This window comes from Microcebus murinus, chromosome 13 (assembly GCF_040939455.1).
Source record: "Microcebus murinus isolate Inina chromosome 13, M.murinus_Inina_mat1.0, whole genome shotgun sequence".
NCBI classification, from domain to species: Eukaryota; Metazoa; Chordata; class Mammalia; order Primates; family Cheirogaleidae; genus Microcebus; species Microcebus murinus.
The window spans coordinates 5256171-5328259 of record NC_134116.1 but is presented as its reverse complement, the minus strand read 5'-3'; the positions used below and the strand labels follow the sequence as shown (position 1 = coordinate 5328259).

The 72089-nt window shown below is 41.6% G+C and overlaps 2 pseudogenes; one reads left to right on the top strand and one right to left on the bottom strand.

The window, feature by feature from the left end:
- Positions 1 to 21792: 21792 nt before the first annotated feature.
- On the top strand, positions 21793 to 22439 carry LOC105864164 (ras-related protein Rab-18-like; annotated as a pseudogene).
- A 23831-nt stretch (positions 22440 to 46270) lies between these two features.
- Positions 46271 to 48112, bottom strand: LOC142874792 (homeodomain-interacting protein kinase 3 pseudogene; annotated as a pseudogene).
- Between the last annotated feature and the right edge of the window lie 23977 nt (positions 48113 to 72089).

Sequence of the window (72089 nt, the reverse complement as noted above, 5' to 3'; positions counted from 1 at the left end):
GGATACTCTTAATGCTTATGGGCATTCATCAATGTCTGGGCATTGAAGAGTTTGATATTTATTCCAATCTTTGCAGTCTGGGCTTGCTTATGCTCATCTTTCTAGAGAAGGCTTTCCATGTATTCAAAGAGGATTGAGGGCTGTGAACTCAGCTTTTGGCCACTGCATCTGAATCAACACTAGAGGACACCATAAGCCCAGCAGTGCTGTGCTCTTGACAACTCCAAGGCACAGTGCTTTAGTTGGCTTGGGTAAGGTAAGGGGGAATTTCCTGGGTTACCAGGCAAAGTCTGTGTCTCTTTGCCCCCATCAGAAGGAGTCTCTCTCCTCACTGGGTAGCCTAGAATTAAAGGAGGGGTGACACAAGGGTTTCTATAGCCACCACAGTTGGCACCGCGTGGGTTGCACCTGAAGCCATCACAGCACTGGGTCTCACCAAAGGCCTGTGACGAGAACTGCCTGGAGACTGCTGAACTTCAGGCAGCCAGCAGTGAATCCTGCTGGGACTAGGTCTGTCCCACCAGGGCAGAGATTCCCTCCTGGCTTAGGGCGGATGTGGAAACACTGTCCAGTAGAGCAAAGACCTGGAAGTGATACCTTCAGGATTCTGCCTGTTGTTTCCTTTTCCCGTGGCTGAGTGCGGGTGAGTTACGGCCATGGTTTTCTGTACTACTCCCTCTGCTTTTCCCAGGCAGGAAAGTCTCTCCTGGGGTTGGGGAAGGGGTGGTGCGTGCAGGCGCTTCCATGGCCGGTGTTGCACGTGCCCCACTTCCACTGCCTCAGGATCAGTGAGGCACCAGGGAGTGAAACAGGACTGCAGTCCTTGTCACCTAACTGCCTCTCGGATTTATTACAGGACCCGGGCAATGTGGTCAGACAGAGGTACAGCCATCTGGGACTCGGTTTCCTCCCACTGTGGCTCTGGCCTAGGGCTGGTCTAAATGCTTCCTCCATGGATGCTGGCAGAATTCCACTCTGTGTGGTGCTTCACTGTGACAGACAGCACTGAGTTTCAGTGCGAAGTCCCACACCGTCTTCACTCTTCCTCTTCCAGGACACAGATTGTCTCCTGTGCTGTTCTGCTGAAGGCTGTGGAAGGGGTGTAGTCAATGCAAGCCTGTCTTCCCTCCCTCTTCAGTGCCTCTTTCCTTGGTGTTACAGGTACTGTGATCACCACCTGATTTTTTGTTCCTATAAAGGTGCTTTTATGTGAGGATAGTTGTTCAATTTGATGGTCCTATGCGGTGACAATAACTGGAGGGTTCTCTTTGGCCATCTTGCTCTACCCTTGCTTAAGTATATCATTGCCCTACTTAGTCATAATACATTTGCCAAACTCAGAGAATTTACCATCTATACCGCCAAAGCAGAAACTTCACCAGACAGGATAAACACATAAGAAAAATTTTATACATGGCCGGGCGCAGTGGCTCACGCCTGTAATCCTAGCTCTCTGGGAGGCCGAGGCGGGAGGATTGCTCGAGGTCAGGAGTTCAAAACCAGCCTGAGCAAGAGCAAGAACCTGTCTCTACTATAAATAGAAAGAAATTAATTGGCCAACTGATATATATATATATAAATTAGCCGGGCATGGTGGCACATGCCTGTAGTCCCAGCTACTCAGGAGGCTGAGGCAGTAGGATCGCTTGAGCCCAGGAGTTTGAGGTTGCTGCGAGCTAGGCTGACACCATGGCACTCGCTCTAGCTTGGACGACAAAGTGAGACTCTGTCTCAAAAAAAAAATTTTTTTTTACTCAAGCTTCTCTTGCAATCCTGGAGCAAGATCAGAACACACTTTGAATTCAACTCAACCAAAACAAGTAACAGGAGGGCTTTTAAATACTGGGGTATGTTTGCAGTGTTTGCTAATTGGCCTTCCCAAAGTAAATGTCAACTTCTATATTCATGACAGGAGGTAGTTTTACAACTTGGAGTAAGACATGCCCTCAGGGTTAGGTTCCTACTTTCTTACAAAGGCTGGGAGATAGAAACAAAACACGACAAAACCCAAAGACTGGGAGACAGAGACACTATCTGCCTTGATGATTACATTTCAAAAAGTTAGTTCCAAGGTCCTTAAAAAAGACAGTCTTGGTTTGTAAAACTATCTAGATTTTTAAAAAATATTTCCATCTCGGCCAGGTGTGGTGGCTCACGCCTGTAATCCTAGCACTCTGGAAGGCCAGGGCGGGCAGATTGCTCGAGGTCAGGAGTTCGAAACCAGCCTGAGCAAGAGCGATACCCCGTCTCTGCTATAAATAGAAAGAAATTAATTGGTCAACTAAAATATATATATAGAAAAATTAGCCAGGCATGGTGGTGCATACCTGTAGTCCCAGCTACTCGGGAGGCTGAGGCAGGAGGATTGCTTGAGCCCAGGGGTTTGAGGTTGCTGTGAGCTAGGCTGACGCCACGGCACTCACTCTAGCCTGGGCAACAAAGCGAGACTCTGTATCAAAAAAATATATTTCCATCTCAAAGAGGCAAAGAAATAATTTTCAATTATCAGTTTCCTAAAGTAAATGCTCTATGAAAAGGGACAGGGGACTTATTCGTGTAGCCATCTGGGTTCTTTAAGAGCTGGGAGCAATGGGAGGTCAGAGCACCACAGGTAGAAAGAAACCTATCTAAACTTTACTTAAACTGAGGGGAATGTTAAGGCAGCAGTCTGCCAATACAATATTCATTGTATTGAATATTACTCATTAGGTAATATATTACCAATATTATAATTTTTTAAATTGTCTTTAAATTGTCCTTTATAATTGTCAAAACTCTGGATCTAAGGAATTAACATGAATTACATTTTGTTTTCATGTGTCTTTAGTCTCTTTAAATTTAGAAAAATGCTTCAGCTTTCTTTTTATGTGGCATTGACATTTGTGAAGATTACAGGTTGGTGTTTTTGGAAAAGTCCATCTATAATGAGGTGTTTTTATAAGTTAGCACATATTTAACAAGTAGGTATCATCCTTATAACCTTCTTATCAATTAAGAAACTAGAAGAGAGATTAATTCTATGGATGCTAAACAAATAATTTTTAAATAATTGACAGGGACAGGAACTGATACAAGTCATAAGATCAGTCACTCCTCTTCATCACAATAATACATTGTAATAATTTCTAAAATACCCAAATATATACCATTCCTGTTCTATGCTTATTTCCCTGCAAGTCTCTGGTCATGATTTAAGTTAACCATTTATTACACACATGCAAACAAATGCAGTGTGATTCTGCATGCCTGGCTTTGTTCTCAGCCCGTGGTGTACAGAGTTACATAAAGTTTAAGCACTGCCCTAAAGGAATATTGAGATTGAAAGATTAAAAAGTAGGCAATACAAATCCAAGGTTTTAGACATATAATTGGGTTAAATATTACATTCTAATGGAATAGCTTAATTCAGAATTGAAAATCAGGGATACTTTCTTGAAGGAGAAGCAAATTATCATTAATTACTTTTTTCCTGATATTTAAACCTTAATCAATTTGATAACTTAAAATTGAATGATATAATAAACTAAATCCATTTTGTGATGAATTTTAACTTTCACAAATTTTAAATCTTTATATAAATAAAAATGATAAGTTAAAAGTTCAAACTCAGAGTCTTTCTGTTCTTAATAAAACAGGGAATTCATATCAACTCTTGGCTGCTTCCTTCAATAGCAGCCCTAGATCAGAAGTGGGAATATAATTTTTAAGTTCCATTCTCATATCTCCCTTATAGGCCCAAGCCATCCAATATCAGTGTCGGCATGAGAACGTCAGAGCTGACTAGAAGTGCCCTGCACGAGAGCCTGATGAGACTCCCATGCGAGCATCTCTCCAGCTTTGACCCTGCAAACCTGCAGACTGATGGACTGCAGTCTAATACTTCCAGCTCTGACTTTTTCTACACATGTATGCTTGAGCTTTGCCCAGAGACAAAGAGTCAGCAAACAGAGGTGCTTGCTTATACTTTTCCACTGTGTGAGGCTCTTAGTCTTGAAGTTCATTGCCCCTCACCTTCAATAAAGAAAACCAACAAAATCAACAAATAAGATTATTAAAAAAGATTGACAAAAGTTCTATTTAAAAGATCAATTATATTTGTCAAAACCAGTGAAAGCCTACTAGAAAATATAAATAACACACAGCAAAACCCAAATTTGAGGAATTCACTTAAAAAGAATTGCACAAGATCTCAAGAGAGAAAGAAATGTTATAACTTTATTTAAAAAATGGTTTGGATGACTTAAAAAATAAAGATATTATTTTTTCCAAGTTCAATTTATAAATTCATTGCAATCTCAATCCAAATTTCAACTGGAATTGAACAGCTCCATAACATTATTATGATATTTATATAATAAATAATTCACAAATATCCAAGTTAAACTCATTTGAAATATAGTTTCTTAAACAAGACTTTAAGGGCATAAGACATAAAGATTAAAACTGATATATGGGCCGGGCGCTGTGGCTCACGCCTGTAATCCTAGCTCTTGGGAGGCCGAGGCGGGCGGATTGCTCAAGGTCAGGAGTTCAAAACCAGCCTGAGCAAGAGCGAGACCCCGTCTCTACTATAAAATAGAAAGAAATTAATTGGCCAACTGGTATATATATATAAAAAAAAAAAATTAGCCGGGCATGGTGGCGCATGCCTGTAGTCCCAGCTACTCGGGAGGCTGAGGCAGAAGGATCACTCGAGCCCAGGAGTTTGAGGTTGCTGTGAGCTAGGCTGACGCCACGGCACTCACTCTAGCCTGGGCAACAAAGCGAGACTCTGTCTCAAAAAAAAAAAAAAAAACTGATATATGACTTAATGAAAATTAAGAATTTCTATTCCATGACAGCAATATAGAGTTGATAGACAAATGACATATTTAGGAAAAATATGTGTAATATCTAAAATCTAATAATGACTAGATGATATAAGTGACTCCTAAATACCAATAAGGAAATGGAGGCAATAAAATAGAATAATAGGTAAAAATGCAATTCCTAAAAGAAAAAAGCCAAAAAGTAATAAACACATTAGTATGTGTGCTCAGACCCTTTAATTAATGTTATTTTAAAACAGTATTGCTCTACACTTTGCATTCATCAGACTGCAAAAATTATAGTTAGACAATGCCATCGCAGTCAGGCACAGGCAATATGGAAGCCCCATGCACTGTTGGCAGTATTTGGCAAATGGAGTATGTGAACACTGATGCAGGAATTTTATTGATTGGTGAATACCCAGAGAAATTCTCACACGTGCAAGTATGGGGGGGTGTATAATATATTATATATATATATATATATATATATATATTATAGAAAGTGGATTTGGGTAGTGAGGAATGAGAGAAAATCTGATTTTTCATTCCAAGGGAAATAGAAAAATTTAGTGAAGAGCCTTGTTGACTATTGTCAATATTCATAGACAATATAAATATATTTTTTTAAATTTGAGTATAAAAATAAGTTTGAATTATGAGATCTACTGTACAATGCAACTAAACTAAAAATACACATAAATAATAGTATATATATTTAAAGAGCACATAAAAATAAAAGGATCCTCATCAAATCCACTAGAACACCTATATACAACATGAAAATAAAAGAGAAGAATAGAGAATAAGTAGCAAATAAATGTGCCTATTGACTAGTGAAGTATCAAAGAGATGAAAGAATACTTATCTAAGTGAATTTCCTTCCCCAAAACCTTGGGTCTCATGACTCTGTGCCCAAAGTGCATTGCAGAAGACGATGGGGTGTTAGCGATCTGTGCCTGAGTTCCCCTGCCAGTCAGTGCTTTTCTTTAGGGTTATATTCTTCAATATTCAGTAATAAAGATTGATATTGTGTAAAACCTTGAATTTTCTCTCTTGCTTTGTTTCTCTCCTTCTTTTGATGATTTATAACATTTTTGGCAGTAGGATAGGTTACAGCAATGTTATTTATATTTATAAATACTAATGCACTTTTTGTCAAATAAAGGTGGGAGGAAAAGCAATACAATGTCTTGGTCCCGGAATAATTGCCTATGCAACTCCGGTTAGAGGTAGGAAATCCTCCCAGAATAATATCTGGGAGAATTTTCTTTTTTGACAGTTTTGCTCTGTTGCCAGAGCTAGAGTGCAGTTGTGTCAGCCTAGTTCACAGCAACCTCCAACTCCTGGGCTCAAGTGATCCTCCTGCCTCAGCCTCCCAAGTAGCTGGGACAACAGGCACGCACCACCACACATGGCTAATTTTTTCTATTTTTAGTAGAGATGGGGTCTCGCTCTTGCTCAGACTGGTCTCTAGCCCGCCTTGGTTTCCCAGAGTGCTAGTATTACAGGTGTGAGCCACCACGCCCTGCAAGAGAAATATATATATATATATATTTTTTGATACAGAGTCTCACTCTGTTGCCCAGGCTAGATTGCCATTGCATCACCCTAGCTCACAGCAACCTCAAACTCCTGGGCTCAAGGGGTCCTTCTGCCTCAGCCTCCCGAGTAGCTGGGACTACAGGCATGCACCACTGCGCCTGGCTAATTTTTTCTATATATTTTTAGTTGGCCAATTAATTTCTTTCTATTTTCAGTAGAGACGGGATCTCGCTCTTGCTCAGGCTGGTCTCAAACTCCTGAGTTCAAATGATCCACCCATCTCCGCCTCCCAAAGTACTAGGATTACAGGCGTTAGCCACCACGCCCGGCCGAGAGAAATCTTAATAAAATTTGTATGACATAGAACTGAGAATTGATTTTTGCATAAGCATGATGCACCAAATAGAACCAAAAAGAGGTCAGCAATCATGTACCTATTGTGATAGCACTAGTGAATAAAAAGAACTTTAAAGCTAAAATAAAGATAGAAACTAAAACAAAAGAAGGTAAATAGTACTGTTTTTTCCAGTTATTGGAAAACCTTTTGATGCCTCTTTTGTTGATGCTATTTGGGAAGAAATGGTATTTATCTATAAGGTAACTCACAACTAGTGATCATCCAAAATACTCTACAAATAGATAGAGGGCATAATCAGGTAACAACAAAATTTAGACAATATTTGTTTTCTTTTTTTTGAGACAGAGTCTCGCTCTGTTGCCCAGGCTAGAGTGCCATGGCATCAGCCTAGCTTACAGCAACCTCAAACTCCTGGGCTCAAGCAATCCTTCTGCCTCAGCCTCCCAAGTACCTGGGACTACAGGCATGTGCCACCATGCCCGCCTAATTTTTTCTATATATTTTAAGTTTCCTAGCTAATTTCTTTTTATTTTTTAGTAGAGACGGGTCTCATTCTTGCTCAGGCTGGTCTCAAACTCCTGAGCTCAAACGATCCTCCCGCCTCAGCTTCCCAGAGTGCTAAGATTATAGGCGTGAGCCATCACACCCGGCCGACAGTATTGTTGTAAAGACAATATTTTAAAAGTACTAGCAGAAGACCCATGCATCCTTGCTAATCATCAGAAGAGCACATCACTGATCATAGATACTTTCTGAATGGGAGGCGTTATTCTATTGCCAAATTTTTGTGAGTAGACACTCCCACATTCTTCTACTATAACCAACTAGTTTCAGTGGGTGAAGGTGGAAGTTTAGCAAATGTACACTGAGAGAGCAAAACTGTTTTACTTCCTCCCCAACTAACAAATAGCATACTCTTTTCAAAACAATAGGAATGTTAAGAAAATAGGCAAAGCTAGATCAGCAAGGTGAGAATAAGAGGTCACCCAGAATTTGGTATTATTTATACAAATCATGAATTCTTTGTGTAACCTAGCGGTGGGAGTGGCAAGAAATTATGCAGAAGATAGTTACCGTATGTGCGTTGGACAGTCAGTAAAATTTCGTACTATCTCCCCTTGAGCAACTTCCTTCCAAAAAAGGTGGCATTAAAGTCAAAAAAAGGAAGAGAAGGAACAAAAACTAAAGTAGGTGAAATTGTTTAGATGACTGTTGAAAAATGGAATTAAAAATAAAAGAAAATTGATAAAATTTCTACTACAGAACCGGTAGCACATTATCAATGGCTGACAGGTTGAAAAACAGTTTCAACTCCAGCCATAATGTATGTGCCATATATTTTAGCTTGGCTGAATTAAAATTTAATTATAAGAGGGACATGATCAAACTAAAAAGCTTCTGCACAGCCAAAGAAATAGTCATGAAAGTAAACAGACAACTACAGAATGGGAGAAAATGTTTGCATCCTACGCATCCGATAGGGGGCTGATAACTAGAATATACTTAGAACTCACAAAAATCAGCAAGAAAAAAATCAAATAACCCTAGTAAAAAGTGGGCAAAGGACTTGAACAGAAACCTTTCTAAAGAAGACAGAAGAATGGCCAACAAACATATGAAAAAATGCTCATCATCTCTAATCATCAAGGTAATGCAAATCAAAACCACAATGAGATATCACTTAACTCCAGTGAGAATGGCCTTTATCAAAAAGTCTCCGAACAATAAATGCTGGCGTGGATGCGGAGAGAGAGGAACACTCCTACACTGCTGGTGGGACTGCAAACTAGTTCAACCTCTGTGGAAAGCAATATGGAGATACCTTAAAGCGATACAAGTGAATCTACCATTTGATCCAGCAATCCCATTGCTGGGCATTTACCCAAAAGATCCAATGACACTACAAAAAAGACACCTGCACTCGAATGTTTATAGCAGCACAATTCATAATTGCAAGGCTCTGGAAACAGCCCAAGTGTCCATCAATTCAAGAATGGATTAATAAAATGTGGTATATGTATACCATGGAGTACTATTCAGCTCTAAGAAACAATGGTGATATAGCACATCTTATATTTTCCTGGTTAGAGCTGGAACCCATACTATTAAGTGAAGTTTCCCAAGAATGGAAAAACAAGCACCACATATACTCACCAGCAAATTGGTATTAACTGAGCAGACCTAAGTGGTCACATAGGTACTACAGTAAGCAGGGGGGAGGGGGAGGGGGGCGGGTATGTACATACATAATGAGTGAGATGTGCACCATCTGGGGGATGGTCATGCTGGAGACTCAGACTTGTGGGGGGAGGGGGGAAGGGCATTTATTGAAACCTTAAAATCTGTATCCCCATAATATGCTGAAATAAAAAAAATTTTAATTATAAGAATCACAAATGAAACATAAAGTAGTTGACGAGGGCTTAAATCCCCCTCCTCGGTTAACTGGGAAAGAATCTGAAACAGAGTAACTGAAGGGCAGACCTTCCAGCACAGCCCTGCCGAGCGGCCGAGGGCCCGGGCCGGCGGGAGAAACCAAGGCTTGCAGCACCGGCCCGCCGCGCCGCGCCCAGTGCCCTCACACCCGGAGCTGCGGGTCCGGGGGGCCGCGCCCAGTGCCCTCACACCCGGAGCTGCGGGTCCGGGGGGCCGCGCCCAGCGCCCTCACACCCGGAGCTGCGGTCCGGGCGGGCCGCGCCCAGTGCCCTCACACCCGGAGCTGCGGGTCCGGGCGGGCCGCGCCCAGTGCCCTCACACCCGGAGCTGCGGTCCGGGCGGGCCGCGCCCAGCGCCCTCACACCCGGAGCTGCGGGGCCGGGGGGCCGCGCCCAGCGCCCTCACACCCGGAGCTGCGGGGCCGGGGGGCCGCGCCCAGCGCCCTCACACCCGGAGCTGCGGGGCCGGGGGGCCGCGCCCAGCGCCCTCACACCCGGAGCTGCGGGGCCGGGGGGCCGCGCCCAGAGCCCTCACACCCGGAGCTGCGCCCAGTGCCCTCACACCCGGAGCTGCGGTCCGGGCGGGCCGCGCCCAGTGCCCTCACGCCCGGAGCTGCGCCCAGTGCCCTCACACCCGGAGCTGCGCCCAGTGCCCTCACACCCGGAGCTGCGGTCCGGGCGGGCCGCGCCCAGTGCCCTCACACCCGGAGCTGCGGTCCGGGGGGCCGCGCCCAGTGCCCTCACACCCGGAGCTGCGGGTCCGGGCGGGCCGCGCCCAGTGCCCTCACACCCGGAGCTGCGCCCAGTGCCCTCACACCCGGAGCTGCGGTCCGGGCGGGCCGCGCCCGGCGGGAGCGTGGGAGGCCGAGGGAGGCCGGGCGGTGCCCTGCGTGGAGACCCGACGGCAGCGCTGGGCTGCACTGAGGCTGCGCCCGCGCCGGCCGGCCGGAGGACAGGACGGCTCTGCCCTGCTCGGCCGCGCCTGGCAGCCCTCGGCCGCGCCAGGCCCCGAGAGCGGCCCTCCAGACCGCTCCTGTGCCGCCCTGGTCACGGCCCCAGCAGGAGCGGCCGGGCAGCGCGCCCCTGGGCCGAGCGCAGCGCACGTCCTGCTGCCTCCCGGCCGCCCCACCGCACGCCGGCTCGGGCTCCCGCAGCACCAGCGCCGCGCGAGGCCGCGTCCGCCTCCCCCTCCGTGCAGCAGCCTGGCCATCGCGGGACGCCCGCCCACGTGAGCTGCTCGGGCAAGAGCTGAACTCGCGACTTCTGGTGCAAGCCCAGCAGCCTGAGGTCTTCCTGGCCCGTGAGCCGCCAGCAGCAGCACACACAGCCCCACTCGCGCTCACCCTCCTCCTCGTGGGCTGCCCTGAAGGCGCTCTCGGGTCTGCCCAGCACCCTCCCTTGGACGAGTCTGCAGCCCCACAGCCCCTGCTGCGGACATGTCCACTCCTCCCGCCCTCCGTCCCTGGACTGCTCACTCGGCTCCAAAATGTCCACTGGAATAGCAGGACAGTCACTACTGTTCTAGTGAGAAATACTGGATATTCAGTAACATTTTTCCCCCATGTTGTGCCAAAGACAAACAGCCAAATAATTATCAGATTTCTCATTTGTCTCCCTAACTTCTTGTTTATACTTTTCTGTTAGCAAAAAATATAAGAGCATACATCTTATAGTATGCACTATTATTATTCCTATTTTACATACATCATGATACTAACCAAACTACGTACACTTTAAATATATACCCCCAAACCACTTTAATAGAATAAAAGAAACAAAGTAGAAAGGGAAATTCCAGCAGAATGTGGAATTTGAGATACTACAAATGGACCACACAACAGTTCTTCATCTGCAGGTTGGTGTAGAAGCTCCTTCTCCACTGAGTGACTTGGGAGGTCTCTGGGCCAAGAGCTACAGGTTCTTCTCCAGTCTGAGTTTCAGAATTAGCATCACCTCCAGGAGTTAACTACAGTCTCCAAGAAGAAGACTGGTGGAGATAGCAGAGAAATAGCATGATGATCCACACAGGTCATGTGTGAAGGACATGGTATAAGAGAGGGTTTAGGCATGTTAGAAGCTGGTAATAAAAGAGAACTTCCTGTAAAGCCTACAGCAACACCATACTTCATGGTGAAATACCGAAAGCTTGAATTTTAGAACAAAACAAAGATGTCCGCTATTCTATTTCTACTTAACATTATACTGAAAGAACTAGGCAATATAATAATGCAATAAAGGGAAATAAAAGGCATAAAGATTAAGAAGATTAGTAGATGATGACTGTGTACATAGAAAACCTAAATGAATCTATTAGAATTAGTATATGTATTTAGTACATATACTAAATATTGGTATTGGATGTCACCCAATACCAAGTCAGTACACTAAAATAAATTGTATTCCTATACAGAAGAAAGAATTAGAAAAATGGTGTCTACAACATTCACAAACATCAGATACATAGGAGTAAATATAACAAAAGGAGTCTTGTAACCCAAGACTCCAAACATTGCTGAGAACAATTGAAGAAGAGCTCAGCATTTATGAGTTAGAAGATTCACTATGGCTAAGATTAATAATAACAACTACCAAGTTTGTATATAGATTCAATGTAATCCCAATTAAAATCCAGCAGGATTTGTACATGTGTATAAATTAACAATTTGATTCTAAAATTTATATGACAGAGCAAAAGTCCAAGAAAGCCTAAACAATCTTGGAGAAGAAAAAGATCAGTGGACTTCTACTACCAGGTAGTAAGATTTATTATAAAAGTACTGAAACTAGAACAGGGTGATATGGAATAAGGATGGGCATAAATATGAATAAAACAGAATGGAGAACCCAAAAGCAGACCTGCTGCACCTGCCTGTCCACAAAGGGGACACTGCCAGGCAGAGGCTGAGCCAACTGGACACTCATGGGGGAAGAGGGAATGAACAGCCGCTGAGCCTACCTCACTCCATACATAGCCTCACTCCCAGCAGGTTGCGGACCTAAATGTGAAAAGTGAAATTAAAAGATTCTAAAAGAAAGCATAGATATTGTCTTCTGGACAATGGAGTAGGCAAAGATCTTTGAATATAAGACACAAAATACACTAAACATATAGGAAAAGACTGACAATTAGGCTTCACTAAAATTAAGAAGCTCTGATTATTAAAAGAAATCATTAAATGATTGACAAGGCCAGCCAGTATTTACAATACATCTATCTGACAAAAACCTGGTATCTAGAATACACAAAGAATTCCTAGAAGTTAATAAGACCCACAGCCCAATTTAACACTGGCCAATAGATCTGGAACAGGCACTCCATGAAAGAGAGCTCCAAATGGCCAATAATTACAGGAAAAAGGGCTTGACATCATCATTGGTTGTCAGGGAACTGCAAATTCAAACCAGAATGACACACACATGCACACCCCCCAGAGTACCCCAAATGACAATGACAACATCAACTGCATGGACAGGGAGTGACTAGTACTTTGGTAATATCTTCTGGAACTAAATATAAGGCTACCCTGCAACCTAGCAATTTTATTCTTGGTAGTATTTGCCAATGAAAATGAAGGCCATGTCTGACAAAAGGCAAGTTCAGAATTTACTAAGACAGAGGAAAGTGCAGAGCTGTCCATAGAGCCATGGGGCTCTTTCACGCCAACACATTTAATTTCCCGCAGTTTCCCAAGAGGGAGGTTGACCAGTGGGGATTGCAGGAGACCAGTAAGTAACCAGTGCCCCGACATGCACACATCACCCCACAGGGCCTCCAGCCCTGGTTGGTCCTGGACAAGGTGACTGCATTCTGCAGACTCAGTGATTTGGGCCACCCCTGTTCACGTATTTCATTACAGCTGCCTACAGACAGCTAGGACAGTCCACCTGAACTGCTACTTAGCTCTCAGGGATGCAGGCCATACAGAATACTATCTTCTCTGCTGTCCCCACTTGGCGAAATGAACCAGAGCGCTTTCTCTCAGACTCATGCTGGCCTCCAGCAGCTCTTCTCTCCTGCCTCTGGCCCCTGAGAGGTGAGGTGGGCGGTGGTTTTGAGCAAAGCTGGGGAAGGCATGGCAGTGGGAAAGGTAGAGTGACAGGAGCTCTGAGTCCTGGGTTGGGGGACAGATCTGAGGTTGGGAGAACAGGTCTGGGGGTGGGAAGGGCAGGCCTGGGATTGGGAACAAGTGTGGGGTTGGCAGGCAGGTGTGGGGTTAGGGAGAGCAGGTCTGGATTTCCAAGGGCAGGCGGGTGGAGGTGGGCAGGTGTGTGTGTGGGGAAGTTCTGGGGTTCTGATGGGGGCAGGTCTGGGGTTCCCGGGTGGAGTGGTGTAGAATTCCGGGGATGGGAGCAGGTGGGGTGGGAAGGTCTGAAATTCCAATGGGAACGAGGCTGGGTCAGGAGTTCGAGGGTGGACTGGTGTTCACCCAGGACACGCCCGCTGGCGCCCACCGGGACCCCGGCCCCAGCTCAGCCCCGCTTGGCGTCCTGCGGTTGCCCAGGACAACTGGCCCGCAGGGCCGCACTGTGAGGTCACAGGGCGAGGGTGACGCGGCCTGGGGCGCTCAGCACAGAGGCTGTCCAGGGCCACAGCGGGTGCCCAGGAGGTGGCCTAGAGTGCGGGGATGACTTGCGCTGTCTGGGCTGGGGTGGCGAGGACTGCCGGCGGGGGACGCTGGCCCCCACGGGCCCAGCCAGCGGCTTTCCGCTTGAGCCCCAGGTCCACGTTGCAGTCAGACGGCAGGAGCAGGTGCAGGCGCGGGCGTCTGTGTGCGGGACCACGCGGGCCAGGGTGTCAGAGAGGGAGGGTCCTCGCGAGGCCACGACTACGTCGCCGCCCCGCCAAGCGCTCTGGCCCCCCGCCGGGCTTGTCGGGGTCGCAGGGACTGTTCTGGCACTCAGACCTCCTCCAGCTAACAGAAGAGGGGCAGGGTGTGACCTGCCCCTCTCACCTCGCCCTGCAAGCCCGCGGCCTGGCCAGCTCGCCCCAACCCCAGCCCGGGGGCTGTCTCCCACTGTCGCCCCCACTGCCCACCCCGCCCCCACCTGCAAGGTGCCCCTGCTCTGGCCCGACCCCCGCCGGCGGTGGGGGGATGGGCATGTGGGGCAGGCGCGGGGCTTCCCCGCAGCCTGGGGCGGGGTGTCCTCCCGCGGGCTGGGGGAGTCTCCTTGTTGGCTGGGGCGAGGAAGTGGACGGATCAGCTCCTCTGTCCAACGGAGGAGCCTTGAGTGGCCTTGGCCGCCTGGGGCAACTCGTCAGCGACCTGCGCTGCACCGCGCAGTGTTCCGCGCCCGCAGCTATGCAGGGGCCCCATGCCACCCCGACACCCGCGTAGCAGTTTGCTTGCTTCTGTGTCCCGCCTCTGGCCTGGCATCTTGGCGGGCTTGGGGGATGGTTTTCATTGTTTTTTTATTATGTTTAAATGGCATCAGAATTTCCTGGTCCCTAAAATTTTTAACATTAACACTAACAAAACCAGCTATACCTGGTTAGTCGTCAAGGTTATGATTTGATAGTATTTTCAATTGTTATTGTCCCTTTCAGGTTCTTTTTTACCATTCTGTATATCAGTTTTGGAACTTCATGCTCATAGAAATCAGGTTGATTATCCAGTTTATTTGCATGGAGACTCGTATTAATATTGGTCATAATGACGACAACAATTAACATATGTTAGGGCTGTGTGCTAGAAATTGTACTAAATATTTGGGAGTCACTGTCTTATTTACCTGCCAAACCATATAGATATATTTTACAGATGGGAAAATTGATGATTACAAATATTAAGTAACTTTGCAGGGTCCCATAATAATATATATTAAGAAAGCTGGGATATTTATCTGCTTTGGATATGTGGTTATTTAAACTTTTTTGTTTCTATATTATTTAGATTTTTTCTCTTGATTAATCTTTTTTTCTATTTCAAAATATTAAGGAAGTGCAAATGTTTTTGTTATATGGATAGCTTATATAATGCTTAAATCAGGGCTATTAGCATGCCTATCACCCAAATAGTGTTCATTGTACCTGTTAGGCTGTGCCCGTGTGTACAAATCGAATAGTTCCAAATTATTAAAGAGTACATGTGGTGTTTATTTTTTTCATTCTTGAGATACTTCACTTAGAATAATGGTCTCCGGTTCCATCCAAATTGCTGCAAAAGACATTATTTTTTTAAGGCTGAGTAGTACTCCATAGTATGCACATATGCCACATTTTGTTAACCCACTCATGAGTTAATGGGTATTTGGGTTGATTCCACATCTTTGCGATTGTAAACTGTGCTGCAACAAACATTCCAGTGCAGGTGTCTTTTTGAAAAATGACTTCTTTTCCTTTGGGTAGATAGCCAGCAGTGGGATTGCCATATCAAGTGTTAGGTGTACTTTTCATTCTTCTGTTGCTAAAGAATTGATTTTTATATCTTATTTTCAGTACATTAATTTATGTAGCATCTTTAAGCTTTGCTTACTGTTTATCATAGATTGTTTTACTTTTTTTAATTCAGAAGAGTTAATTTATTTCTTTTTAAAATAAAAGCATTTATGGCCTGAATCTTAGTACAAATTTGGCTGAATTTCTTTAATTATATGCAGTACTCTCTTCATCATATTTTTATGTGTATTTTCATTCAACACTTTCCAACCAGTGGGCTGCAGCTTCGCATCACACTTGTGGCAGCTCTTGCTCCCTTTATCCCTTGAACCCCGGCGCGGGCTGTGGGAAGGTGGGAATCCCCTTGTCTGACAACTCAGATCAGATTGATAGCATATAGTTTGATAAAATTCTTATTATATAGGTTAAGATGTGTCTGTTAATTCTCATTTTCACTGACTTAAGAAGCTATGACTACATAACATTTGTTTTTTTCTTTTATCTTATCTCTATGCTTAACTAATACATAACTTCTTTTGAATAGATTAATATTGCTTCCTAATTTTCTTCTCTAGATATTATATAAGAACAAATGATTATATGATGGAAATTTTCTTCAAATACATCTCCAAAGGGTATATTATTATTTTACTCTTAAGTGCCAAGAAAAAGGCCAGATCATTAGGGGAGATTAAGCAAGAGCCAATTGGAAGTTTGTTTCTGGAATTCGTCAGTTAATGTAGCAAAATTGGGTAGTTGAGTCAAAAGAATTTGTATATATGATTGTTTGTGTGTGTGTATTTACTAGCATCTGACTAGAAGAGGTAGCAAAATGGGAAAGATGAAAGAGGCAGTGAAAAATTTAAATCATTAGTGGTATGAGGTGTATAGTCTCTCCCAACTCAACAACACAGACAATATAACCACCTGGTAAGAGAAAGGAAGGTTTGGGGCAGAATGAGATTCTTAAACACTGTAAATGTACAGAGAAGCCACAGTGAGCAGCTACCAAACCATCAGGTTCCACCTTGACTACATTGCATTGCAGTGAAGCTCTGGAAAGAGGGGAGATGGGGAGCTGAGTGAGTGTTGCAAACACATGGAAATACGATTGTCCTAAGTAGGGTGCCAGAGGATTAGAAGATATTTTTAGAAAGTTTGGGGCTTCCTTAGGTATACGCTTAAAAGAAATGTTACTGAGACCATCTTCTCTACAAATGTTAGGCCCTCTTGCCTTTTGGTTGGGAGGAAGGGGGAAATCTCACCGGCCATAGAACCACTTCTTGAGAACTCAGTTGATTGGCTTGTTGCAATTTCTTCATTTCTATCTGTGGTTTAGGCCCTACCAATTTAATTTCAGATATAGTAGTTAAAAGAATGAACAATTGTATTTGGAACTTATGCATAAAAATGAATAGGATGCAGATCACATTTCATTCCAAAAATATACTAGAAACATATTTGTGAGTTGAGTATTTAATTATCAGCATAATTATCATGCCAACACTGAGCAGGTCAACGAAGCCAGAGCCTAGAATTCAGCTAAATTAATAAGACAACAGCAAATCAAATGTCAGACACAGAAAGGAGGAAAGAATGGGTGGTAATGGGCCAAGCAAAATCAAATACAAGAAACTGATGGTGAGACATTTGACCTCTATTTTTAGTACATTACAGAATGGAGAAATAATTAAACTTTTGTAAGTGGTTTAATAACCCTTGAGAAAATATCCTTGATGGTTCACACAATAGTCTTCTCATTGGTAAGGTCAGACTGATTTTCTTCCAACAGACAACCAACTGATTGTCAAAAGGGCTTTAAAGAAAGTCAAGAACAGCCGGGCGCGGTGGCTCATGCCTGTAATCCTAGCACTCTGGGAGGCTGAGGTGGGCGGATTGCTCGAGGTCAGGAGTTCAAAACCAGCCTGAGCAAGAGCAAGACCCCGCCTCTACTATAAATAGAAAGAAATTAATTGGCCAACTAATATATATATAAAAAATTAGCCGGGCATGGTGGCACATGCCTGTAGTCCCAGCTACTCAGGAGGCTGAGGCAGAAGGATTGCTTGAGCCCAGGAGTTTGAGATTGCTGTGAGCTAGGCTGATGCCACGGCACTCACTCTAGCCTGGGCAACAAACAGAGACTCTGTCTCAAAAAAAAAAAAAAAAAAAAAAGAATAGGCTGGGCACAGTGGCTCATGCCTCTAATCCTAGTACTCTAGGAGGCCGAGGTGGGAGGATCGCTCTAGGTTAGGAGTTCGAAACCAGCCTGAGCAAGAGTGAGACCCCATCTCTACTAAAAATAGAAAGAAATTAATTGGCCAACTATATAGAAAAAATTAGCTGGGTATTGTAGCACATGCCTGTAGTCCCAACTACTTGGGAGGCTGAGGCAGGAGGATTGCTTGAGCCCAGGAGTTTGTGGTTGCTGTGAGCGAGGCTGATGCCACAGCACTCTAGCCCGGGCAACAAAGTGAGACTCTGTCTCAAAAAGAAAAAAAAAAGAAAGTCCAGAATACTCTCATGCCCATAAATTGACACAGTATATTTGCAGTGCAATTTGGCATTGTATATCAAGGGCCTTAAAGATATCTCTTCCTGAAAAATATTCATATACTTTGACACAAAAGAGCTATCTTTACAAATTGATTTGGAGAAATAATTTGCACTGTACACAAAGACATGGCTATAAGGATTTTCAAAATTATTTTTAGGGAAGGTGTAAATTTGTTAAATAGATTTTTTTTAGTTTCAATAAGAAAGGTATTTCTTTAAAGACAATGAGGTTAGCTTGGGGGAAAGTGATTTTTAGTAATAACAATAAATATAAATTTTCAGTAACAGTAGAAATTATGAAGACTTGATGTGTCTTTTGGTCTTTTTAGAAAAGATAAAATATATGATTAGGTGAAAAGTAATGTTGGATGGAGAAACAGATTTCTAGTATGATCTAAAGCATGACATTGATATATGTGGCAGACACATTAGATGTGAAGTAATCAAAAAATGCATCTTAAAATCTCAGCGAGATATCTTGTTATAATGTTGGAGTAGGCAGTCAGGTAGGGATAAGCAAGGGAGAAGGAAATGGAAAAGTTAGTCAGCGGGCTTGAACAAAGTGATCTGCGGAGAAGAAAGCAGCCACTGGTCTCCCAGCACTGCACAGGCGCAGAGCGACTCTCCCTCACTGCACCGTGGGTTTGGCGCCCCCTTGTGGAGAAAACAAGGGAACTATGAGTAAGAATCGAATAAACACTGACTATCCAGACTTCTTTGACTTCAACAAATATAATGAAAATAGCGACCACTCAGGGTTCGGGGTATTTCTTCTTTCCAGTCTGTCTACTCCCTTACTTGAGAGTGTATTTTCCATTCTGTGCAAGACTGCTTTCATTCAATAAAATTGCCACTATTGTTTGGTTGTGTGCTCATCCTGAAATGCTTTTCTGTGATGTTATCAATAACCTTTCCTAGTGACATAACAATCAAAATGACAAAAGTGTAAAATCTGACAATATCCTGTGTTGTAGATACGCATCAGTGGAAACATTTATAAACCGTTGATGTAAATTGATACAACCGCTTTGAAAAATACTTGACCCCAAGATGCAGCAATTCTACTTCTATGTCTTAGAGAAGCTTTAAGTATACTCCTAAACAAGGAGACATGTGTACAAGGATGTTCATAGCAGCATTTGTTATAATAGCAAAAAAAAAAAAAAAAGTAAACAACCTAAATATAGATCGACAGAAGAATGGATAAGTAAATTATGGTGCAAGATGGAGTATTATACATGAGTGAAAATAAATGACCTACATTATATTAACTTGGGCAGTCTCACAAATATAATTAATTTTAAAAAGAAGCAAGTTGCACAGCATTTAATAAAGGCTAAAAACATATAAATACTGATATTGTTTAGGAATAGCTGTATACATAATAAAAATAAATGCACAGAAAGATAAACAGCAAGCTCAGATAAGGATTTTCTTGAGAGAGGACATGACTAAGGAGGAATGCAAAAAAACTGGTAAAGTTCTGTTAAGATGAGCAAGGGATCTATATTGTCTGTTTTGTTTATCTTTTCACCTTAACTTATATATTACATATTATATATGTGTGTGTGTGTGTATATATACATACATATATATATATGGTTTTGCTTTGTTACCTAAGCCAGAGTGCAGTGTCATCATGATAGCTCACTGCAACCTCGAACTCCTGGGCTCAAGCTATCCTCCTGCCTCAGCCTCCCGAGTAGCTGGGACTACAGGCATGAGCCACCACACCTGGCTTAGTTTTCCAAAGTGTTAAGATTATAGATGTGAGCCACCACATCCAGCACATCTGATTTCTTAAGAAAAGAAACAGTGTTAATATTTTTCCCTAACATTATTGGTGTTCTCTTGTAGAATTTATCCCACAAAATTGAATGGAGAAAGTGTATGATTTGGAAATAGGATATTCTGGGTTAAAATTCCAGCTCAGCTGCTTTTTAGCTTTGTAACCTTGGACAACAATCCTCTCTGATCCTTAGTTTCTTCATTTGGAAGATGAGGATCATGGAAGGCAGCTGTGAAGATCCCGTGGAATGATACACTTTATTTTGTTTAAAAAAAATATCAAAAGGCAGATTTTTTTTTTTTTGAGACAGAGTCTCACTCTGTTGCCCAGGATAGAATGCCATGGCATCAGCCGAGCTAACAGCAACCTCAAACTCCTGGGCTCAAGCGATCCTCCTGCCTCAGCCTCCCTAGGAGCTGGGACTACAGGCATGCTCCACCATGCCCGGCTAATTTTTTCTATATATTTTTAGTTGTTCAGCTAATTTCTTTCTATTTTTTTAGTAGAGACGGGGTCTCGCTCTTGCTTAGGCTGGTCTCGAACTCCTGAGCTCAAATGATCCACCTGCCTCGGCCTCCCAGAGTGCTAGGATTACAGGCGTGAGCCACAATGCCCGGCCAAAAGGCAGAATTTTAATTAAGGAACATAATTATTACTATTGATTTTCTTGGAAATATTGTTAATTAATCGACCTCCAAAAGATACGCATATAAAGAAAATCATAAGTGAAACAATTGTGAAATATTAAAAAACTTTCCACTTTAAAAATCATGTCATTTATTTAAATGCAAATCTTTTTATCTAACTGAAAAGTACAAGTAGGCTACCAAAAACATTCTGGGGAGTGCTCTGCTGTTCTGTGGTGCTGGTCTGAAAGAGTCTCCCAGCCATGCATGGAGGAAAGAAATGAGACGCACACGCTGCTACTGAAACTCTCGGAGTTTCCCTCTCATTCCCAGTCATTCAAAGTTATAAAGTTTCACAACTTTTGGTAGTTTCCTCAAGAAAAAGTTTGAGAAAGCACAGGTGATTGAAGGAATCAGTTTTCCTGAGGACATGGGGTGAATCCTTGATGTCAACATTGCTGTCAGAGCCTCACTCCTGACTGGGGTCGAATGTGACACCAGAAGCAGGAGTTTTGGAGCAGAAGGAGAGGCTGACGCAGCAGCTGTGGCTTACAAGTGGGAGCCAGAGAGTTTTCAGCTGAGAAGCGTCTGTACAAGCTTATACAGAAAGCGAAGAAGGAAACAGACAGTAGTAACCTTCTGTTCCAGATTCTTCTGTGAGAGGTCATCTGCCTGGTTAGCAATGAGCTTTATGTGGTAAATTCAGAGTGAAGGTTCAAATTCTTTTTTTGCAAGAAGTTATTAATTATAAAAATAGATATATATTCTTCTAAAGTGATATTCTGGAAAAAATGGTGGCTCACAAATATAAAGAAGGCCACAACATTTCAGTATAATTTGTTTTCTTAAGAGCAGATATATTAATATATTACTAATAAAGTATATTATTGCAAGGAAAATTAGTTGAAGCTCCACAATTGTATTAAGAGTAGTAAGAATTGCAAGCACATAAGTTCTTCCCTGAAACAAAATATACTGTGGTCTTTTAAAAAGCACTTGACCTTTTTCCAGTTTTATACAAGGGAAGAGGAGTCAAGTTCATCTTTTACTAGGGAAGGAAGTCTTTCTCTTCTTTTTAGATGAGCCCCAAGCTTATACCTTCTTAGCACTTCACATATGCTGATTTGGGCGAGGATGACTAATTGCAAATTCCTTAAGGACCCAGTCTTCTAAATCTTCATGCTTAATTTTTTCTTGGCTGGAAGAAGCCGCGGAGCGGCGCGTGCGCGGCAGCTCTCCCAGCCGAAGGTTGCGAGGCTGGCTGCGGCAGGCCCTGCGGCGGAGCAGAGTACGGTCCGGATGGACAAGGACGAGCTGACCACCCTGAAGATGCTCATGGCGGGCGACAATCCAACCTACTCTTGAGGTTCACAGATGATACCTGCGATCCAGAACTTGCAGCAACAATAGGTGTTGACTTTAAGGTGAAAATAATTTCAGTGGATGGAAATAAGGCTAAACTTGCAATAAAGGACACTGCTGGTTAGGAGAGGCTTAGAACATTAACTCCCAGCTATGATAGAGGTGCACAGAGTGTTATATTAGTTTATAATGTCACAAGAAGAGATACCTTTGTTAAACTGAATAATTGATTAAATGAATTGGAAACATACTTACAAGAAATGACATAGTAAACATGCTAGTCAGGAATAACATTGATCAAGAAAATCGTGAAGTCAATAGAAATGAAGGCCCGAAGTTTGGCACGAAAGCATTCCATGTTATTTATAGAGGCAAGTTCAAAAACCTGTGCTAGTGCACAATGTGCCTTTCGGGAACTTGGTGAAAAGAACATTCAGATGCCAGGACTGTGGGAACGTGAGAACCAGAATAAAGGAGTCAAACGGTCACATAGAGAAGAAGGAGTGGAGGCAGAGACTGTGGTGGTTATTGTTCTGTGTTAGAAACTCTGGCAGATTCCATCTCTGGCATATTTAATCAGATAGTTCCATCTTTCTGTATATAAACTCCTTAACTTCTATTTTTGGGACCTTACAGTTTGCACATAATTGTTATGTATCATGGCAGTAAATATTTGCAAGAAATCCCATTCATCGGCTTTCCTAGGTAAAATGTTATGGTACACATCCAGTTAGCAGTCTGCAGTTTTGTTATGTAACATAAAATAGGTGCACCCTTGTAAGCATATTTGCTTTTATGATTTATATTTATCACGTAATTTAAAAAAATCCATCTAGGCTGGGCATGGTGGCTCTAATCCTAGCACTGTAATCCTAGCACTCTGGGAGGCCTCGGCGGGAGGATTGCTTGACCTCAGGAGTTCCAGACCAGCCTGAGCAAGAAAGAGTGAGACCCCGTCTCTACTAACAATAAAAAAATTAGCCAGGCGTGGTCATGTACACCTGTAGTCCCCACTACCCGGGAAGCTGAGGAAGGAGGATCACTTGAGCCTAGGAGTTTGAAGTTGCTGTGAGCTAGGCTGACGTCATGGCACTGTACTCAGGGCAATGGAGTGAAACTCTGTCTCAAAAAATAAAAATAATAATGGTACAAATCCATCCACTATCTATTATATGTTGACTCAAGGTCTGCTTTTGGTCTTCTTTTTGCTTTATGCCTATCAGTTACTGAATCACTTGGTGCATGAAACTCCCAGGAGCACAGGGAAGTAGACAAGTGTCATCAAACCTGGCAACTTTCCATTCAGGAACAACAAAGCAATTCCAGGATGTTTGGGATTCTCTTTCAGCACTAAACAAAATTCCCATTACAAAATGTAGCACAGACCAAATTTTAATTAAATCTCTATTTGTGCTGATGACACTTCTAAAACAGCATTGATATATTAAAAAAAAAAAGTTTGGTTTACTTTTTAATTTACTTCAGGGATTAGTTCTTAACTGGAGTTTTAATCCTGTGATATGTACATTGGATTCATGGCCCTTTGCATAGCTTTTTTAGTTATGTGGTGTTTGGCAGAGTGAACATAAGGTTTTCTCCTATTTTGGTTTCAGAAGGACATGAATAGAGTGTTTATTGTAAATTCTATAGTACTTACAACTTTTAAAGCCAACATCTTTTGTCATAAATGTTGGTAGTACTTGTCCATGTACCTCAACTGTAGCTTATGTAATGTTTATGAATATCTGTATCTTATGGCTTCCATAATGGCTACTTGATATTCAAAACCTATTTCTGGATTTTGAGAGATGGGAACAAACAATATTAAATGACAATTTGAGAAAGACACATTGCATCCAGATTCTGAAATGTGTGGGAAGATACTTTCACAATGAAAATCGTGGTAATTTATGTAACAAGTTACCAATAGTTTATCAAAACCAGCTTGTACAGACTAATAAATCTTTTTCATAGTAAAAAAATTTTTGTTGTTCATTAAAGATGTCTTGGGTGTTCAGTGTATATTGGCTGAGTGGCTGAATCAGTTAGTTAATAAGCTTAGGTGAGAGAGTACATGAGTAACTGGAAGCAACTTAGTGTTCCTAATTTATTTCTTCAAAATTTAAAATATTCCCATGTATATAATGAAGACAGAAAGTATAAAAGCATTTCTTTAAAAATGAACACATTTGCTTTTTTTTTTTTTTTTTTTTTTTTTTTTTGAGACAGAGTCTCGCTTTGTTGCCCAGGCTAGAGTGAGTGCCATGGCGTCAGCCTAGCTCATAGCAACCTCAAACTCCTGGCTCAAGCAATCCTCCTGCCTCAGCCTCCCGAGTAGCTGGGACTACAGGCATTCGCCACCATGCCCGGCTAATTTTTTGTATATATATTAGTTGGCCAATTAATTTCTTTCTATTTTATAGTAGAGACGGGGTCTCGCTCTTGCTCAGGCTGGTTTCGAACTCCTGACCTTGAGCAATCCGCCCGCCTCGGCCTCCCAGAGTGCTAGGATTACAGGCGTGAGCCACCGCGCCCGGCCTTTTTTTTTTTTTTTTTTTTTTGAGACAGAGTCTTGCTTTGTTGCCCAGGCTAGAGTGAGTGCGGTGGCGTCAGCCTAGCTCATAGCAACCTCAAACTCCTGAGTTCAAGCAATCCTCCTGCCTCAGCCTCCCAAGTAGCTGGGACTACAGGCATGCGCCACCATGCCCAGCTAATTTTTCCTATATATATTAGTTAGCCAATAAATTTCTTTCTATTTATAGTAGAGACGGGGTCTCGCTCTTGCTCAGGCTGGTTTTGAACTCCTGACCTCAAGGAATCCACCCGCCTCGGCCTCCCAGAGTGCTAGGATTACAGGCATGAGCCACCGCACCTGGCCTGTTTTTTATTATTAAATATACTAGAATTAGGTAGGTGAGAGCAAAATACTTTCTTGGTCTGAACATTTCTCGTTAAAAAATAACAGAGTGGTGATGTTTTTATGTAATAATATTATGCAACTCTCAGAGCCAAGGGGATGTTACCATTACAGATTCTTCGTTTAGCCCAGATAGGACGCTGAAACTAATTGGTTCTTGCTCCCCTGTGTGTGTCCCAGATGTTCTGGGACACTCATAGGTACACTACAGATTTAAAAAGTCAAGGTTGTTTGAAGTTAGACAAGCAGAGATGTTCTCCGTCTCTTTTAGCTGTATTCTCTGTGTCATGGTCCAGTCAATGGGAGAGCACTGGCCCAGGCTTTGTGAAGTCAAATTTGCTCCCAAAAGCTTTTATAAGCACCTTATGAGTCTTCTGAGCTAATACAATAGCAACAAAGAAAATAAAATACCTAGAAATATATTTAACTAAGGAAGTAAAAGACCTCTATAGAGAGAACTATGAAACACCAATCGAAGGAAATAGCAGAGGACATAAGTAAACAGGTGAAAAACCATACCATGCTCATGGCTTGGCAGAATCAACATTGTAAAAATGTCTACACTACCCAAAGTGATCTACAGATTCAATGTAATACCTATTAAAATATCATCATCATTTTTTTTGCAGATTTAGAAAAAATAATTCTATGCTTCGTATGGAACCAGAGAAGATCCTGTATGGCAAAAGCAATCTTAAGACAAAAGAATAAATTGGGAGGCATTAATTTACCAGACTTCAAGCTATAACAGAAGGGTATAGTAAGTAAAACATCATGGTACTGGTACAAGAACAGAGACACAGACCAATGGAACAGAACTAAGAACTCAGATATAAAACCATCCTCATATGGCTATCAAATGTTTGACAAAGCAGGCAAAAACATACATTGGAGAAAAGAATTCTTATTCAATAAATGGGAAGTACTGGGAAAACTGGATAGCCACATGTAGAAGCCTGAAACAGGATCCACACTGTTCACCTCTCACAAAAATCAACTCATGGTGGAAAACAGACTTAAACCTAAAGGATGAAACTATTAAGAATTCTGGAAGAAAATGTTGGAAAAACTCTTATTAACATTGGCTTAGAAAAAAACAGAATCAAGATGGCGGACAAGAAACATCGCCAGGCAGAGTGCTCTGCAGAAAACACAGATTCTAGGAGAAATAAGAAGAAAGAAGCAAGAAGACGAGCATACATCAAATGAGGGTCAGAAGGAGGGGTACCTGAGACCATGGGAGACTCCATAGGAAGAGGTTGCGGAGGAGAACTGGAAGCAGAGACCTCCTGAGTAGCCTGGAGGAGACCAGAAGCAAGGGTCGGTGGAATGATTAACTCTCCCCTCCCTTGCATCTCGGACCGCTGGTGGCTCCACAATGGGTGGAGAGACCTGTGGGCACCAGCCCAGAGACAGCCACCGCCAGCAAGTGGTAAGCCTGTAGCAGACGTGGCACCAGGCTCCCAACTCCTGTGGGTACCTCCCTGTGCACAGACGCAAGCCGGATGGCAGGTGCCATATTGCTCCATTCTCCCCTCCCCCGTCTCTATCAGTGGCTACCGAGAGAGACAATATAGCCATCAGCCAGAGGCATCTCAAGGGAATGGGACCTTCCCTTTTGGGGCCCTACAGCTCCCTGAAGGGAACTCAGATGGTGATCTTCCTACTCGCCAGCCCTTCCAGGTGCTGCTGGCCCAGTGATCCCAGGAGAACAGGGCAGACCCTGAGGGTGAGAGACATTGACCCAGCTTGGGCTCCCCGTGGGTGAATTGGGACTGGGACTCCTCTCCCTGGTGGGGATAGGGATTGAACTCTGGGGCCCAGAGGTCAGATCTGAAGACCAGATCCTATGCACCCAGGACTCCCATTGCCTGGGACACAGAAGGGATATATGTGAACAGCCTACTGATGTGTGTGTGCCTTCAGATCAGCGTCTTTGAAGGCAAACCTCCTCCCAAAGGGGGGCGCGCACCCAGCCCAGGCAGCGATTCTGTGCAGGGAACCTCCCAGTAAACATCACAGCAAGAGGAGGCCTGGTGGCATGACGTCTGGCCTGCTGGCAGAGGCTCAGGAGTAGCCTCGGAGTTGGAGAGGGTGGAGAGGGTGGAAAGAAGCGAGGCCTACTCCAGCCTGCGGGTTTCAGACAGCCCATGCCCACATGCAGACTTTCTGACTGAGTGGGGCCATTCCAGACCCTCCTGACAGCTTTTCCTGGAAACAGAGAACAGAACTTTGACCCCTGCTAACAGCATTGATGGTGCCAGAGAGCAGGCTTACCCAACCCAGCTCCACCCAGACTCACTCCAAGACCAGCCCTCACTGAGAGGGAGAAAAGGACACACCTGGAAGTCCCAGGGCCCCACCCACCACCTGAGGCACTAGAGTGCCTCTCCAGAGGAACAAGAACTGGATACAAGACCCAAAAACAACAGTGTAGCCTGCTCCGTCAAGCAAGCACCACCTACTGACAGGAAGGACATTCTGCACACCTTTTTCACAGAATCTATTGACTCATAATACAGGCTGTGGTCAAATCTCACCAACAAGCACCACCTACCGGCTCAGAGACTAAACAGGGCATGTCATTATTCAAACAAAAACCTAAAGGAAAGAGGCAACAACTGATCCAGATGGGAAGAAATAAGTGAAGGAACTCGGGAAATATGAAGAACCAAACGGAAACCACACCACCAAAGAGGAGCACCAGCCCCTTAGAAATGGACACCAACCAAAATCAGGCAATCAAAATGACAGAAGAGGAATTTCAAATGTGGATCATAAGAAAATTCAATGACCTACAAGAACAATTAGATAACAAACACAAAGAAAACACAAAAAGACTCCAGGACCTGGAAAAAATTTTCACTAAAGAAATTGATACAAGGAAGAAAAGTTTAACTGAACTCCTTGAAATGAAGAATCAATTCAGGGAACTACAAAACACAGTGGAAAGCCTCAATAACAGGGTATATCAAACAGAAGCAAGAATCTTAGAGATTGAAGATAACACCTTCCAATTAAATAAATCAGTCACAGAGTTAGAGCAGAGAAACAAGAGACAAGCACAAAGTCTACAAGAGATGTGGGATTATGTGAAGAAACCTAATGTGAGAGTCATAGGGTTTCCAGAAGGGAAAGAAGAAAACACTCAAGGGTTGGACAAGCTATTGGAAGATATAATAGAGGAAAATTTCCCAGGCCTTGCTAAAAATCTGGATATACAAGTTCAAGAATCTCAGAGGACTCCTGGGAGATTCAATGCAAACAGGAAGACATCACGACATGCAGTCATCAGACTGACCAAAATATCAACCAAAGAGGCCATTCTAAGAGCTGTAAGACGAAAGAAGCAAGTAATATACAAAGGAAAGCCAATCTGAATAACACCAGACTTCTCTACTGAGACTTTACAAGCAAGGAGAGACTGGGGCCCCATTCTCAATCTTCTGAAACAGAACAATACCCAGCCTAGAATCTTATTCCCTGCAAAATTAAGTTTTGTATATGAAGGAAAAATCAAGACCTTGTCAGATAAGCAAAGACTGAGGACATTCACCAAAACAAGACCAGCCCTTCAAGAAGTACTCAAAACAGTGTACCCAAAGATCATAATAATAAACACTCATGAATGTAAATCTACTCAAAGCTAAAGATCAAAGCCCAGATACCACAATGGCTCAAGAGAGAAAATAAAGCAACAAAGTTCAACCCAACATAATGAACAGAAATCTGCCCCACGTATCAGTTATCTCAATAAATGTGAATGGGTTGAACTCCCCACTCAAGACAATAGGCTGGCTGAATGGGTAAAAAAAACATAAACCAAGTATCTGCTGCCTTCAGGAAACACATCTAACCTGCAAGGATGCAATTAGACTAAAGGTAAAGGGGTGGAGAACAATATTTCAAGCAAACGGAAGCCAAAAGAAAGCTGGTGTGGCGGTGCTGATTACATAACTTAGTTTTTAAATCAACAAAAGTAATAAAAGACAAAGAAGGTCACTATATAATGGTGAAGGGTACAGTTAGACAAGAAGACATAACGAGGCCGGGCGCTGTGGCTCACGCCTGTAATCCTAGCTCTTGGGAGGCCGAGGCGGGCGGATTGCTCAAGGTCAGAAGTTCAAAACCAGCCTGAGCAAGAGCGAGACCCCGTCTCTACTATAAATAGAAAGAAATTAATTGGCCAACTGATATATATATATAAAAAATTAGCCGGGCATAGTGGCGCATGCCTGTAGTCCCAGCTACTCGGGAGGCTGAGGCAGAAGGATCACTCTAGCCCAGGAGTTTGAGGTTGCTGTGAGCTAGGCTGACGCCACGGCACTCACTCTAGCCTGGACAACAAAGCGAGACTCTGTCTCAAAAAAAAAAAAAAAAAAAAAAAAAAAAAAGAAGACATAACGATTCTAAATATATATGCACCCAACCTTGGTGCACTCAGATTCATAAAGCAAACCCTACTTGATCTAAACAAATGGATGAACAACAGCACCACAATAGTCAGAGATTTTAACAGCCCACTGACAGCACAGGACAGATCCCCCAAACAGAAAATCAACAAAGAAATAATGGACATAAACAGAACCCTAGAACAAATGGGCCTGACTGCCATTTACAGGACATTCTACCCCAAAGCTACTGAATATACATTCTTCTCATCAGCTCATGGGTCATTCTCTAAGATTGACCATATCCTCAGACACAAAGCACATCTCAAACAATTTAAAAAAAATAGAAATTATACCATGTATCTTTTCAGACCACAATGGAATAAATGTAGAAATCGATCATAACAGGAGTTATCATTTCTACTAAACTATGGAAACTAAAACAACCTTCTGCTGAATGATCACTTCATAAATGAGGAAATCAAGATGGAAATCAAAAGATTCTTTGAACTAAATGACAAAGGTGACACAAGTTACCAAAACCTGTGGGACATAGCTAAAGCAGTCCTGAGAAGAAAGTTTATTTCCATAAATGCCTATATCCAAAAGTTGAAAAGATCACAAATAGACAACCTAATGAATCATCTTAAAGAGCTGGAAAAGAAGAACAGACCAACCCCAAACCCAGCAGAAGTAAAATCATTAAGATCAAATCAGAACTAAACAAAATTTACAATAGGGAAACTATATGGAAGATTAATAAAACAAAAAGTTGGTTCTTTGAAAAAATAAACAAAATTGACACACCATTGGCTAGACTAATTAAAAGCAGAAAAGAAAAATCTCTAATTAGCTCCATCAGGAACAATAAAGGAGAAATTACAACTGATGCCATGGAGATACAAGATATAATTTATGAATATTACAAAAACTTCTATGAACACAAACTCGAAAATGTGGAGGAAATGAACAATTTCTTAGAAACACACAGCTTCCCCAGGCTCAACAGGGAAGAAATAGAATTCGTGAACAGACCAATATCAAGTACTGAAATTGAAACAGCAATAAAAATCCTTCCTAAAAAGAAAAGTCCTGGAGAATTTTACCACACCTACAAAGAAGAACTGGTGCCTATCCTGCAGAAATTATTCCACAACATCAAGAAGGATGGAAACCTCCCCAACACATCTTATGAAGCAAACATACCCATGACACCAAAACCAGGAAAGGATGCAACAAAAAAAGAAAACTACAGACCAATATCCCTTATGAATATAGATGCAAAAATTCTCAACAAAATCCTAGCCAATCGAATCCAGGTGCTTGTCAAGACAATAAATCATCACAACCAAGTGGGCTTCATCCCAGGGATGCAGGGATAGTTTGACATATGCAAATCTATAAATGTAATTCACCATATAAACAGAAGCAAAAACAAACACCATATGACCCTCTCAATAGTTGTAGAAAAGCATTTGACAAAATTCAATACCCTTTTATGATAAGAACACTCAACAAAATAGGCATAGATGGGGCTTATCTAAAAATAATACAAGCCATATATGATAAACCCACAGCCAATATCATACTGAATGGGGAAAAATTGAAAGCATTCCCACTCAGAACTAGAACAAGACAAGGTTGCCCACTATCTCTACTTCTGTTCAACATAGTACGGGAAGTCCTCGCTACAGCAATCAGACAAGACAGTGGAATTAAGAGCATCCAAATGGGAGGAGAAGGGATCAAACTCTCCCTCTTTGCTGATTACACGATATTATACCTAGAAAACCCCAAAAATTCAACCAAGAGACTCCTTGAATTGATAAATGAATTTGGCAAAGTCTCAGGCTACAAAATCAATACGCAGAAATCAGAGACATTCGTATACGCCAACAACAGTAAAAGTGAGAACCAAATCAAAGACTCAATTCTCTTGAAAATAGCAACAAAGAAAATAAAGTACCTTGGAATATAGTTAACCAATGAGGTAAAAGACCTCTACAGGAAGAACTATGAAACACTGAAGAAGGAAGCAGCAGAGTACGTCAACAGATGGAAGAATATACCATTCTCATCGGTCGGCAGAATCAACATTGTTAAAATGTCTATACTACCCAAAGTGACCTACAAAGTCAATGCAATCCCTAGCAAAATACCATCATCATTTTTCACAGATATAGAAAAAACAATTTTACACTTCGTATGGAACCAGAGAGGACCCTGTATAGCAAAATCAATCCTAGGCAATAAAAACAAAATAGGAGGTATCAATTTACCAGACTTCAAACTATACTACAAGGCTATAGTCATTAAAAGAGCTTGGTACTGGCACAAGAACAGGGACATTGACCAGTGGAACAGAACAGAGAACACAGATATAAAACCATCCTCATATAGCCAACTAATCTTAGACAAAGCAGAGGAAAACATACACTGGATGAAAGAATCCTTATTCAATAAATGGTGCTGGGAAAACTGGATAGCCACATGCAGAAGACTGAAACAGGACCAACACTTTTCACCTCTCACAAAAATCAACTCACCCTGGGTAACAGACTTGAAACTTAGGTGTGAAACTATTAGAATTCTAGAGGAAAATGTTGGAAATACTCTTCTGGAGATTGGCGTGGGCAAAGAATTTAAGAAGAACACCCCAAAGACAATCACAACAGCAACAAAAATAAACAAATGAGACCTGATCAAATTAAAAAGCTTCTGCACAGCCAAAGAAACTGTAAAGAGAGCAAACAGATACCCCACAGAATGGGAGAAAATTTTTGCAAGCTACACAGCCTAAAAAGGGCTGATAACTAGAATCTATTTAGAACTCACAAAAATCGGCAAGAAAATATCAAGCAACCCTATCAAAAAGTGGGCAAAGGACATGAACAGAAACTTCTCAAAAGAAGACAGAATAAAGGCCAACAAACATATGAAAAAATGTTCAACATCTCTAATCATCAGGGTAATGCAAATCAAAACCGCAATGAGATATCACTTAACTCCAGTGAGCATGGCCTTTATCAAAAAGTCCCCAAACAATAAATGCTGGCGTGGATGTGGAGAGATGAGAACACTCCTACACTGCTGGTGGGACTGCAAACTAGTTCAACCTCTGTGCAAAGCAATATGGAGATACCTCAAAGTGATACAAGTAGATCTACCATTTGATCCAGCAATTCCACTACTGAGCATCTACCCAAAAGATCAAAAGTCACTTTATGAAAAAGACACCTGCACTCGAATATTTATAGCAGCACAGTTCACAATTGCAAAGCTGTGGAAACAACCCAACTGCCTATCAATTCATGAGTGGATTAATAAAATGTGGTATATGTATACCATGGAGTACTACTCAGCTTTAAGAATCAATGGTGATATAGCACCTCTTGTATTTTCCTGGATAGAGCTGGAACCCATTCTACTAAGTGAAGTATCTCAAGAATGGAAAAACAAGCACCACATGTCCTCACCAGCAAATTGGTATTAACAATCAACGTGTAAGTGGACATATAGGAGTAACATCTATTGGGTGTCAGGAGGGTGGGAGGGGGGAGCAGGGGATGGGTATATACAACCAGAACAAGTAAGATGTGCAACATTTGGGCAATGGACATGCTTGAAGATCTTACTCAAGGGGGGAGGAGGACATGGGCAATGTATGTAACCTTAACACTTGTACCCCCACAATATACTAAAATAAAAAAAAAGAAAATCAATTTATCAAATTAAAAATAAATAAATAAATAAAACCAAATATCTTCATTTGAAAAAAAAAAAAACAACAAAAAACATTGGCCTAGCCAAAGAATTTATGAAAAAGACTCTAAAGGCAATCACAGCAACAATAACAACAAAAAATAAATGGGACCTGATCAAATTAAAGAGCTTCTACACAGCCAAGGAAACTATCACAAGAGCAAACAGACAACCCACAAAATTGGAGAAAATATTTGCATGCTACACATCCAGTAAAAAGCTTATAATTAGGATCTATATAGAACTCAGGAAAATCAGCAACAAAAAAAATAAAACAATCCCATTAAAAAGTGGGCAAAGGACATGAACAGAAACTTTTGCAAAGAAGACAGACTAATGGCCAACAAACATATGAAAAATCCTCAACATCTCTAATCATCAGAGAAATGCAAATCAAAACCATAATGAGCTGGGCATGGTGGCTCACGCCTGTAATCCTAGCACTCTGGGAGTCCGAGGTGGGTGGATTGCTTGAGGTCAGGAGTTTGAAACCAGCCTGAGCAAGAGTGAGACCCGGTCTCTACTATTAATAGAAAGAAATTAATTGGCCAACTAATATATATAGAAAAAAAATTAGCCAGGCATAGTGGCGCATGCCTGTAGTCCCAGCTACTCAGGAGGCTGAGGCAGAAGGATTGCTTGAGCCCAGGAGTTTGAGGTTGCTGTGAGCTTGGCTGACACCATGGAACTCACTCTAGCCTGGGCAAAAAAGGGAGACTCTGTCTCAAAAAAACAAAACAAAACCATAATGAACTATCACTTAACACCAGTAAGAATGTTTTTTTTATCAAAAAGTCCCAAAACAATAAATGGTGTGGATGTGGAGAGATAGGAACACTCATACAATGCTGGTGGGACTGCAAACTAGTACAACCTCTATGGAAAGTAGTAAAGAGATACATCAAAGGGCTAAAAGTAGATCTACCATTTGATCCAGGAATCCCATTACTGGGCATCTACCCAAAGGAAAAAAAAGACATACTATCAAAAAGACATCTGCACTCAGAATGTTTATAGCAGGACAATTCACAATTGCAAAGATGTGGAAACAACCCAAGTGCCCATCAATACATGAGTGGATTCATAAAATGTGGTATATGTATTCCATGGAGTTCTACTCAGCCACAAAAATAGTGGTAATATAGCACCTCTTGTATTATCCTGGATAAAGCTGGAACCCATTCTACTAAGGGAAGTGTCACAAGAATGGACAAACAAGCACCACATGCATCCACCATCAAATTGGTATTAACTGATCAACACTTAAGTGCACATATAGGCCAGGCGCGGTGGCTCACGCCTGTAATCCTAGCACTCTGGGAGGCCGAAGCAGCCGGATTGCTCGAGGTCAGGAGTTCGAAATCAGCCTGAGAAAGAGTGAGACTCCGTCTCTACTATAAATAGAAATCAATGGGCCGACTAACATATATATAAAAAATTAGCCGGGCATGGTGGCGCATGCCTGTAGTCCCAGCTACTCGGGAGGCAGAGGCAGCAGGATTGCTTGAGCCCAGGAGTTTGAGGTTGCTGTGAGCTAGGCTGATGCCACAGCACTCACTCTAGCCTGGAAAACAAAGTGAGACTCTGTCTCAAAAAAAAAGAAAAAAGTGCACATTGGGTGTGAGGCAGATGGGAGGGGGGAGCAAAGGATGGCTGCATCCACACCTAATGGGTGTGGTGCCCACCTTCTGGGGCATGGACATACTTGAAGCTCTCACTCAGGTGGGGCAAAAGTAATATGTATAACCTAAACATTTGTAACCCCATAATATGCTGAAATAAAAATAAATTAATTAATTAATTAAAATAAAATAAAAGTAGACCTACCATTTGATCCAGCAATCCCACTACTGTGTATTTACCCAAAGGAAAATAAGTCATTTTATCAAAGAGACACCTGCACTAAAATGTTTCTAACAGCAAAATTTACAATTGCAAAGATGTGGAATCAACCCAAGTACCCGTCAATTGATGAGTGGATTAAACAAATGTGGTATATGTATACTGTGAAATACTACTCCCAAATCAGGAAGGATGACTTAAGGCCTTTTGTAACGATTAGGATGGAACTGGAGGCCGTTCTTTTAAGTGAAGTGAAGTGAGCTGAAGCGAGCTTTCCCAGGGTCAGATTGGCTGAGACCCTAAGTCAGCAGAACGGGAGCCCATTGCTTGTTCCCACAATTAGCAGGATGTGGCTTGGTGACCGGCTGAAGAGACTGTTTCTCCAGGCAAATGGCCAAGACCTGTGGCCTCGCATGCGAGCCAAGGTTGCCTGGTAACCAGCACGCGGTGCTAGGCCCTACAAGACGGTCAAGGACTCATGGTCTCCAAGGACTCATGGTCTCCAAGGACTCATGGTCTCCCACTTGAGCCGAGATTGTTTGTTATCTGAAAACAGTGTGTCAAACATCAAAGAGACCTCTTGTAGAAGGCCATGCTTTTTGCTTTGACTGGAAAAGCAGGTGTTGTTGCCCGTAGGGAGTCACGTACCAAAAAGTAGCTGGGAAAGTAGCTGGCATGAGCAAATAGCTGTGGGACGCTTGCCCAATTAAACTGTATATAAATAAATGACGAGCACATTTTTGGTGCTGCAGTCTGAAACCGTCTCTTGTCTCTGTGTCCTTTTTTCTTCTGGGACTGCAGCCAATTCTGTCTGTGTCTTATGTATATGTTCTGTGTGTCATCCCCCATCCTGTAATCGGGCCACGAAGTGAAGTATCTAAATAATGGAAAAACAAACACCACATGTACTTGCTATTAAGTTGGAACTAACTATTGAGCACATATGTGCACAGCGGGAAGTAAAACTCACTGGAAATCAAACAGGGGAAGCAGGGGGAGGGGATGGGCAAATAGCTACCTAATGAACATTATCTGGCATGACAAAATTGATAAATATAACAAAAAACATTTGTACCCCATAATATTTTAAAATAAAAATGATCCTCGGGCGGTGTGGTGGCTCACGCCTGTAATCCTAGCACTCTGGGAGGCCGAAGCAGCTGGATTGCTCAAGGTCAGTAGTTCAAAACCAGCCTGAGCAAGACCCCATCTCTACTAAAAATAGAAAGAAATTAATTGACCAACTAAAAATATATATACAAAAAATTAGCCGGGCATAGTGGCACATGCCTGTAGTCCCAGCTACTCGGGAGGCTGAGGCAGAAGGATCACTTGAGCCCAGGAGATTGAGGTTGCTGTGAGCTAGGCTGATGCCACGGCACTCACTCTAGCCTGGGCAACAAAGTGAGACTCTGTCTCAAAAAAAAAGAATTGATTCTTGTTCCTATCAAAAAATACAATATCTTAAATCACTCTTAGAGAAAAGTAGAAATTGAATTTGCAATTACAGGATACCACAATTCTTTTATCTAAAACATTTGCATTTTATTTTAACCAAAAAGCATTAAGAGAAGTTACACCCATTTTACAATGTTTTTCACTATCAGAAAGAAGTGAAACTTTAACTTCAAGTATATGTCACAATGTTAGCTTCTTTGCTTATTGGTAAGTGCCTATTTTGTAGAAAACAATGCAAATAGCACTAGCATTTATCATCCCCTGCTAACTTTATTTGTAAGGTGATGTATAATAGAGAACATTTGTGCAATCATTCTTGAAAAATAGATCAAAAATAGCTTACATAAGAAGATGCAAGGGGCATGGAGATCTCTAGTCAGAGTTCAAGGAAAAGGAAAACAATATGCCTTCAGAAATTAGTCTAAAATCACTATAGGCTGAGGTTCTAGTGAGGGGATATTTAAAAAACTACCTAACAAGCACCTAAATTATTGGAATTATTTGCATGACATCATGAGCTGTCCGTTCCAGGGGGCCTGCAATTTAAAGCAGAGCAAGCCTCAGTCATCAAAGAGGATTAAGTACTGTGAAGGTTGTAGACTAGAAACAGATGCAGAAACAAGAGCAAAACCAAGTCATGTGAACTATAACCTCCAAAAAATAGGAATAGAAAGCTCAGGCCTGGAAAATCTATAATAGAACATGGAAACGGGAAACTGTCTGCTCACAAGAGCAAATTGTTGAATTTTCTGCAAATTTGCTAACCAGTTGTTAAACTTTGGAATTATGAAAGATTAAATTATATAAATGTATAATTGAGTTAATTACATTAAAATAAAGGTAATAAATGCTTAAGTGGGTAAAATAGGTGGATGGTGCTTCTGGCAATAGCAAAGCACAGTGAAACTTGAAGACCTAATACTTGTAAATGATTCGGTTCATGATAGATTGTTCAACTGCCAAAGCCTCCATTCGTTGCCACTTTACATATTAATAGTTAAAAGAGAATGTAGTTTTAGGTTGGGCTTTACTGGAGAGCCAGACAATATCGTACTTTAGGCTAAAATATTTTTGTGTTAAGTTAATGGCCTTTCCACACTATTGCCTTTTGGCCTCACACTGTGAATTTAATATCTATTAATTATCTATTAATTGAAAGAGGAATGAAAGGTGCCCATTTGGATTTTAAAATTGACAAAAGTAAAAATTCTACATGTGAAAGACTATATACATGTGGTCCTAAAACCCTGAGTATAAAAAAACTGGCCATTGCTTTTATTATTCAATAAGAAAAAACAAAACTATTTATTTCACTGAGGAGGCCTCTCAGAGAAAGAACAACCTCCCCACACAAAAAGAAGATATTAATATAGAAAAAAGCAAAAATTAAAATTTAAGCAACAAAATGCACTACAATTGATGAGTAAATAGCAGATGTGTTTAAAAAGATGAGTGCAATAAAAAAATTTCTCACTGAGAAAAGGGAAAAACAGGCATACATTAGGAAATGAGTGGAAATAAAGTAATATTACACAAAAATTTAAAATTTTAAAAGAACATGCACTTTTTTTTTTTTTTGAGACAGAGTCTCACTCTGTTGCCCAGGCTAGAGTGAGTGCTGTGGCATCAACCTGGCTCACAGCAACCTCAAACTCCTGGGCTCAAGCGATCCTTCTGCCTCAGCCTCCCAAGTAGCTGGGACTACAGGCATGCGCCACCATGCCCGGCTAATTTTTTCTATATATATATATATATATATATATCAGTTGGCCAATTAATTTCTTTCTATTTATAGTAGAGACAGGGTCTTGCTCTTGCTCAGGTTGGTTTCGAACTCCTGAGCTCAAAGGATCCGCCCACCTCAGCCTCCCAGAGAGCTAGGATTACAGGCGTGAGCCACCGCGCCTGGCCAGAACATGTACCTTTTAAGGCTAATTAATTTCTATATGTAAATATGCTCCTTGATTTTCTAGGAAAAAATGTTACAAAACTGTTTTTAAAATAGGTAGAACATCTTGAATATGTCAGTAATACTGCATTTCTTTTTCAAAATATTAAAGGGGTATAAATCTTTTTGTTACATAGATACCTTGTATAAGGCTTAAGCCAAGGTTTTTAGTATGCCTGTAAAAGGAATAATGGTAATTTACCCAATAGGTAAGTTTTTACCCCTCACTGTTGTGGCCCATTTACAGGATGGAGGATGAACACAGAACATAAAACACAAACGCAGAACACAAAGAAAAATGCGGACACACAAACAGACAGTTGACTCAAGTAATAATACACTGGGTGCCCTTTATTTTTATACTCTAAAAAATTAAAGTTAGTTCCTTGTACGTAAGTACCCAGGCATTGCAGCAATGGCCATAAATTCCAGAATACGTAGCCTTAGGGAAGCAGATATCCCCCGGCTCAAGGTTTCCAGGTGGTTGCTCCAGGCGCTAGGCATAGATCATGGACCGAGATTAGCAAGGATGGGCAAGGCAAGTCACAGGGGGCATTTCTCATCCCCAGTTTCTCTTAGGGTGACCCCCTCAGATCTTAGGCTGATCCTCAGTGGCTTTGCCTGGCTTAGGTCGCCCCTCCCTTGAGGGGTCTTACCCGTCATTGACTAACCAGCCATTGTATGGGGTATACGCAGCAATCACAGGAACAATGTGTTTATCATGTGGCCTCCAGACCCCCAATGCTGTGGGGCAGGGCTGCTCTTGCTAACTTGCAACTCAGGTCCTTTGTTATGCCTCTAGGCCTCTTGTTTTTGTTATGCCTCAAGGTAACAGGGGCCTTGTCCAGAACATATCACTTTTAAATGCTCTGGGCAGAGCATGTACATTACTAAATTTAATTCTTAAACTAGGAAAATATATGTCAGTCCCCTACACCACACCCCTTTTACTCCCCCCGCCCCCATTTGGTTTCCAGTGTTCTTTACTTTGTGCCCATGATTTAGCTCCCAGTTGTCACAGGGCATGTGTGGTATTTCCTTTCCACTCCTGAGATGCTTCATTTAGGATAATGGTGCCCAGGTATTGAGTTATAATTTAAATTTGCCTTCATTTTATTATGAATGGGGCTGAATAATACTTTATATATAAGGTGGTAGCTTGTATTTCTTTAATACTTTGTGTCTTTAGCTGTATTTTTTAATTGTGGTAGTCATTTTTTCATTTACATAAAGCTTTTTATATGTTGATGCAATTCATGTTTGTTCTGATCTATGGTTTAAGGACTTCTTTTCAATTTTTGACTTGCCTCTTAACTTTATTATGATTTTTGCCATAGAGATTAAAACATTTATAAGTAAAGATGTAATTTCTCCTTTCATTTTTTCCTTCATTTCTTTTACGTCTTTAGAATTAGAATTTTATTTTGTTTTTGTTTTTAGCTTTTTTTCTTTTTTACTTCATTTTTTTCTTTTTTTCACTCAAGAAATGCCATTTTAGGTTGGGTGTGGTGGCTCATACCTGTAATCCTAGTACACTAGGAGGCTGAGGTAGGAGGACTGCTTGAGCTCAGGAGTTCGAGACCAGCCTGAACAAGAGTGAGACCCTGTGTCTACTAAAAATAGAAAAATTAGCCAGGCATGGTAGCGCATGCCTGTAGTCCCAGCTACTGGGGAGGTTGAGGCAGGAGGATCACTTGAGCCCAGGAGTTTAAGGTTGCTGTGAGCTAGGCTTAGGCTGATGCAACAGCACTCTAGCCTGGGTGACAGAGCAAGATTCTGTCTCAAAAAAAAAAAAAAAAAGAAAGCAAATGCATTTTTTTTTTTTTTTTTGAGACAGTCTCACTTGTTGTCCAGGCTAGAGTGAGTGCCGTGGCGTCAGCCTAGCTCACAGCAACCTCAAACTCCTGGGCTCAAGTGATCCTGCTGCCTCAGCCTCCCGAGTAGCTGGGACTACAGGCATGAGCCACCATGCCCGGCTAATTTTTTATATATATATCAGTTGGCCAATTAATTTCTTTCTATTTATAGTAGAGACGGGGTCTCACTCTTGCTCAGGCTGGTTTTGAACTCCTGACCTTGAGCAATCCGCCTGCCTCGGCCTCCCAAGAGCTAGGATTACAGGCGTGAGCCACCGCGCCCGGCCAGGAAATGCATTTTAATTATATTTAATAGTTGTGTGACTTTTTAATCCATCTGGATTTTTATTTCAGTTTATGTTGTGAAGTAAGGATGCAATTTTAACGGTAACTTTTTGAAACAGCTGATGTAATCTTCTAACTATGAATTGAAGAGTGGAGAGACCACACACATACGCACATACACAGATCCACACATAAAACACGCCTAAAAATTTGCATGTCTAGGGGAGGGGGTTATACATATTGTGAGTTCATTTGTGTACTCAGAACTTAAACTTGGCTACATATCTGAGAGACAAAATCCATTGTGGTGGGGGATTTAAAAAAATATTTCTCTTCCTTCACTAAAGCACTTGCTTCCTGTTGACACAGCCTGAGGAAATAAAGTTCTCCTTATTCATTACCTGAACAATGGACTTACTCACTTCACTCCTTCAGTTATTCTTGTCGCTAAGTCCTCAGACAAAAAAACTTTATTGTTTTATTTTTATGATTACACATAATTTTTCTCTAGAGTAGATTGTTTCACACATTTTATCCAGTGATTCCTTATCTGTTCAAATTGTGAGGAACTGGGAAGTGAGAATTTTTTATGCTCTTCCTTACAATTTACTTATCTTCTAATTTTTTTTCAAATTTGGATAAAAATTCCAGAATAACTTGAACATAAAATGCTGGAGAAAGAATTCGGTGTGGCACTAGGGAGCACAACAAAGTGTGTCTATGTTGATTTTGATAGTTTTCATTTTATCCCATGTTAGGATGTGGATTTAATTTATTTTTGTGGTTGGCCCTTCTGGGAGAGTATGAGTGGGCCCTGAATTAAAGTGAAGTATGATTTATGGGGTAGGAGGAGGAACAAATAACTTCTCAAGGAAAGGGCTCACCATGGTAATTAACCCCCACTTCCATGAGGAAACTGATTATCATTCACAAGTCAACTTGATTGCAGGGTTTTGTCTTTTCCATTATTAGAATAAGTTTCTTGAAACTAATTAATAAATCGTTAAATAAATCACTCTCTAGGCCAGGTGTGGTGGCTCACGCCTATAATCCTAGGACTCTGGGAGGCCGAGGTGGGCAGATTGCTCAAGGTCAGGAGTTCGAAACCAGCCTGAGCAAAAGTGAAACCCCATCTCTACTAAAAATAGAAAGAAATCAATTGGCCAACTAAAAATATATAGAAAAAAAAATTAGCCAGGCATGGTGGTGCATGCCTGTAGTCCCAGCTACTCGGGAGGCTGAGGCAGGAGGATTGCTTTAGCCCAGGAGTTGGAGGTTGCTGTGAGCTAGGCTGACGCCACAACGCCCTAGCCGGGGCAACAGAGTGAGACTGTCCCAAATAAATAAATAAATGAATAAATCGCTCTCTGATGTCACTGTGAAATGTGTGCTACAGTCATGGTTTGAACTTGCCTTCTACTTATGCTTCTGCTACTTCCTGCAGCTACCAGGACTATTGTTTACTATTCAGGATCCTGTATATCCCAACTGAAGACCTTTTGCACAGTAATACAGCAGTTGGGCCTTTCCCATATAGACATTTATAATTATGACTTTCCTAACAGTATTCCAAGGGGATAAAATATTTTCATTAAAATAATTTTTTTTGAGACAAAGTCTTGCTCTGTTGACCCAGGTAGAGTGCAGTGGTGTCATCATAATTCACTGTAACTTCAAACTCCTGGGCTCAGCTTGCCAAGTACCTGGGACTAAAGGCATATATCATGATGCCCAGATAATTCTTTTATTTTTAGTAGAGATTAGATCTCCCTCTTGCTCAGGCTGGTCTTGAACTCCTGAGCTCAAGAGATACTTCCACCTTGGCCTCTCAGAGTGCTAGGATTACAGACATGAACCACCACCAGACCCAGCCAATTAAGAAAAATTATTAACCACTGATTATAATAATAGCCATAAGAATAGGTCACTTTTCTTAGCCACTGTTCCAGCCTTATTCACATATTTACTCATCTCTGAGGTCCCAGAGTTCTACAGCCCCACAGAAAGTAAACAAAACCATGGGGATAAGGCATGGCCAGCCACCTTTGAAAGGTGAGCCCTCCATTAACAGTATGTACTGCTCAAGTATTCTGCTCTTGGACTCGTAAGTCAACCCGACATGTTCTTTGGGGCAGACTTCCAAATGCTTTGCACTTTTTGGGAAATCCTGTGCCTGGTTTGGTTTTAATGCTGGCTTCAATAACTCCTTAATAAATGTGACTAGTTGCCAACTAACCCTATTCACAAACAGAGAACACAAGAACTTATTGTAAACCTGGTGATAATATTCAAAATGACTAAACATTCAGTGCCTCAAAACTGCAAAATACATTTGCTAGACCATTCTTAGAACTTTTATTATATGTCTTCCAGCTCCTCCATCATTCTGGGGGAGGTGGTGCAAGTTATCACCAAACCTGTTCTTCTCAGCTGGCCTCTCTGCTGTCTATGGAGCAGTAGTGTGACATACTCAGTAGAGCAGGGACAAATGGGCCAGAGATGATTAACAAGGAAAGGGGCCCTAAGTTGTGTCCTGCAAATTATGCATCTCCCCAAAATAAGAAAATTAACATCCCAAAGAAGTGAGTGAGAGAGCTCCCTGTTAAAAACAAACAACAACAAAAACAAATTTACTGCCAAGTTCATTTTAATCTCATGTGCTTGAAGATTAGGCAAATATACCCTGAAATATGCAATGCTTTGTATGAGTTACTAAAGTTACACAAAATTCACAGTAAGCACAAAATTAGTATAAAATAAGACTATCAACATTTCTTTCTCCCCACATTTGAGAAATTGATACTTTTGGCTACATAACATATAGCCAAAGGGCTTCTATAGTAAAATTCTCTGGGCAAGTGCTCAGTTTTGCCATCTCTCTCTCAATACACCTTGGTATTAAGTGGGCTGTCGACTCCAAGTTCCCTTTCCTGCTCCCTGACCCTTTTCATCTGCAGACCTTCTTGTTGTCTTTCTACCTCCTACCCTCTAAAACTGCGCGGTACCAGAGTAGCTGCAGCATGCAATAAGGCTGGATGCCCAATTTTCCCTCCTACTTGTTTGTATGCTGTTGCCTTTGCTGGCTGACTGCTCTGACCATTAAACCTGACTTTGTACCACATTTGGGCTCCGTGTCCTTCACATCTGTAAATTATGAGTTACAGGCCACTTGTCATCCTCTCCTGCCAAACTCGTCCTTCCTAACAAAATCATACTTCAGATATGGGGGATCGCTTAAGGAACCTATTGCTTTATAAACACATTGGCATCTTTACCCTGTAAGAGAGGGCAGCATAAGGAAGAAGCATTTCCACTACTTCAGAGACCACTGCAGAGTTCAGACACCTGGCTAACACCAGTGTCTCAGTATCTGCAGCAAGTGTGAGCTCATGGGCCCATGAGGAACACTCTCGGGATTCCCAGATTGGCTGATGACGCATTCCAGATAAGGCTCTGTAGAAACTGGTGAGACAGGTGGGATTTGGTGACTAGTGTTCATCTAATTCCACTAGTAGGTATAGGCTGGGAAGCTTTGAGACAATGGTTTGTATTAGTCTGTCTTCTGAAAGCTTCTTCATAGATGTTGCATCAGCATCTTTGCTTTGTGTTACAGTAGGGCTCTTCAGTTTGCAACAGGGTCCACTAGAGACAGGATTTGCTAATAAATTGGAAAAAACATTTGTTTGAGAAAGCACACTTGGGTGCCCCTGATAAAGTAAAGGAACATCTGACAATCCTTCTTATCAGTCTCCTACTTGGAGTCAATGAGAAATGATAATCTTCTCTCGCAGAATTTCGGGGATCTTTACTCAGAGACTCACATACAGAAGACCCTCATGTTCCATATTGTGGAAATTATCAACTTGAAATGACTTTCACATTATTTTGCTGACGTACTTTTGCAGCACTTTTCTCCAGTTTTATCGGAGCCAAAGAAATTGCCACCGTGCTGTGAACTGAGAGTATTTGACTCTAATGATGGTTAGATTTCAGCAGTGGTAGATGGTAGGTAGGAATGGAAGGAGACAGTTGGAAATTCTTTGAGTAGTGTGTTGGATGTTTTTAATAAATAAATAGACGCAGTAGTAGAGATGCATGTGGTGTTTGTTGGGGATTGTTTTGTTTTCCTGAAAAACGAAGCAGACCAGAGTAAAGGATCAATTTTTCCAAACTTTTTTGAGCATCTTCCAATGGGTATCTAAAAAGACTAAATTTCATACGAAGCACAGTTTCAGGAACCAGAGGGTGGACAGAAGCATGCAGCCACCAGGAATCTGGTTGTACTTACTCGAATAAGAAGTGATTTTGTTGATGACAGACATGCTCAGGAGAATCAAAATAAAGACTTTGCAATGAAAGATACATTTTATTAGTCATTGGAGGATGTGGAGGAAAAAGATACAAGGAGACAGACCATGTGCTGTCTCCTGTTTTGTTTTTTGTTTGTTTGTTTGTTTGAGACACAGTCTCGCTTTGTTGCCCAGGCTAGAGTGAGTGCCGTGGCATCAGCCTAGCTCACAGCAACCTCAAACTCCTGGGCTCAAGTGATCCTTCTGCCTCAGCCTCCCGAGTAGCTGGGACTACAGGCATGTGCCACTATGCCCGGCTAATTTTTTGTATATATATTTTTAGTTGGTCAACTAATTTCTTTCATTTTTAGTAGAGACAGGGTCTCACTCTTGCTCAGGCTGGTTTCGAACACCTGACCTTGAGCAATCCACCCGCCTCAGCATCCCAGAGTGCCGAGGATTACAGGTGTGAACCACCACACCCGGCCTATTTTTTCAATGTTCTGAAATAGTTTATCTTTATGAGTTGCAGTTAGTGACATCTTTAAAAGACTCAGAAGCACTTAAAACGCTCATGCAATTTGTGTCAAATAACATTTTAAGTAAACTTTTATTTACACATAATATGATATAGAAAAATAAGCAAATCTTGGCCAGGCGCACTGGCTCACGCCTGTAATCCTAACACTCTGGGAGGCTGAGGTGGGCAGATCACTCAAGGTCAGGGGTTCGAAACTAGCCTGAGCAAAAGCAAGACCCCACCTCTACTAAAAACAGAAAGAAGTTAATTGGCCAACTAAAAATATATTTTAAAAAATTAGCCAGGCAGAGTGGCGCATGCCTGTAGTCCCAGCTACTCGCAAGGCTGAGGCAGAAGGATCGCTTGAGCCCAGGAGTTTGAGGTTGCTGTGAGCTAGGCTGACGCCACTGCACTCTAGCCCAGGCAACAGAGCAAGACTCTGCCTCAAAAAAAAAAAGAGAGATGGAGAAAGTATAATAGATTTGAATATTAGTACCCTTCTCCATAATACAAATAAACCATCCTATTTATTATAATTTAAAATATGCCTCACCATATTCTATTTTTTACATATGGATATAATATAGTTATGAGACATATGCGGATAATGTGGAAAATTGCAAATGAAAGAATGAATTGACTGACACAATCCTGTTTCTAGTATAAACACGTGACTGTATTTGCAGAGATAGTAATATTTTAGTTATACATACAAATCATTATTATCAACTTATGATGTAACTTTCATTTCTATTAGAATGAACAAAACTAAATTGAACACTTAGTGTTTTATTTAAATCAAAGTATTGCTGGATGTCAATCACAGCTTATTTAGTGGTATGGTTGTAGAAATATTTGCCAGCTGACATAATATATTATGAAGATTACCAACATCAGAATTTCATAGATACTTTTGTATTTAGAAAAGATCACTTTATAAATTAATATATCCTAGTTATTGCTACAGAAGTGAGCTTTTACCTTTTACATAAAAGTTACTTAATACAATCTTATTACAAAGAGGCACACTTATAGGCTTATAGGTTGATGTTGATTTTTAAGACCTTTCTTCATGATGAAGTTATATCTAAAACAGTATTGAAACTACATTGTAGTAATTAAATGTTCTGCAATCTATCATTTTTTTTATTAAATACCATGTTTTATTTTTAATCAAATGTTTGTATCATTGAGCTTCCTCAATATACTGTTTTTGAGTTTTCACATATATGGATACTGGCTGAGTTTTGTTGGACTCAATGGAAATCCAGTATATGCAGGTGATGCTGCAATGTAAGAATGTGGTGGGAAGATTGGTTTGTACTGAGTCTGATGAATGGTTGGGGATGGTAACAGACGGGGATTTATGCCCACTGGGACTTGGTGAACTATGCCACTGGGATGGGAGGTATTATAGGTTGGATGCTGTAACACAGGTCTTGAGGTACATGGAGAGGCTAAGAGGTGGGCCACTGGTGCAGCACTACTCAGGGTAGCTGATGATGAGTATGGAAGTAGAGTAGGCTGTCCTCCGAGGTGTGTATTTCCAGCCAGATGGGCATGCACTGCAGCATGATCGGGACTTCCATGAGAAAGAGTGAAGGGATTACTAGTAACACTAGTAGGGATATAAGCTTGCTGTCTTCGATGTCCGAAGTTTCCATTCCACTCTTGATGCCCAGATCCAAAGTGCTGGACCTGGCTGAAGTTCAAATGCTGCTGCTGGAATGCTGATGTCAATTTCTGCTGACGATTACACACTGCAGAAGGCTGGTTTAATCTTCCAGGGGCAGATCTTCCTTTTATTAATGGCTGGCATATAGAATCTGTGTTTGCCATATGCTCGTCAGCATTTAAGCCATTTTCTAGTCCCACTGGTGGCACCACAACAGTACAAACAGCTGGCTTGGTTTCTGTGTCAGCAGAAGTTACCAGTTCTGTGTTTTGATGGGTGTCCTCCACAAAAGTGCTCTCTGCAAACGGACTGTCATGCCCAGAAGAGTCTGATGTTGGAGAGCCATCCACAGTATCACAACCACTTTCTTGCTCTTCATCTGACATACTATTCGGTCTCTTGCAAGGCGATGGGCTGGACTGCCCTGAGGAACTGGTGCTCAGAGTACTATCAGGACTACTTAATGAACACATCCGATCAATGTTCAAAGTGCTCTGGCAAGCTTCACAATCTAGACTACCTTTACATTCTCTCAGTGAATGTCTCTGTGAAGTCTCCTCCTCATCAGTGTCACTGCTAATAGTGATCACGCTCACTGCAGGACTTGGGAAGTCAGCAATGATAATGGTTTGCCGCTGCTTGTCTGAAACCGATGAATCAGAGTCCTGTCTGACAGATGTTTCACAGCAATTTCTTGCCTCTCCTCCTGAGTTATGATTGCCCTGTGTTTCTATACAACTTACTTCCCCGACATCTTTCCCATTTATTATCTTTGGAGAAATAAGTGCTGAATGTGGGATATTGGTATTCTGCAATGAATTACTCCTGTTCTGGCACAGTTTATTTTTCTTAGTGGTGGGAGGCTGAGGCCAGACAACATGTGCAATGCCCACACTAATTGGCTGAGGGGCAGATAAAGTTATCTGATTGGTTAGAAGAGGTTGAGGCATCACTGAGTTATAATGATTGCTGCGTGAAATCATTTTCCCCCAGTCTCCAAGCCTCTGTGAACCAGCCACACCCTCAGAAGTTAGTGTAGTAGTAGCAGGAGCCATAGGTGTTACCTGTTGCCAGGCAGGTACCAGCATCTGCTGTGTTCTACCAGACCATGTCTGAGAAAGAACTCCCGGTCGGATCTGTAGTGGCTGCACAGCTGGAGCCTGAGTTACCAGTGGAACTGTATTATCTACCTTATCGAATAGCTAGTGGGTTTACCATGTGTTGCAGGAATACCTTGAATAGCTGGGGGACAGATAATCAGTGTCTGCTGAAAAGCATCACCACAACCAAACTGAGCAGTTCCTGCCTGCAGAGGTATTCCATGATGCACAACTGAATGAGCAGATGTGGTTAATACCTGGCTTCTTAATGTTCCAATTTTAGTAAAATTTGCTGTCAGAGTAGCAGTACTGCTTGAAGCAACTGGTCTTAAAAGTGAAGATTTATTGTGATTATTTGTGTCACATGAATTTAGGTGGGACTTACAAATATCCATAATATGAAAACAGGACTTTACATGGTTGCTATGAGGGAAATCTAGAAGATGTTTCATATTAACAAAAGAATGGTTCAGAGTCTCAGCTGGAGTAATTCTTAAATCTGCATCAATCAGCAACATTTTCTTCAACAGACTAACAAATTCTCTTCTATCAGCTTTCTCAGCCAAAAGATCACTTCCTTCCAAATCCATCACTGTGTTCACATTCGCTATATCATCCAGACTGTTGAATATGTACTTTCTGGCTTCTTTAGATTTCATTCCAGTCTCTGCCTCATGCTCTTCCAAAGTCTTTAATCTCCAACCAGAATGAGTCATATCTGTTTCTTTGCAAAAACATCTTGTGGATGTTGTACCCACATTCAACAACTGTTCTCCTGGTAAACCTTGAGTCTGAGAAATGTATCGAATCTGATCATATTCCAAGGCTCCTGGGTAGAGCGGCCATCCAAGGAATAGTTCCGCGATCACACATCCCAATGACCACATATCTATGGCTTCACAAAATGGCAACCCCAATATAATTTCTGGAGCTCTTCCTAGAGGCCTGCGCTCTCCCCTCTTCGGGCGGCCGCAGCCCTGAGCATGTCCAGGGTGGGGTGCAGGGCCGTGCCGGGGACAGGGAGCCAGGCGCTTCAGCAGGCGGCACCACCCAGCCCGGCTCAACCCCTCTCCGCGGCCGCTGCCATCTTGTCCCGGCGGCGGAGAGGAAACGGCGACACACCCTCCCCCGACCGCTGCTGCTGCTGCTGCTGCTGCTCTGGCTGCTAAGCGCCGGGCCGTCTCCCTCATCTTCCTTTCCGGGGATTTGGGGTGGGAACGGCTTGCTGGGGCGAGGGGTAAAGAGGCCGGCCGGCCCCCAGCTACTGGGGCCGACGGGCTACGCAGGGTGCGGGGCCCGCGGCGGTCGGGGCCCATTCCTGCCGCCCCTGCCGGGAGAGAAAGAAGACAGCCGGAGAGGTGGCGGCAGCGGCCCGCGGCTTGGTCTCCTCAGGTCGCCGCGATACCGGCAGTCGTCACGGAGGCAGCTGCCGCCAGCCCAGCCGCCCCAGTCTCGGGCCCCTCCTCTACGCCCGCCGGCCTCGGCCGCCGCCTCCGCCAAGCCTGCAACCTATCATTTTTAAAACGTTCACTATTTATCCTCTAAATAGTCGAATTTTACAATGTACAATTAGTTTGTTTTGAAAAAGATTCCAGTATTTAACTGCTGGGATTACCTTGACAATTGCAAATAATGAATAGATAATATTATATAAAAGTAGGTAATATGTGATCTTAATTTTTTTTTAGATATTAGGTAAGAAATATGTTTAAGTGAATTAGTTTAAAAAGCAATTAAATTTAACTAAAATTTCATTGTTAGTTTATTCTATTTTAATTCATAACAGATATTTTATTATTTTCAAATCTAGCCAGCTTTCAAATTATTCACAGAATTTAACCACAGAAATTCTAATTACTTCAAAACAACTTTTCAAAAACAAAGATGTGCTAATGGCCAAAAATAAATTCCTTAAAATACAACAAAGATTGATGAACAAAAGAAAGTTGTTATACTTAAATCAGTAGAGTAAATAACAAAATTTGAGAGCGACATAAAATTGATAATATGTCTAAATATCAATTATTGCTATAAGACATTGCCATCTAAAGATCTATAATATAAATATTTTCTAAAACATAATCATTAAATTTGCAACTTACCTATACATTTACATGTCTTAGGAAATAGAGTAAATTCATTATATTCATTATTTCTGCAGAGAATAATTTTTCACGCCCTGAAACTCTTAAGAGTAAATATTTAAAATAAAAGAATATAAATGTAGCATCAAGCTTAAATAACTCTAGGCATTCTAAACAATTATAGTAAACAGTAAGGCTGAAAACAGCTTATTTCAAGAGTCACACACCTTTTATTTTAAGTATGCCTTTGGCTTTAAACTTCTAGAGAAGCTGGAGTTTATCTCATGCAAGAGGCATCAAGAATTTAATCTCCACTATAGAATTGGAAATATTTTCTAGGGAAAACATGAACTTTAAATACATATCACACTGCATTAACTACCCAGGATTTGTTTTCTTAAGTTATGTGAACACCTACATATTGGAAGTAAATATTTTAAAAAGTCTGTTCTCACAAATTTCTGACTTTAAATCATATTTTAGCATTATATAATCTTTGAATAGACTGGGCACTAAACTCCATCAAAATTATTATAAGAACTGAATTACTTTGGGGATTCTTAAGCAGTGTCTCAAGAAGACACACAAACACACACTTCTTTTTCTGGTAAAACTGTTTGAAAAGTCTATTCCACTATGACTGACTGAGGTAGTAACCTTTCTCTAACTATTTTTTCCTAGACTTTAGAACCAAATAATACATTTTTTCAAATAGCAAGACAATTAATTCAGAAAACAAAGTAAAATTTACATCAAATCTATAAATAATATCCCAAAAGTATATGTTTTATGCTTGTTAAATAGTGTATGTTAAATGTTTACCTTTTGCTAAAAGAGAAAAATAAGAAAGGCAAATTTTTCTTGAACTATGTCTTCGTCACTCTCAATCACATTCCAAACACTTACATGCCTGTATTTCAGAAATTCAATTGAGACAAAAGGAGGTTTACTTAAGTATTTATAGGTTTCTTTCTTTCTTGACTGCATTGTCATATTAGGGGTTGTGGATTTAAATCATTCTACAGAGTTGGATTTCTGATTAAACTTTTTCCATGCTTCAACAATGAATTTAATCTTTTAAATGTTTTACATATATATGCATATATAAGATATAGCCATCTATGTCTGAATATGATTAGCTAATTGGAAATTCACTAATTTTACAGTTTATATAATCAATACATTTCCATTAAAAATGTAGATTATTTAAAAGTAGATAATATGAATCAATTGAACAAGATAATACATGCAAAAATTACATTTAAGTTAAAAATATATAAATTAGTAGACCATAATAAGCAGAATTTATTTCAGAGTTTAGCAAAAGCTAAACCACAAATTGTCCATACAATCTTGAGAAAAAAGAACAAACCTGGAAAAACATGTGTTGAAGATGGCGGACGAATAACACCGCCAGACAGAGTGTCTCTGCAGAAAAGACAGATTCTAGCAGAAATTAGAGGAAAGAAGCAAGAAGAGGAGCATACAGCGGACGAGGGCCGGAAGGACGGGTACCTGAGACCCTGGGAGACTCCACGGGAGGAGGCTGCGGAGGAGAACTGGAGGCTGAGACCACCGGAGCAGCCCAGAGACCAGTGGCAAGGGTAGGTGGATTTGCTGTTTCCCCTCCCCTGCATTTGGGACTGCTGGTGGGCTCCCCATCAGGTGGAGAGACCTGCGGACACCAGCCCAGAGACCGCTGCCACCAGCCAGCGGTGAGCCTGTAACAGACGTGGCACCAGGTTCCCAACATCCTCCGGGCACCTCCGTGTGCACAGACCCGAGCCGCGCAGCAGGCGCCATATTGCCTCCTCCTCCCCTCCGCCGACCCTACCCGCGGCTGCCCAGAGAGACAATACAGCCACCAGCCAGAGGCACCTCCAGGGAACGGGACCTTCCCTTTTGGGACCCTACAGCTGACTCAGGAGAACTCAGACTGTGAGCTCTCTACCCGCCCGCCCTCCCAGGTGCTGCTGGCACTGTGTTCCCAGGAAAATGGTGCAAAGCCTGAGGCTGAGAGACATAGACCCAGCTTGGGCTCCCTGTGGGTGAATTGGGACCGGAAATCCTCTCCCTAGTGGGGATACAGTTTGAACTCTGGGACCCAGAGGTCGGACCTGCAGACCAGATCCCCTGCACCGAGGGCTAGCATTGCCCGGGGCAGAGAAGGGTTATACATGAACAGCCTACTGAGGTGTGTGTGTCTCCAGGGGCGGATCGGCGTCCTAGAGGGCAACCCTCCTCCCAGGAGGAGGCCGTGCGCCCAACCGAGGTGGCGTTCCTGTGCAGGGAACCTCCCCGCTGGCATCACAGTCCGGGGAGGCCTGGTGGCTCGTGGTCTGGCCTGCTGGCAGAGGCCCAGGAGTAGCTGCGGAGTTGGGGAGGGTGGAAAGAAGAGAGGCCCCTCCAGACTGCGGGTCTCAGACAGCCCCACCCCCACACACAGACTTTCTGGCTGAGAGGGACCATTCCAGCCCTGCCCTGACAGCTTTCCCTGGAAGCAGAGAACAGAACTTTGACCCCTGCTAACGGCCTGAGGGCAGGCTTACCCAACCCAGCTCCGCCCAGAACAAGAGCTGATAACAGGACACAAAATTAACAGCATAGCCTGTTCCTCCAAGCAAACGCTACCTACTGACAAGGACGGCATCTTGCACAGCCTTTCCACGGCACTCACTGACTCAATATACAGGGAGTGGTCCAATTTCACCCACAGACACCACCTAATGCCTCAGAAACTAAACAAGGTGTGTGAATACCCAAACAATAACTTAAGGAAAGAAACAACAACTGATCGACATGGGAAGAAATCAGCGAAAGAACTCAGGAAATATGAAGAACCAAACGGAAAACACACCCCCAAAGAGGAGCACCAGCCCCCTAGAAACGGACACCAACCAAAATCAGGCAACCAATATGACAGAAGAGGAATTTCGTATGTGGATCATAAGACCACTCACCCAGCTGCAACAACAACTCAATAAACAACACAAAGAAACCACAAAAAGCCTCCAGGATATGGGAAAAGAAATAGACACAATGAAGAAAAGTGTAACCGAACTCCTGGAAATGAAGAATCAACTCAAGGAACTACAAAATACAGTGGAAAGTCTTAAGAACAGGGTAGATCAAACAGAAGAATCTCAGAGCTTGAAGATAACACCCTCCAATTAAATAAATCAGTCACAGAAATAGAGCAGAGAAACAAGAGAAAAGAGCAAAGCCTACAAGAGATGTGGGATTATGTGAAGAAACCTAATATGAGGGTCATAGGCTTACCAGAAGGGGAAGAAGACAACACTCAAGGGTTGGACAAGCTGTTTGAAGATATAATAGAGGAAAATTTCCCAGGCCTTGCTAAAAATCTTGATATACAAGTTCAAGAAGCTCAGAGGACCCCTGGGAGATTCAATGCAAACAGGAAGACGTCACGACATGCGGTCATCAGACTGACCAAAGTATAAACTAAAGAGGCCCTTCTAAGAGCAGTAAGACAAAAGAAGCAAGTAACATACAAGGGAAAGCCAATATGAATAACATCAGATTTCTCTAATGAGACTTTACAAGCAAGGAGAGACTGGGGCCCCATTCTCACTCTTTTGAAACAAAACAATGCCCAGCCTAGAATATTATTGCCTGCAAAACTAAGCTTCATATATGAAGGAGAAATAAAAACATTCTCAGACAAGCAAAGGCTCAGAGAATTCACCAAGACAAGACCAGCCCTACAAGAAGTACTTAAAACAGTGTTACGCATGGAAAATCATAATAATAACCCACGAATATAAAAACAACCAAAACCCAAAGATATTAAAGGCCAGATATTACAATGGCTCAAGACAGAAATCATAGCAACAACATCCAACCCAACAGAATGATCAGTAATCTACCTTACCTATCAGTTCTCTCAATAAATGTGAATGGCTTAAACTCTCCACTCAAGAGACATAGGCTGGCTGAATGGATAAGAAAATACAGGCCAAGTATATGCTGTCTTCAGGAAACACATCTAACCTGCAAGGATGCATATAGACTAAAAATAAAAGGGTGGAGATTAATATTCCAAGCAAATAGAAGCCAAAAGAAGGCTGGTGTGGCAGTTCTAATTTCAGATGATTTAGTTTTTAAACCAACAAAAGTAGTGAAAGACAAAGAAGGTCATTATATAATGGTGAAGGGTACAGTTCAACAAGAAGAGATAACAATTTTAAATATATATGCACCCAACTTAGGTGCACCTAGATTCATAAAGCAAACCTTACTGGAGCTAAGCAAATGGATTAATAGCAACTCCATAATCGCCGGAGATTTCAACACCCCACTGACGGCACAAGACAGATCCTCCAAACAGAAAATTAATAAAGAAATAATGGACTTAAACAAAACTCTAGAACAATTGGGTCTGACTGACATTTACAGAACCTTATACCCAAAATCCACTGAACATACGTTCTTCTCATCAGCTCACGGGACATTCTCTAAGATTGACCATATCCTAGGACACAAAGTAAATCTCAAGAAATTTAAAAAAATAGAAATCATACCATGTACCTTCTCAGATCACAGTGGAATAAAACTAGAAATCAACCCTAACAGAAACTCACATTTCTACACAAAAACGTGGAAATTAAACAACCTCCTACTAAATGATTACTTCATAAATGAAGAAATCAAAACGGAAATAAAAAAATTCTATGAAGAAAACGACAATGGAGAGACAAGTTATCAACTCCTCTGGGACACAGCTAAAGCAGTTCTGAGAGGAAAGTTTATCTCCATAAATGCCTATAACCAAAAGTCAAGAAGATCACAAATAGACAATCTAATGAAATGACTCAAAGAGCTGGAAAAAGAAGAGCAGACCAACCCCAAACCCAGCAGAAGAAGTGAAATCAACAAGATCAAATCAGAACTAAACGAAATTGAAAACAGGGAAGCTATTCAGGAGATTAATAAAACAAAAAGTTGGTTCTTTGAAAAAATAAACAAAATTGACACACCATTGGCTAAGCTAACGAAAAGCAGAAAAGAGAAATCTCTAATAAGCTCCATCAGGAACAAAAAAGGAGATATCACAACTGATCCCAAAGAGATACAAGATACAATTTATGAATACTACAAAAATCTTTATGCACACAAACTGGAAAATGTGGGGGAAATGGACAAATTTCTAGAAACACACAGCCTCCCTAGGCTCAACCAGGAAGAAATAGATTTCCTGAATAGACCAATCTCAAGAGCTGAAATAGAAACAGCAATTAAAAATCTCCCTTAGGCCGGGCGCTGTGGCACACGCCTGTAATCCTAGCTCTTGGGAGGCCGAGGCGGGCGGATTGCTCAAGGTCAGGAGTTCAAAACCAGCCTGAGCAAGAGCGAGACCCCGTCTCTACTATAAATAGAAACAAATTAATTGGCCAACTGATATATATATATAAAAAATTAGCCGGGCATGGTGGCGCATGCCTGTAGTCCCAGCTACTCGGGAGGCTGAGGCAGGAGGATCGCTTGAGCCCAGGAGTTTGAGGTTGCTGTGAGCTAGGCTGACGCCACGGCACTCACTCTAGCCTGGACAACAAAGTGAGACTCTGTCTCAAAAAAAAAAAAAAAAAAATCTCCCTAAAAAGAAAAGTCCCGGTCCAGATGGCTTCACACCTGAATTTTACCACACTTACAAAGAAGAACTAGTACCTATCTTGCAGAAACTATTCCACAACATCGAGAAGAACGGAAACCTCCCCGACACCTTTTATGAAGCAAATATTACTCTGATACCAAAACCAGGAAAGGATGCAACAAAAAAAGAAAACTACAGACCAATATCCCTAATGAATATAGATGCAAAAATTTTCAACAAAATCTTAGCTAACCGAATCCAGACGCTTATCAAAAAAAATAATCAATCACGACCAAGTGGGCTTCATCCCAGGGATGCAGGGATGGTTCAACATACGTAAATCGATAAATGCAATTCACCACATAAACAGAAGCAAAAACAAAGACCACAGGATTCTTTCAATAGATGCAGAAAAAGCTTTTGACAAAATTCAACACCCTTTCATGATACGAACACTTAAGAAAATAGGCATAGAAGGGACATACCTAAAAATGATACAAGCCATATATGACAGACCCATAGCCAACATCATACTGAATGGGGAAAAATTGAAATCATTCCCACCTAGAACTGGAACCAGACAAGGCTGCCCACTATCTCCACTTCTGTTCAACATAGTGCTGGAAGTCTTGGCTACAGCAATCAGACAGGAAAATGGAATCAAAGGTATCCAAATAGGGGCAGAAGAGATCAAACTTTCACTGTTTGCTGATGATATGATATTGTATGTAGAAAACCCCAAAGATTCAACCAAGAAACTCCTGGAACTGATCAATGAATTTAGTAAAGTCTGAGGACACAAAATCAACACACAGAAATCAGAGGCATTCATATACGCCAACAACAATCTAATTGAGAACCAAATCAAAGACTCAATTCCCTTCACAATAGCAACAAAGAAATTAAAGTACCTAGGAATATACTTAACCAAGGACTTAAAAGACCTCTACAGGGAGAACTATGAAACACTGAGGAAGGAAATAGCAGAGGATGTAAACAGATGGAAATCCATACCATGCTCGTGGATCGGCAGACTCAATATCATCAAAATGTCTATACTACCCAAACTGATCTACAGATTCAATGCAATACCTATTAAAATCCCATCAGCATTCTTCACAGATATAGAAAAAATAATTTTACGCTTCGTATGGAACCAAAGAAGACCCCAATATCAAGAGCTATTCTAGGCAACAAAAACAAAATGGGAGGCATTAATATGCCAGATATCAAACTATACTACAAAGCTGTAGTAATTAAATCAATATGGTATTGGCACAAAAATAGGAATATTGACCAGTGGAACAGATGTGAGAATCCTGATATAAAACCATCCTCATATAGCCATCTAATCTTTGACAAAGCAGACAAAAACATATGCTGGGGAAAAGAATCCCTTTTCAATAAATGGTGCTGGGAAAACTGGATAGCCACCTGTAGAAGGCTAAAACAGGACCCACACCTTTCACCTCTCACAAAAACCAACTCACGCTGGATAACAGACTTAAACCTAAGGTATGAAACTATTAGATCTCTAGAGGAAAATATTGGAAACACTCTCCTAGACATCGGCCTTGGCAAAGAGTTTATGAAGAAGTCCCCAAAGGCAATCATAGCAGCAACAGAAATAAATAAATGGGACATGATCAAACTACAAAGCTTCTGCACAGCCAAAGAAATAGTCATGAAAGTAAACAGACAACCTACAGAATGGGAGAAAATTTTTGCATCCTATGCATCCGATAAGGGACTGATAACTAGAATATACTTAGAACTCACGAAAATTAGGAAGAAAAAATCAAATAACCCCATTAAAAAGTGGGCAAAGGACTTGAACAGAAACTTTTCTAAAGAAGACAGAAGAACGGCCAACAAACATATGAAAAAATGCTCAATATCTCTAATCATCAGGGAAATGCAAATCAAAACCACAATGAGATATCACTTAACCCCAGGGAGAATGGCCTTTATCAAAAAATCTCCAAACAATAAATGCTGGCGTGGTTGCGGAGAGAGAGGAACACTCCTACACTGCTGGTGGGACTGCAAACTAGTTCAACCTCTGTGGAAAGCAATATGGAGATACCTTAAAGCGATACAAGTGAATCTACCATTTGATCCAGCAATCCCATTGCTGGGCATCTACCCAAATGATCCAATGACACTCTACAAAAAAGACACCTGCACTCAAATGTTTATAGCAGCACAATTCATAATTGCAAGGCTGTGGAAACAGCCCAAGTGCCCATCAATCCAAGAATGGATTAATAAAATGTGGTATATGTATACCATGGAGTACTATTCAGCTCTAAGAAACAATGGTGATATAACACATCTTATATTTTCCTGGTTAGAGCTGGAACCCATACTACTAAGTGAAGTATCCCAAGAATGGAAAAACAAGCACCAGATATATTCTCCAGCAAACTGGTATTAACTGAGTAGCACCTAAGTGGACACATAGGTACTACAGTAATAGGGTATTGGGCAGGTGGGAGGGGGGAGGGGGGCGGGTATATACATACATAATGAGTGAGATGTGCACCATCTGGGGGATGGTCATGATGGATACCCAGACTTTTGGGGGGAGGGGGGGGAAATGGGCATTTATTGAAACCTTAAAATCTGTACCCCCATAATATGCCGAAATAAAAAAAAAAAACAAAAAGAACAAACCTGGAAGCATCACACTTCCTGAGGAAACTATTAGAAACCTATACTAGTCAAGAGTAGGGTATTGACATAAAAACAGACATATAGAGCAACAGAGTAGAAAAGAGAAAGCAGAAATAAACCCATCTGTATACAGTCAACTAATCTTTGACAAGAACACCAAAATAAATGAAGAAAAAATTAGTCTATCCAATAAATGATGAAAAAGTGGCTATCCCCATGAAAAAGAATAAAATTGAACACTTATACAAAAATTAACTCAAAATGTATTAACACCAAATGTCACACCAGAAACTATATAACTTTTAGAAGACAGCACAGGGAATAATCTTTTTGACATAAACCTCATCAATGATAATTTAGATATCACACCAAAATACATACAACAAAAAGCAAAAGGCAAAATCAAATGGGATTATATAAAACTAAAGTTTCTGCACAGCAAAGAAAATAACATGAAAAACAACACAAGGACTGGAAGAAAATACATTTGAAAAGAGTTTAATAAAACTTCCCTACAAGAATTGCTAACGGGAGTTCATTGTATTGAATAATGAAATGATTATGGACAGCATCATACAGCCATGTGAAAATATGAAGCTCCTTCTTAAAGGTAAATCTACACACAGATACAGAATTCTTTACTGTCCTAATTATAGTAATAAAAGCCCTAAAATTTTGCTATAGATTTATAAAAATACAATAAAATCTCTGTTAATATAAAATGTGAAAAATTATAATTATGACATTGATAACAAAGTGTGGGTATGTAAAGAGATACAGTTTTATATTCATTGGCAATGAAATTGTTATGAGATTAAAATATACTGTTATAACTTTAAGATGTTTTATGGGCTCTCCATTTCTCAAGGTAATCACAGGAAAAATACCTATAGAAGGTATGCAAAAGAAAATGAGAAAGAAATCAAAGCTTGTCACTACAAAAATCAACAAAAAAATAAAGGTACTAGGAGTGGAATTGGGGGAAAACATAGCTACAAGAAACAGAAAATAAATAACAAAATGTTAACAGTAACTTTATTTCTTTCAGTAATTACTTTAAATATAAATAAATTATACTTCCTAATGAAAAGAAATAAAATGGCTATATGAATTAACAACAAAAAAGACCTTATAATATGCTTACAAAAGATTCATTTTAACTGTAAGGAGTCAAATAGGCTTAAAATAAAAAGATGAAAAACCTATATTCCATGCAAATAATGACCACAAGAGGATCAGGTGGCCATAATTAGACAAATGCATGTTAAGTCAAAAAACTGTCACAAAGGCAAAGATTGATATTATGTAATGGTAAAATTGGTCCATTTACTGCTAATCTATAACATATATATAGGGCTGCCAAACATATGAAGTAAATATGGACAGAAGTATAGCAAGTAACACATAGCAACACAATGACTGTGTTGCTTCAAGCCCCACTTTCAATAATGTATAGAAGATCTATAAGAAAACAGAGGCTGGGCGCGGTGGCTCACGCCTGTGATCCTAGCACTCTGGGAGGCCGAGGCAGGCGGATTGCTCGAGGTCAGGAGTTCGAAACCACCCATGAGCAAGAGCGAGACCCCGTCTCTACTATAAATAGAAAGAAATTAATTGGTCAACTAATATATATAGAAAAAATTAGTCGGGCATGGTGGCACATGCCTGTAGTCCCAGCTACTCGGGAGGCTGAGGCAGGATTGCTTGAGCCCAGGAGTTTGAGGTTGCTGTGAGCTAAACTGACGCCACAGCACTCCAGCCCGGGCAACAAATCGAGACTCTGTCTCAAAAAAAAAAAAAAAAAATACTGGCAAACGGCCTACTTAGCTGCTAAGATAATTTTACAGAGGCCTACCAATTCCCTTACTTTCTTCTTGTCATCAACCTTAAAGTTATGTTGATTTGTTGTTCACCACAAAGGGCCTTTACCAACCTGACATATATAGGCTCAACATAGTTGGATGCGAGTACAGAAAGATGAGCTTGGTGCTTGTCTAAGGCTTTTACAGCTTCACAGATTCCCCCTGCAAGGCCATCACGGATGAGGGCGGCCTTCAGCACCTGCGGCAACATCCATTGCACCTCTAGCAGCAAGTGCCTTCCTTGGCCGTGGGGGGGTTAGGGGTGGAGCTGAATCTCCATCGTACCAGAGCCTCCACCTCCATGCCACTTGGAAGCAGCAGGGAAAGAGAGCACGATTTGGATTTTCATAGCAATTACACTGAATTTGTACATCACTGTGTGTTATATTTACATCTTAGCAATATTAAATCTTCTGACTCTTGATCAACAGTATGTTTACAAGTGGCTTTAATTTTTACATATTTTTGGATTTTCCAGTTTTCAAAAGAAAAAAGTTCCATTACATTTTAGTCAGAAAAGATAGGTTGTGTGAATTTTCTTAAAATTGTGTGTGAAGTCTTCTTCACACAAAAAGTTGTGTGAAGTCTTCTTAAATTTGACGATTTGTTATGTGTCCTAAGAGAATGTGCCTTGCGTGATAGAAAATATTGTATATTTTGCTGCTTTTGACTGGAGAGTTCCGTATATTTCTATTAGGTCTAATTGGTCTATAATGATCAAATTTTCTGTTTTCTTTTTTTTTTTTTTTTTTGAGACAGAGTCTCGCTTTGTTGCCCAGGCTAGAGTGAGTGCCGTGGCGCCAGCCTGGCTCACAGGGGAAAACGGCGTAAAGCTGTTAGTTACAGTACGGGGCTAGTTACAGTAAGCTGTTAGTTATGCAGCAAGGGGTTCTGGCAAAGAATCTCAGGCCAAGGATGTCATCAGAGAGTGTTTCAAACGCAAGACATGAACAAATAAAACTTTGGCTTACATTACCCATAAATGGTGCTTTTATAAAAATAAATTTCTAAAAAATTCCTAAGTGATTGTAAATAGCCAAACACCCTTAAAAAAAGAAAAGAACAAAGAGGAACTACATTTTCTGATTTCAAATGAAGCTACATAAATAAAAATAATGTGGTATTTTACAAAGACAGATAAATAGATAATGGAACAAAATAAGATGGCCCCAAAATAAACCCTGTGTATATTATCAAATTATCTTTCCCAAGATTGCAATGGCCACACAGTGGGAAAGGAGAGCTTTTTCAACAAATGGTGTTGAAAACTAGATATCTACATGGAAAAAATTTGAACCTTTTTCCTATACCATATATAAAAATATCTTACATAGATTGAATACTTAAACATAATAAATATAATTATAAAACTCTTAGAAGAAAATATAGGGGAAAGATCACATTAGTCTTTGTACTGTTTTCTTGGATTTGACATCAAATACATAAGCAAAAAAGAAAAGATCATAAAACTGGGACTACATCAAACTCCAGAACTTCCACATGTCAAAGGAAACATTTAGTGAAGTCAAAATGTCATGTAAGAAATGAGAGAAAATATTTTCAAGTCACATATTTGTTGAATAAACATTCAGAATAAACAACTCTTAAACTCAAAAACAGAAAGTGAGTAATTTGATTAAAAAATAGACAAGGGACTGACAGTTTTCCAAAAAAGATATAAAAATGGGCAACAAGCATTTGAAAGTATGTTCAAAATTATTAACCTTTAGTAAAAAAAATGAAAAGTCACAGTAAAAAACCACACCTATTAAAATGACCAGTATAAAACAAAAATTGGTAACCCTGTGGGGAAAAATGATGCAGGCACTATGAACAATAGTATACCTTAAAAAAATAATAAAAAAAATAAAAAATGAAACTATCATAAGATACAGCAATTGCACTTTTGAGTATATATCCAAAGTATGCAACACAGGACCTGGAATTGACATTTGTACACCCACATTCATTGTGGCATTATTCACAAAGGCCAAAAGGTGAAAGCAACCGTGCTATCCCTTTGACTCATGAATAGTGAAAGAAAACGTGGCATATGCATACAGTGGAATATTATTCAGCCTTAAATAAAAAAATCTAGTCACAGGCTACAGTAAGGACAAACCTCGAGAATATTAAGTCAACTAAAACAAGCCAGTAGCAAAGTGACAGTATATGATTCCACTTATATGAGATATCTGAAGTAGCCACACTCGTGAAAACAGAAAGTAAAATGGTGTTTGTTAAAGCTGGGAAAGAGGGTAAAATGGGCAGTTGTTCTTTAATGGGTATTGAGTTTTAGATCTGCAAGATGTAAAAGTTCTACAGGTTTCTTTTTGCATGACAATGTGAATATACTTAACACTACTGAACTTTACACTTAAAAAGATTTGAGGGTAAATTTTATATTTTGTATTTTTACCACAATTAATTTCTTTAAAAGATAACTAAAAGAGAATCAGACTTATGAAGCTTTCCAAAAATTACCTTCAAATCACAAAAGTGTTTTTCTCACACAAAGAAAATATAGATTCATCAATAAACACATGGTAAAATTAAGACTATTTCCATGACTGCCTGCCTAGACAGGATAAAACCACCATTGACAACAAGCCAAAAGAAGAAATATCTAAGATAAGCCACAAACAAAATTGAAGTTGTATTTACAGAGACAAACACATATGTAATTGTGATAGACTTATGGCTGATTCATATTTGAATTAAACCCCACTTTGACTTAAAGTGTATATACAAAGTTGCAATTTTTTTATTCGAAAATTTTTTTCTACATAACTACAATGTCCAACTGTGTGCATCCATGGGGAGCAGAAATTTTGAATCATTGGCATGCAGGATATGGCAGTAGAATGTCTTAGAAAATGTATTACAATCATAAAAGACTCTGATGAGAAAATTTTAGTGAATAAGCATTTAAATAATGCTAAGATAATGTTTTATGTTATTAATATATTGATACTATTCTTACACAAAATGAAAAGACTATAATTTAGCCTTTAGAAGCAAAAAAAAAAAAAAAAAACCCTGACATTTCTTTTTTTTTTTTTAATTCTCAAAGGAGATGATTTACATTTGTAAATTTAAAAAAAGGTGAATTTTGTAAAATATGAGGGTCACTGATATGTAAAATGATTTAGGAATAATTATATCAAGGGTCCTCAAACTTTTTAAACAGGAGGCCAGTTCACTGTCCCTCAGGCCGTTGGAGGGCAGCTGGAGAGTGCGGCGCGCATTCCACACATGCGCACGGTGGGCCCGGGACGAGCCGGCTGCTGAGCAGGACAGGCAGCGCGGGCAAAAGCACCCAGCGGGCCAGATAAATGTCCTCCTCGGCGGGCCGCATGTGGCCCGTGGGCCGTAGTTTGAGGACCCCTGAATTATATTATCATTTAGATATAGGTTGAAGATAGTAGATGAAAATCCTAATGATATTTTTATCACAGTAAACCTAAACTTACAAGTTAACATTTTAATAAATACGAGGTTCCTACTAATTATCTAATTTACTTTTCCCATAATGTGTAAATTAAAGCATATTGTTCTAAGTGTTGAATCTACATTACAGATAACGTTGAAACAGAACAAATCAGAAAATGAGAGCATACAGGGAGGGTGGAATCAGCAAGACAGAGCGACACGGAATCCTCACAGCATATCCCCACAGCGTCTATAATTTGGCAGCTGTCCTTTGACAAAAGTGCCTTATGATATATCTGGGAGCCACGGAAGGGGTTGTGAATCCCTGCTAAATGCCAAGACCAAGAAAGGTCATTTTGAGAAGGCAGGCCCTGATGCAGGTGGCAAACTTGAGAATCCCTGTTCTTGGCTACAGACCAGGAAATGGTCCATCCATTGTGGAACCCTGAGAATTCTGAAGATACTCTGGAACTGTCTTTCACTACTCCCAGCCACATTCTGGGAGCGGTCGAGCCCATCCAGAGACCTGCGGTGAGATGCCCATCCATGGCCATGGAGGTAGCCTGTGGACTTCAGTCTTTGCTGTGATCTGTGAAGCAATTCTGTGACTCAGTTCCAGCCCTCTCAGCCAAAGCTAATGGCCAGTCCTGCCTACCTAGGGACCCATAGAATGACCTGGGAAAAAAAAACCACTCCCAGGTACTCAGTGGGAACTACACTCATGCACACACCAAGTATCAGGTCCAGCATATATGGACTCAACCACAGAACCGTGCCCTAGTGCCTGCCCTACAGATCAAAGTCATGAAGGCAATCTAGTCTGCCCCACAGTAAGACAGGATTCACAGCCACTCAAAGCCCTGGTGACAAGCTCACCAAAGCTGGACCTCACTGCAGACCTGCAGCTGCCTTCTGAGCAAGCTACAACTGCTCTCCGCCAAGCCCAGAGGAGATCCCATCAGCCTTGGAAACCTACAAGAGAAGATTTCTACCTGCCGAAACCAGCTTACAAAAATTGGAAGAGGTGTTTTCTCCTTCAAATTCACAGATACAAAAGCAAAGTTATATTGTGCCTTCTTTCAATGGTTCTATTTTAACATAATACTGGAAGTCCTAAGCAAAACAATTAGGCAAGTAAATTTAAAAAGGCATTCAAATTAAAAAGAAATAAATATGTCACTGATAGCATAATCTTATATAGAGAAAAACATAACTTGTTACACTAAAAAAAAAACCTGTTAAAACTAATACGGGAACTCAGTAAAGTAGAATATAAAATCGACCTAAAAACATTAGTTGTGTTTCTATACCATAACAATCTGATAAAAAGGAATAAAACAATCTCATCTACAATATTATCAAAATAATAAATTTCTTATCAACACACTTAAGAACAAGGTAAAAGGTCTTTACACTGAAAAAATAAAAAATACTAATAAAAAGAAATTGAAAAAGACACAAATTAATATAAAATATAAAAATATCCCATAATTATGTACTGGAAGAATTAATATTGTTGAAGTACCATAGTATTCAAACCAATCTATAGATTTAATGTGATACTTATCAAAATTCTAAGGGCATTTTTTATAATAATTGAGAAAAATAATCCTAAAATTTATATGAAACTACAAGAGACTTTGAAATAGTCAAAGCAATGTTGAGGAAGAAGAACAAAGCTGGGGACTTTCAGATTTCAATGCTTTCAGATTTCAAACTATAGTTCAAAAATATAGTAATAAAAACAGGGTGGTATGTACATTAAAAACTGACACAAAAACCAATGGCAGTGAAGAGAAAGCCTACAAATAAACCCAGGCATATAAATGCAAGTAATCATTGACAGGGCACCAAGAATACACAATATAAAAAGTATAATCTCTTCAATACCTGATGCTAGAAAAACTGGATACCCACAAGCAAAAGAATGAAATTAGAACATTTTTCTCAAATCATACAAAAAACAAAGACAAATGAAATGCATGAATTCTTAAAAATTGAAAAAGAAAACATACAGAATATGTTCTTGATATTGGTGTTAACATGATTTTTTTTGGAAATGAAACAAAAAATACAGCAACAAAAGCAAATATAAACAACTTAGACTGCATGAAACCAAAATGCTTCTATACAAAAAGAAAAATAACAAAACTTACAGGAAGAAAGAAAACATTTGCAAACCATATATCCAATGAAAGGTTAATATCCAAAATATATAAGAAACAGACATCAAAGGCAAAAACAATAATGGAATTAATAACCCAATTGAAAAGTAAAGATTAAATAGTTATTTTTCAAAAAATATATACAAATGGCCAACAGGTATATAAAAAGGTACTCAACATCACCAATCATAAAGCAAATGTAAATTAAAACAATGATGAACTATTACCTCCCACCTTTTAGTGTAGCTAATATCAAAAAGAAGAGAGATAACAAGTGTTGACAGGGCACAAAGAGAAAGAAATATAGTACACTGCTATTCAGTATGGAGGCTCTTCAAAAATTTTTTAAAAACAGAACTATCATACAATCTAGCAATCTCACTTATCTGTGTATAACCAAAGGAAATAAAATCAGAATCTCAAAGAAATATCTGCATGCCTCCCCATGGTACTGCAGTATTATTCACAATTGCCAAGATATGAAAACAACCTCAATGTTTATGGACATTGAATGAATAAAGAAATATGGTATATACACACAATAGAATATTATTCAACCATAAAAATAATAAAATCCTGATATTTTAACAACATATGGACCTGGAGTACATTGTGCTAAGTAAAATTAGCCAGATACAGAAAGACAAATATTTCATGTTTTCACTTAAATGTGGACTCCAAAAAGATTGAATTCATAGAATTGGAGAGTATAAAGGTAGTTAGAAGAAACTAGAGGTGAAAAAAATCAGAGATGCTGTCTAAAGGCTACAAACTTTCAGTAATAAGGTAAATAAATTTCAAGGATCTAACATGTAGTATTGTGACTACAGTTAATAATACTATCTTGTATCTGAAAATTTGCTAAGATAGTAGACCTTCATTTTTCACTACAAAAAAAGGGTAATTGTGTGAGGTGATAGATGTGTTCATTAACTTGATTATATTATTCACATCATAATTCACAATGTGATATGTCAATACATTGTATACAATAAATATATAGTTACACAAATCTACATGCTACACACACATATATATACACACATGTATATATATGAATGACACAGTCAAGATAAGTTTCCTATTAACACAAAATAAGAAAAACATTAAAATTGTAGTTATTAAAAATATAAGGGCACAAGTGAGAGTTTAACATATGCTCAGCAATGTTCTAAGATCCCTAAAGACACAGTCTATTTAAGAAGTCTAGAGAGAATCAAGATGTCGGACGAGAGACACCGCCACACAGAGTGTCTCTGCACAAAAGACAGATTCTAGCAGAAATTAGAAGAAAGAAGCAAGCAGACGAGCATACATCAGAGGAGGGCCGGAAGGAGGGGTATAGGAGACTCCACGGGAGGAGGTTGCGGAGGAGAACTGGAAGCAGAGACCCCCGGAGCAGCCTGGAGAGCAGCGGCAAGGGTGGGTGTAGTGGCTAACTCTCCCCTCCCCTGCATCTGGGACTGCTGGTGGCTCCCCAGCGAGTGGAGAGACCTGCAGACACCAGCGCAGAGACAGCCACCACCAGTGAGTGGTGAGCCTGTAGCGGACACCGCACCAGGCTCCCAACTCTCTCGGGCACCTCCATGTGCACAGACCCGAGCCCCGCGGCAGGCGCCATATTGCCTCCTCCTCCCCTCCCCCGACCCTACCTGCGGCTGCCCAGAGAGACAATACAGCCACCAAATGGAGTCACTTCCAGGGAACAGGACTTTCCCTTTGGGGGCCCTACGACTGACTGAGGGGAACTCAGACTGTGAGATTGTTATATAGCCGAGATTCAAAGGGCAGCGGGACAGAGAGAGTCACCGAGGCTGTAATTATCAACAGGAGTTTTATTGTCTAGCTCAAGCTAGGGTCCAAGCCCCAGAGTGCCAGCGCAGTGGCCTCTTCTTCAGGCAGGGACCCACCTTTGTGTGCTAGTGAGCCTTTTATACCCAAGCTGTTTACATACTGATCATGCATCTGCCCCCACAGTGATTCTTCCTTCATCCTGCCCCTGATAGGCTCCAACCTGTTCCGGGTCCTAGCTGAGAGACTCGGGTTTCCGCCTTCTTTGTCTTTCTCCTCTGCATCCCATAATGTACTCATAATGCTTTGCGGTTAGCAGACAAGCAGTAAACAGAAGCTGAAAGGTGTCCATTGTCCTAATAGCCCAGTATCTTACATTCCCCCTTGTCTTGGTTCTTACGAGCATTCTTGCTCGTATCCACGGTCTTGTATCTCTTCTATTGCTAAGCTGTTTTCTTTAAGACTCACTCTTTGGTATTGCTGCCGCAGTACCATTAACTGCACAGTATTTATTCGTTCCTTTATGAAAGTGACTAACCTGTTCAGAATACATGGCCCAAAGGTGAGGATGAGCATGAGCACTATTATAGGTCCCAACAAGGTAGATAGCAACGTAGTTAACCATGGGGAACTGTTGAACCACGACTCAAACCATCCTTGTTGCTGCTCATGCTCTCGTTTTCGCCAGGCAAGTCCCTCCGTGACCTTTGCCATGGACTCTCTGACTACCCCAGTGTGGTCTGCATAGAAGCAGCACTCCTCTCCTAGGGCCGCACATAGCGCCCCCTGGTGGAGGAACACTAAGTCCAGCCCCCTCCGGTTCTGCAGCACTACTTCGGACAACGAAGTTAGGGATTTTTCTAAATGGGAGATGGATTCCTCAATTCTGGCTATGTCCTAATCTATGGTGGCCCTTAAGCTATGGAACCCCCCATGCTGCACTGCCAAGGATGAGATGCCTGTCCCTGCTGCTATTGTCCCCAGGCCAAAAAGAGTATCTAAGTTTATTGCTGTGAAAGGCTCCCATTTTTTTACAATTAAGTTGGAGTCCTTTCCTCCTCTGGTCCAAGCAGCATAGACAGTGTCTTCTTGATGACAGATGACCTTAGGGAACACTAGTCCCATAATGCAGTATTCTTCCGACTCACTGAAAACTGATAGGCTTAGGCAAGAGGTTAGGCCTGTCTCTAGTACAAGGTTGGACATAGGACATTTTAGTGAAAAGAGGTTGTACCTGCCATTTCCACTCCCCGTCATTTGTGGTCACACACCACCATTTGGCACAATAATAACTTCCAATTACCCCCACACTGACAGTTTTCCAGAGGGGGCCAGAATCCCGGACAGGCATAAAACCCATTTTGGCTCATAGAGGTCCGTTCCACATCTTCCCTTCATGGTCCAGTTACCCAAGAACTGGGGATTGGGGCAGCAGCGGGGCCTCCCGAGGATATCGCTACTGTCTGTGCTGGCTTTTCTAGGGGACTGACTTTTTCTAAGTTGAAATATAAATCTGGCCACCAGGTGTTTAGTGGCTCTGCCCTTGAGGTGCTATTGTATACCTCATGGGTTTCTAAGTTCGTTATTTCCTATGTAAGTTTATATGGCAGATGTGGGTTCTCATTATTAATCACAACTGCAAAACTCTGGTCCAAGAGCAGGATATCCATAATGCACTTGCATATGAAACAGAACAATACCCAACCCCATTTTTGCAGCTTAGTCCCAATCTTTGGGGTAACTAGTCCCAGTCCGAGTCCTAGCAGGGCGATCAGCAGTTCTACCAGCATCTGAGTCAGTAGTCTCGTTTACTCCGCAGACGCCACACGGGTCAGCCTGGTCCTTAGTGGCTTTGTGAGGTCTGCTGTCACCTCCACTCCTCCTGCCATTGCTTCTGCTCGTCCTCACCAGCCGGTCTCACGTGGGAGTGGTGGATCCAGGTTGCTACCCCGTCAACCTTAAGAGCAGTGGGGGTAACAAGAATAATTTGAAAGGGTCCTTTCCATTTAGGCTCTAGGGTTTTACTGTTATGCCGTTTTACCCGCACCCAATCCCCGGCTGGTGATGGTGATACAAGTGTTTAATACTCTCATTCCTTGGCCCAGCTGTCTGGTAGATGGCCTGGAGGGCCGGCCACACTTGGCTGTGGACACATTGCAGAGCTTGCACAGCCTGCAGCACCCCTCTAGGGTGTTCCAGAAGAGCCTCAGGGCTCACTCTGGGGATTATAGGTGGAGGGGTACCATACACAATCTCAAAGGTGGTTAGGCCCAAGTGGTAAGGGGTGTTCCGGGCTCGGAACAGGGCGAAGGGAAGGAGGGTCACCCAGTCCCCACCAGTCTCTAGGACCAATTTAGTTAAGGTCTCCTTTAGGGTTCTGTTCATTCTTTCTACCTGCCCTGAGCTCTGGGGATTATATGCACAATGTAACTTCCAATCCGCCCCCAGTGCCCGGGCTAGCCCTTGACTGACCTGACTTGTGAAGGCTGGCCCATTGTCAGACCCTATGCTCTCCGGCAGCCCGTACCTGGGAACTATTTCTTCCAGTATTTTCTTTGCTACTATTAAGGCAGTCTCTCCTTCAGTAGGAAAAGCTTCCACCTACCCTGAGAAGGTGTCTACCATGACCAACAAATACCTGTACCCATATTTTCCGGGTCTTACCTCTCTGTAAAGTCTATTTCGCAAAATAATCCTGGTTGCCTTCCCCGCTCCCTGGTACCTGAATGGGTTCCTCTGATCCTCCCCGGCTGCATGACCTGGCAGACACGGCAGTTCCGGACAATGTCTTCTGCTATCTTTCCTTGTGATTTGAATCTGTGTTGTGCAGTGCCCAGCGACTGTAGCATCTTCCTTTTTCCCAGATGCATCGTCTGGTGGAAGTGTCCTAGCAGGTGGTTCCCCAAGGCTTCAGGGACTACTAGGCGATGCTCTCCATCTTGGAGCCAACCGTCCTTACTCTGTGTTGCCTGCAGTTTTTCTTTGGTCCAGTTTATGTCCATGCTGGAATAATCTGGTTGGGGGGGCATATTTTCCATCCCAGGAGGTGGCAAGCTCAAATATAGAACATCCGTTAGTATTGGTTCCTCTGCAGCCCTTTTTGCCTCAGCATCTGCAGCCCAGTTGCCCCGGGCTTCAGGAGAATCCCCCTTCTGGTGTCCCTGTCATTGCTTTTGGCAACAAAATGGCTTCTAGCAGCTGACGTATTTCAGCTTATGTTTGATTTCTCTGCCCTCGGCTGTGATGAAACCTCTCTCTCTATGGAGGGCCCCATGTATGTGGACCGCCCCGAATGCATAGCGACTGTTGGTGTATACCGTCAGCCTCTTTCCTTGGGCCCGGTGGAGGGCTTCTGTCAATGGCACCAGTTCCACCTTCTGGGCCGAGGTCCCCTGTGGGAGGCGTGACACCCAGATAATACTGCCTTGCTCATCTACTATGGCCGCCCCCAAGTACCTGTGTCCGTCCCGGACGAAGCAGCTGCCGTCGGTGAACCAGGTCAGGTCGCTGTTTGGAAGAGGGTGGTCTTTTAGGTCTTTCCTGGCCATCTGGGTCTCGGCCAGGATCTCGAGGCAGCTATGCTCGGGCGTTTCCGGCTCAGGATCTGGCAGGAGCGTGGCCAGGTTCAGGATGGCAGGAGTCCGGAACTCGATGCGAGGAGTGTCCAACAGAAGCCCCTGGTAGAGAGTCAGCCTCGCATTTGTAATCCATCGTCCTGGCGGCTGCTTCAGGATCCCCTCTGTGGCGTGAGGGGTGGTACTCTGCAAATGCTGACCCAGGGTGAGCTTATCAGCATCTTTGACCAGTAAGGTGGTAGCCGTGATGATTCGCAGGCAAGCCGGCCATCCCGCCGCTACCGCATCTAGCTTTTTTGACAGGTACGCCACTGGGCGCCTCCAAGGTCCTTGCACCTGCGTGAGTACCCCCTTGGCTATTCCCTTCTTCTCATCTACAAACAGGTGGAACTTTCTTGTGGGATCAGGGAGCGCAAGGGCTGGGGCCTCTAACATAGCTGTTCTCAAGACTCAAAAGGCACCCTCCATCTGCACTGTCCATTTCCATGCTTGCCCTGCCTTGCACCCTTCATACAAGGGTCGAGCCTTCTCTGCGAACCCTGGAATCCAGAGGCGGCAGTACCCCACTGACCCCAGGAACTCCCGCACTTTCCGACATGAGGTCGGGGTGGGAATCCCAAGCACAGTCAGTTTCATTGCTTCTGTTAACCACCTTTGGCCTCCCTTAATTTTATATCCTAAATAGGTGACTTCATCCTTGCAAATCTGGGCCTTCTTGGCACTAGCCCTGTAGCCCATTTCCCCTAGCACTCTGAGCAAGTCTTTGGTGCTCTCCAGGCAGGTCTGAAGGGTTGGAGCAGCTAATAGTAAATCATCTACATACTGCAGCAGGGTCACCTCTGGGTGGTTGGCACCGTACTCACCCAGGTCTTCATGAAGGGCCTCGTTGAACAAGGTGGGCGAGTTCTTAAACCCCTGGGGCAGTCTTGTCCAAGTCAGCTGCCCCTGGATCCACCTCTCTTCGTCCTGCCACTCAAAGGCAAATATTTCAT